This window comes from Monodelphis domestica, chromosome 5 (genome assembly GCF_027887165.1).
Source record: "Monodelphis domestica isolate mMonDom1 chromosome 5, mMonDom1.pri, whole genome shotgun sequence".
NCBI classification, from domain to species: domain Eukaryota; kingdom Metazoa; phylum Chordata; class Mammalia; order Didelphimorphia; family Didelphidae; genus Monodelphis; species Monodelphis domestica.
Window position 1 is genome coordinate 115,289,210 of NC_077231.1, and position 72,089 is coordinate 115,361,298.

Sequence of the window (72,089 nt, forward strand, 5' to 3'; positions counted from 1 at the left end):
CCATCTTGTGTGGAACTACTAGTGGCTCGCTCTCCTGACTTTTGAAACTTATCTCCAATCTCCTTTACCTAAAATAGAAAAAAAAAATACAAAAAAGTAAAGAAGAGCCTTATTTAAATGGATCACCTGACAGGGCCAGCATCAGTCAGGTAATGTGTGCATATTTTCAAAAACTGGGGTCACTGGACAGTCCTCTTAGACTGCAAAAATGAGCCCTTTCTCCCAACAAAATACAACCAAGCAAAACAAATTGGCAAATGGTCTTGGCTAATATAGGTATGTTTTCCTCCATCATCTCCCTTCATTAAGGAGAGAGCAATGCTTCATCAACCAATGGAAACAATATGATAACTGGTTGAGAAACTTTAAGCCATACTATGTTTGGAAGCTTTTGCCCATGATCATCATGGTTTTAGATCACTGTGATAGCAAACTTCTAATGCTTCAAACTTGTACATGCTTGTTGTCACAAAATAAAAATATATTTGTAACATAATTGGACAATTATTACTTGCAGGACAATCATGGAATTTTTAGTACAAAACTCTTAGACCATCTTTTCTAAATGGGAACTAATGGACTATATATGCTGCCTTTCCTTAGATATAATAATATCATTAGACATAATTTTAAAATTAGTTGTTATGATCTTTAATTTATAGCAGTTGCTTTTGAGATTGAAATCTTACTATATTTTACATTTTTCTACCACTACATTTTTGGTTTAGAAATTTTGAATGATGCTTTATGTTATTCTCCATTTAATTTTTTATTCTCCTTCAAAATATATTTTAATAACTCTAGAAATATTCATGAAATAAGTAAAAATACAATTATAAAGGTAAACAGTAGAATTAGGATTAATCACTGCAGATATCAAACTTCTGATATACAATATTTCAATATTATTTTCCTTTATGTTATTATGGCCATTGGCCATTCTTACACAGAGGTTCCCTTCAAAGTCCAACTAAAATCTTCTACAGGAAGCCTTTTCCAAAATTCTAGCATCTTCTCTCTGTTAAGTACTTCCTGCTTATCCAACTTGTTTGTTCATATTTGTTTGCTTGCTGTCTTCTCCAGTAGATCTTTGAAGTCTCTCAGGGCAGACTGCCTTTTACCTTTCTTTGTACCCCAATGGTTAGTTGAGTGCTTAGACACATAGTAGGCACTTAGTAAATACATATTGACTAATTAACCACTTCATTCTCCCCTTTGTCCTAAAAAGTAGAGCATATATGCTTCTAGCCCCTTTTTCTTCTTTTTTTTTTAATGGAGATGAACTTGAATTTTGAACATATCTGAATGTTATTTGATGCTGTCAGAAATGCAAATACAGCATCTGAGAGTGCTAATAAATATTTAACAACCAGCCGTCCAGAAAAACAAAAAGTTACACACACACACACACACACACACACACACACACACACACACACACACACACACACACACACAAGTCCTGGTTTGTACCAGTTTTGCTTATTTCTAAGGTATATAAACCCACAATGAAAATTTAACAATCAGCTCTTTCATGCCAGTATGAACTATATAGCACATCCCTACATGAAAACATATTCTGCAAATGACTACAAAATTCTACTTAATTTATCTTATTTATTTGAAACCAAATCTTCAGACCTTTGTTTCCATTTTGGCTAACCCTAGAGACTAACTGTGACATGGCAAACTGCCTATTTGCCATGATTGTTTGCTTCACTAAAGGCTCAGTTGCTGGGGGCTTGAGTAAGGTTTAATTTATTTCGAGCTGATTTCCTGACTTTTCTGGTCATAGGACTAATAGGACTAGACTATATGCCCAGCTGCCTTTAATTGGCAGTCAGTCCATTCTTGCCACACAGAAACAAACAGAACCCAATCCCTAAGCAGAAATCCAATTATCTAATTAGATCTACCTTGGACAGTGCCTCCTTGCTGGTGATCTCCAATATTTCCTCTCTGCCCCTCCTCTAGGCTGTCTAGTTCAGCGGGGTAGAAAAGATGTGGAAGAAGGTGCGACTTCATTTACCCCACAGAAACAACGAGAGTCCAGTCCACAGATAGATTCACACTATCAAATCCCAATGAACTTAACTTGCCTGGGTTGCTCTGGCCCACCAGTTTTGCTCCGTTTGTTTGTTCTGTACCCTAGATCTTTGCAGAAGGGCCAAAGGCTGGAGACTAAGGTTCTTGGATCCAGCAGGATTCCCCCCAGAGGCTCAAGAATTGGAAAAGCCACCCCGTTGGCTTTGCTAACACAGCTGGTCCTTGCACATTTGATGGTGCTTTGTGACTGCTCTTTTCCTTATTAGAAAACTATAAACTGTACTTGAAAGGTTCCCAAGTACAAGAAGCACCCATCTTGGGGCGTCCTAAACACCCTGACTTCCTATCAGCACAAGAGCAGTGCGTGGGAACCTTTTTTTTTTTTCACGTGAATCCAAGAAGAGGAAAGTGATGTTGACTCTAAAGCAATAAAACCGGGAGATTTGCGGTTTCCAGAGTCGCCCCTCCTCCCCACACGCACCCCCATCCCCCTCGCCATCCCCGTGCAGCTTGTCATTTATCCCATCTAGCGGTCAGCTCAGGATTGGGGAAGGCTGGTTACACTAAGTGACAGGCTAAGGCAGGGCATGAAAAGGGATCAGCTCGGGGGTCATTCCATATTCAGATGAGGAGTATCTCTTCAGAAGGGAGTCAGATTGAAAAGCCATGGTTAAATTGTCCGTTGGGGCAAATCTGTTCAAATGGCACCGAAGGTTTTGGAACTCACTGTAATAGGGAGCCATGCCAGATGCCAGATTCTGGCAAAACAGCTGCCAAAACAAATCTCTTTCCACCTTTGGGCATCGAACTGATGGAAGGACTGGGCACATTTGGGCTGGCAGCTCTGTTTCTCTTGGCTCATGGATCACATTATTATTATGTGGGTTCTGGACAAAGCAGATGGTTTGCCATATATCTGTGCATCTTTGCTGGTCTGAAAACCATCAGCCTACAGCATGTAATCAATTAGGACATTGAATGACAAGAGAAAATCTCTGCCAACAAATCCAAATCACTTAATTTAAAAAATTATATATATATATATATGTATGTATGTATGTATGTATGTATGTATATATACATATATATGTAGCTTAAAACATTGTATCCTAAATCAAATTACTTGACATTCAGTAGACTGGAAGGGGAAAAGCCATAATTTTCAGAAGAACCCAGACCATTGTCCCATTTTAAAATCTCTTGTTATTGTGAGAACAGAATATCAATACAATCAATGTACTAACATTTGATATTAATTCTGTCTATTTGGAAACTGAAAAACATGCATATCTGTATTCTGCTTGGTTTGGAAGAAGCCCAGCTTCATTCTTACTAGAATGAGACAGAACAAATGCTTAAGATATTATTTGGGTGCCCAATAATTATCCCTATTTGAATATCCCAAACATGTATTCATATGAAAGAGTAATAGGGGCAGCTGGGTAGCACAATGGATAGAACACTAGACCTGGAGTCGAAGACATGGGTTCAAATTTGACCCCAGACAATTCCTAGGTGTATGACCCTGGGAAAATCTTTTAACTCTGTGCCTCTGTTTCCTCAAATGAATATAGCAATAGCACTTCATAGGACTGTTGCTAGGATCAAATGAGATAAAGTGGTATATAAATGCTAAGTTTTATTATATGGCCTACAATAGTTTATTTATTCCTCCCCCCAGCAATCTTCACTGTTGGGGGGTGGGGGTTAAAGTGAATTTGCTGATTGTATAAAAGGTTGATATCTTTGGAATGAAATTCTTCATCTATAGGATAGCACAAACTTTGTCAAAAGCTATGGAATAATCCCTTTCCTTTATGTTTTATTCCCATTTACGGTGGTTTCAAATTTGTCTAGAAAAGCAATGAGAGACAATCATTATGCTCATCCCATTCTTGGTCTTTTGTCCAGTTGTGCAATACACATTTAATATTTTCACCATCATTTTAATAGCATATGTAATATTCTTATTTCAAATCCATTTTGCTTTTAAATCGGGGTGTTTTCTTTTCATTGCAAAGCAAGTTATTTTGGTTTTAGCAACAAGAACAGAATTTAGTCATCTAAATGAATGCTGTCCTTTAAAGTAGTAGCCTTGGAAGGCCAAACACTTAGTCCAATTTCCTTCAGAGACCATTTACAAGCTCTACAAGAAAATCAATTTGAACTTCTGCAAAGGGGGGAGGAGTAGCTGGAACCCCAGGAGAATATGGCTTAGAGATAGTTGAAAAAATTGGCCATAGGTTCAAAGGGAAGGTGACATGACATCAAAAGGCACCAGCAATAAAAAAAGAAGAAGAAAAAATAGGATTGGGCTACACAGCTGAGATGATAGCATAACCCATTGCTTCCTACATGAATTCCCAGGGAATATATTTTATAGTATTCTAGGAGTATAATAGAACATGGAATAAAAATCTTTCTTGGAAAGGGAACTCATAAATTAATGCCACTGAAATAGAAGAATGGAAGATTAGGTATTCAATGTTATATGATCTGAAAAAAGGGAAAGATAAAACAGAAGAGAGAATAGTAATTAATGTAAACTTAAAGATCTTTGAATTGGGTGGGGCAAGGGTAGTGAAAGGAGAGTTTAGGTGGAAACCAGCATCAGAGAAATGTAAGCAGAATAAAACTACATAGACGAAGAGCTGACTTAAAAGATGAGGATGTATGTGAAAACATGTATGTGTATATTATTATTTGCATAGACATGTATTTAATGGAATACTCAAACTTAATAATTAGGATTCTGAATATAAATGGATTAATTTCCCCAATAAAAAGAAAAATAATATTGGAATAGATTGAAAACTGACCTTTGCTATATGAAAATTATGAAAATGAAGAGAGAAAAAATATATCATCTTTCAGCTGACTTTAAAAATGCAGAAATTGGACTTATGATCTCAAATAAGGCAATGATGAAAATTGGAAATGCCAAGAAAAATATAAGGAAACTATGTTATATTAAAAGACACTACAGACAAAAAATACTGTATATCTACATCTTTATATGTGTAATACATATGCATCAAATGGCTCAGTAGCTAAGTTCTTAAACTAAAAGATATGCATCTTTCAAAAAGATATTTATAATAACAAATAATAGTAGGAAACTAATTTTTTTGAAAAATGTATTTAATTAAGTTAATTTAGAATGTTTTTCCATGGTTACAAGAATCACATTCTTTCTCTCCCTTCCCTCTACCCCCTTCCCATAGCCAACACGCAATTCCACTGGCTTTGCATGTGTCATTGATCAAGACCTATTTCCATATTATTGATATTTACACTAGGGTGATAGTTTAGAGCCTATATCTCCAGTCATATCCCCATCGATCCATGTCATCAAGCAGTTGTTTTTCTTCTGTGTTTCTACTCCCACAGTTCTTCCTCTGGATGTGGATAGTGTTCTTTCTCATAAATACCTCAGAATTGTTCTGGATTATTGCTGCTAGTAGAGAAGTCCATTACATTTGATTGTACCGCAGTGTATCAGTCTCTGTGTATAATGTTCTCCTGTGTTGACTGAGAAAAAACACAGAACTATTAAATAGTCAAAATCACTCTTTAATCAAGGGAAGGGGGTTCAATGCAACAATAGGCCTTGACAGAGAGCTGTGCACCACACACACACATGCACAGAGTCTGAGGATTGAACTCTGGACGCTCTGGACACTGACTCCTGGGAGTGCCACTATGCTAGATGATGACTCCAAGGAACAAAAGAATTTGGGGAACCTATATACCATTTGGGGGAAAACCAGGAGTAGGGAAAGATGGTTGACATTGCTATGGCTACAAAGGAAATGGGAGTGTTCAAACTACACTGACAGGATACAATCAAGCTTGGGAAAGAAATCATAACTAGAGGCTAAGGTGTAAGAGAAGGGGCTGCTTACAATGGGCTAAAGGATAGTTCCTGCCCAGGTGTGGATTTTCTTGGGAAAAGGTCTCTGATATAATGGGGAGACTACCTAAAAGAAAGAGGGTCCTTAGCATACATGTTTAGTCCCATCAAATTAGGATTATCATTCACCCACTCAGTCTGAAACTGCTAGCCTGGGGACTTCCAGGTAAACATGGTGGCAGTCTAGATGCAAGACTTGTTCTCTCCTTAGCACCCACTGATATAGACTACCTCAAAAGACCAAAAACAAACCAAAAAAAACAAAAAACAAAAAAAAATCATAAGAATGAAGGGACTCTACAGTAGGGCGCAGCATTGAAGGTATATGGGATTTGGGCATTTCCACACTATAAGGGGGTGAAAAATCTCCCACCAAAACGCAAGCTAATCTACCCTCCCCCACCCCACCTACAGAGCCAGAGTCAGAGCTAGCGCATGCCAGAATCAGCAAGTGAGTGAGAGGCACCTCTAGAGTGAGTAAGGGGAACCTCTAGGTCCTTGGTAGCTGACTAAGACCACCAAAGACCTACCCCTGAGAGCAGCTACACATGAAACCCCATCAGGCTGAAGAGCGCAGACTGTGGGCACTGGCGGGAAGATAGCACAGAGAAGGGCAGCAAATAGCAGAAGCTTCGGAGATTCAAGAGCTTGCCTCAGGCAAAATCCTTGCTCCTTAACTCCATACACAGAGAACCTGCCCATCTCACTCAGATTTCTGACTAAAAAGGAAAGGAAAAACCTTCACAGTGATGGCAAACTGTGCTCAGGAACAACAACCTCCCTCCACCAAGAAAAACAAGAAGGGGAGGGGGGGTTGACCCTGGAAAATTTTTACAGAGGTAAAACCCAGGCTACAGAGGAAATTCAAATAAATGTACCAAAACCTTCCAAAAAATGGAAATTGTACACAAGCTCTTGAAGAATTTAAATTGGAGCTTATCAAAAAGATGGAAGCCTTCTAGCAAGAAAAGTGGGAACTAGTTCAAAGAGAAAATAACAGTTTAAAGGACAAGAATTCCCAATTGGATAAACAGCTGGAAGCCACGAAAAGCAGAATAGACCAAACCAAAAAGGAAAATCAGTCTTTAAAGACCAGAATTAGGCAACTAGAAGACAATGATCTTGCAAAACAGCAAGAATTAATAAAGCAAAGTCAAAAGACTGACCAAATAAGAGGAAACGTAAAATATCTCACTGAGAAGATGACAGATCAGGAAAACAGAGCAAGGAGAGACAATTTGAAAATCAAAGCCAGAAATAAACAGAAATCTTGACATCATACTACAAGAAATCATCCAAGAAAATTGCCCTAATATTCTTGAACAAGGGGGCAAAATAGACATTGAAAGAGTTCATAGTACACCCTCTACACTAAATCCTCAAAAGACAGCTCCCAGGAATATAATTGCCAAATTCCAGAGCTTTCAAGCTAAGGAGAAAATTCTACAAGAAGCCAAAAAGAGACAATTCAGACACCAAGGCGCACCAATCAGGATCACACAAGATCTGGCAGCTTCCACACGAAAGGACCACAAGGCTTGGAACATGATATTCAGAAAGGCAAAAGAATTGGGTCTTCAACCAAGGATCACCTATCCATCAAAACTGACTCTATACTTCCAGGGGAAAGCATGGGCATTCAACAAAATAGAAGATTTCCAAGTATTTGTAAAGAAAAGACAAGAACTAAGTGGAAAGTTTGATATCCAAACACAAAGATCAAGAGAAACATGAAAAGGCAAATAAGAAAAAGAGGGAAAAGGTGTAAATCTTGAAATTTCTCAGACTTGTGAATGTTAAAAATTTCCACATTGAGGAATCCTCCATTGGAACAAATTCCCTACTGGGAAATATTCCCCATTTTGATGTGAGAACTCGCCAGGATCAGAAATGGGAGACCTCTACTCCACCCTTACTTAAGACTGCTTTAGGGGAGAAAACTCCTTGCTAAACAATGAAAGTACTTGGACCCATGCTTATAATAAGACAAGGAGTTCTTTGAGCCATGCCTGTTTTTTAGAATTGATATAATGGGATGCTAGGTATCTAAAAGGGTTGGGTAAGTTTTCTCTTAATGAGATTAGTCGACTCAGCTGTGTTTTCTCTGTTTCAGACTTACTGAGGGGATTAGTCGACACAGCAGCATTTTCTCTGGTTCAGATTTACTGAGGAGATTAGTCGACTTAGCAGGAATTCAGATGGACTGTCTTTTAGAAAACATCTACGGTGATTGGTAGATGGAAGAACGTGGGGGAAGTGACATAGGGAAAAAAACCCCTATATAAGAAAAGGAGTCTCGAGCAGAGGAGGCTTGGAGATCCTTGGATCCTTGGAGATAGATCCTTTTGGAGGAGGCCCTTTGAAGATCTCTTGAGAAGAAGTCCCTTGGGAGGCTGACTCTGGCTGGAACTCCCTCTGGGGAGACTCTGTTCCCCAGACATCCTTGCTTAAGACAAATCTTGTGGTGAGTGATAAAAAACTGACTGATTCTCTCTCTCTTAAGACTCAGGTCTAGGCCATGTTGGCTTAAGGCCCTTCATACTTATACCTTTTTTTCCCCTCTCTCTCTTTCTTTAATTCCTCATTGTATTATTAATTAAATTCTCTATAAAACCCAGTTGACTTGGGTAGATCCATAATTGGGAATATTTCCCTGGCGACCACCTTATATTTGATTTAAAAGCCAAGACACTGTAGTGAAACATATTTTCTGCGGTCAAATTTACTCACTCTCTCTTATATTTATCACAATTTATATCTTCCACCATTTTAACTCACTACAGTTTACTACAGTTTACAACATCAACCATTTTAATTATAACAAAGGGAAAAACATGTTTTTTATTCAAACTTTCTTCTTTAAGGGCTACAATTAGATCAAATTATATATATTAATATATGGGGAAAATGTTATTTGTAACTCTCAAAAATTATATTCACTATTATAGTAATTAGAAGAATCATTCACAGGAAAAGATTGGGGTAATAAGTGCTATAAGATGATATGCAAAAAAAGAAAAAGGGGGGGAATCGAAGATGGTACCAAGAGAATCTTGAAGAAATAAAAGAAATAGGATAATATTTATCACACAAAGATATGCATGGGAAGGGGAGGGAAAGAATACTCTTATAAGAAGGAGAGGAAGAGTGCTAATAGGTAATACTTAAACTTTACTCTCAGTGAAATCAATTCTGAGAGGGAAGGGCATCTAGATCCATTGGGCTCTTCAATTCTATTTTTCCTACAGGGAAAGTGAGAAGGGAAAACTAAGGGGGTAGGGTAAGGAAGTACAAATGGGGAGGGAAAGAGAGGGGGAGAACTTAACAGACCCTAAAAAACAAGAAGGGAACAAAAAGGGAGGGGCCAGAAAGGGAAGCATATTAAGGGAGGGGATTAGGGGGATTGTTTAAAAGTAAACCACTGGTTTAAAAGGATATGGCAAAAGAATAAAGGACAGAACTAGGATATAATATCAAAATGCTGGGGAATATACAAGTGATGATCATAACTTTGAATGTGAATGGGATGAACTCACCCATAAAATGAAACTGCTACCCTGGGATTCCCTTCAGGGTGGATTCCCATGGGAACAGGGAACAAGTACAAACTTTGGGGTCTCCAACCTACAAGCTAGTCCTAAAACCTGGGGTTCATCAGATCCCACTAGGTCACAAGTTTGGGGTTTCTAGATTCCATGTTGACACCTGGATCTGCTCCTTTCACTCTGCATCAATTCCTGGAGGTTGTTCCAGTTCACATGGAATTCCTCCAGTTCATTATTTCTTTGAGCACAATAGTATTCCATCACCAACAGATACCACAATTTGTTCAGCCATTCCCCAATAGGAGGGCATCCTCTCATCTTCCAATTTTTGGCCACCACAAAGAGCACAGCTATGAATATTTTTGTACAAGTCTTTTTCCTTATTATTTCTTTGGAGTACAAACCCAGCAGTGCTATGGCTGGATCAAAGGGCAGTCTTTTATGCCCTTTGGGCATAGTTCCAAATTGCCTTCCAAAATGGTTAGATCAATTCACAACTCCACCAGCTATGCATTAGTGTCCCAAATTTGTCATATCCCCTCCAACATTCATTACTTTCCTTTACTGTCATGTTAGTCAATCTGCTTGGTGTGAGGTGATACCTCAGAGTTGTTTTGATTTGCATTTCTCTGATTATAAGAGATTTAGAACACTTTTTCATGTGCTTATTAATAGTTTTGACTTTTTTAATCTGAAAATTGCCTATTCATGACCCTTGCCAATTTATCAATTGGAGAATGACTTGATTTTTAGTACAATTGATTTAGCTCCTTATAAATCTGAGTAATTTAGACCTTTGTCAGAGGTTTTTGTTATAAAGATTTTTTCCCCAATTTGTTGCTTCCCTTCTCATTTTGGCTGCATTGGTTTTATTTGTGCAAAAGATCAAGAATATCAAAGGAAATAATGAAAAAAATGTGAAGGAAAGTGGCCTAGCAGTACCAGATCTTAAACTGTACAAAGCAGTGGTCATCAAAACAGTCTGGTACTGGCTAAGAGACAGGAGGAAGGATCAGTGAAATAGACTTGGCGTAAGTGACCTCAGCAAGACAGTATGATAAACCCAAAGCTCCCAGCTTCTGGGTCAAAAACTGCTAGGAAAATTGGAAAACAGTATGGGAGAGATTAGGTTTAGATCAATGTCTCACACCCTACAACAAGATAAATTCAGAATGGGTGAAAGACTTGAACATAAAGAAGGAAACTATAAGTAAATTAGGTGAACACAGAATAGTATACTTATCAGATCTTTGGGAAAGGAAAGATTTTAAGACCAAGCAAAAGTTAGAAAAAATTACAAAATATAAAATAAATAATTTTGATTACATTAAATTTAATTTTCCTCTCTCAGAATTAGACATATTGAACATAAATATAAACAAGAAGGAAAATATAGATCTGAACATAATACAGAAAAAATTAGAGTTAACTGACATAGAATGATTTCTGAATGAGAATATCAAAGTATGTGTGCGTATGTGTATACATATTGTCAACTTTGAAAAAACAAAGAACCACTAAAGTAGTTAGAAAGAACACGTCTTTAATCAGGACTAGAGATAGTGCTCAAGATTTGGCTGCCAGATAGAGTCAAGCTCTGGGACTCTGAGAACAATGTATCTGGGAAAACACACCACCAAGGAGATTTTCCAAAGAGAAGACAAATAATTGAAGAGATATTCATTGCTTTAGATTAGGACTTCCCAATATAGTAGAATGATGATAGCTAAATTAACTTACACATTTAGCATTATGCCTTAGCAAGTAATTAGGCAAATTGAGGCACAAAAGTTACTTGCACAATTATTTTTTGGTAAAGTGAAAAGCTACCAATAAATAGATCTCAGCTTTCTCAGTAAGCTGAGAACCTGAATGGAGGGGATAATTTTCTTTTATAGGTTTGGGAGAGTGCAGGACAAAGAACAGAACCAAGTAGATGATAGTATGGCATGAATGAGGCATAGAAAACAATATGATGGGTTACAGAGCTAAGGCACAGAGAATAACATGATTCATTAGAAATTTGCTAATGGGAGGGTGCTAGCAACAACCCCCTCCTTCTTGCCCATCACTAAGAAGTGTTCATTGTTCAAGTCCATCTGCTGCAAAGTTACTGATAAAGATCCAGAATTTTAGACAACAAACCAGACATTCTTTTTTTTTTATGTAATACATTTTATTTTTATTTTTTTTATTTTTTAAAACATTATTTTATTTGGTCATTTTCATACATTATTCATTGGAAACAGATCATTTTCTTTTCCTCCCCCCTCCCCAACCCGACACCCCTTCCCTAGCCAACGTGTTGATTCATCCATCAGATTCCACTGATTATCCCTTATATGCCCAACCTCAGTGAATTACCTCCTTCCTGATTCACCCCATGCCCACTTCCTTATCCTGTAATCCCTGTTGTCAAAAGAGTATAAAGACCCTAAACCCTATCTCCTCTGGAGACAGTGTTCTACCTGTACACGGTCTCCCATCCTTTCAACACAGCTTCCAAATGAATACATTTCTCTTTTTATTTTAAATTGTAAGGAAGAAAAGGGGTTAATTTTAAAAGGGTTGGACTGGATTATTTAAGAGTGTGGTTGCCAGGAATTTAATTTATTCAAAAGAGATTTATTTACAATTTATTTACAAAATGTAGAAATAGTGAAATAAGAAAATCAGAGAGAGGATGAGGTAAGTATCTCCTAAGGTTAGTTTTTTCAAACAATCCAGCAGGTAAGAGATAGCTTTTCACTTACCACTTGTCAGTTCAAAGGAAGAGATTTTAGAACACCCTCACCAGGAAACAGGGTCTTAGGTCCAGTCAGCACATTCTTCACCAGCCTCCACTTCAAAGAATGAAGAACTGCCAGTAGAACTCCCTTCAGGAAGTTGTTGCTCCCTTTTAAAGACACTTTCTCTTGTGTCACTTCCTGTGCCTTCCTCTAATTCTATGTCTACCAATCACAGTTGAAGTTCTGCTTTAGAACTTCAATAGCCCAATATCACTAGGGGAGAATTCTTAAGCAAAAACATAAGAAACAATTTTGATAATGTAAAATTTTAAAGGTTTTGCACAAATGAAAACAAGAAAAAATAGAACAAGAAAAAATCTGTAGAGTGGGGATAACACATGAATCAACTTAACCAAAAACATAAGGAACAATTTTTGATTATGTAAAATTATTTTATTTTATTTTATTTATTTATTTATTTATTTAAAAACCCTTACCTTCCATCTTGGAGTCAATACTGTGTATTGGCTCCAAGGCAGAAGAGTGGTAAGGGCTAGGCAATGGGGGTCAAGTGACTTGCCCAGGGTCACACAGCTGAGAAGTGTCTGAGGCCAGATTTGAACCTAGGACCTCCCATCTCTAGGCTTGGCTCTCAATCCACTGAGCTACCCAGCTGCCCCCAATTATGTAAAATTTTAAAGATTTTGTACAAATGAAATCAATAAAAATAGAATAAAAAGAAAATCTGTAGAGTGGGGAGAACACATGAATCAAATATTTTCTCCTTCAGTGCCTCCTATGACAAACATTTGACATCTCCAAGGTTGACTACTTAACAGCCCAAATATCCTTTAAGTGTTAGAAGGTGATGTAGAAGATCTTTTAGATCCTGTCACTAAGGGGTAGTGTGGCAGGAACAATATCTTAAGAATGCAAACTAGAGGAGTTGAACAAGTGGCCTACAGGCCAAATGCAGCCCACAACACTCCAGAGTGTAGCCCAAATCACATTTAAATAGGGTGATGTCTTGATTCACATGTGAGTTGGGTTTAAAAAATTTTTTTAAATTAATTTAAAATTATTTTCTAGATTGTATATTAATATAATTTTTTTAAACCCTTATCTTCCATCTTAGGATCAGTACTGTGTATTGTTTCTAAGGCAAAAAATCAGTAAGGGCTAAGCAATGAGGGTTAAATGACTTGCCCAGGGTCACACAGTTAGGAAGTATCTGAGGCCAGATTTGACTCCAGGACCTCCCATGTTCAGGTTTTGTTCTCAATCCACTGAGCCACCTAATTGCCTCTGATACAATTTTTTAATAATCATGATCTGACATTTTGTGATCCATGTCCTCTTCCTCCCTTCTACCCCTCCACAAGACAGCAGATAATATGATAAAGATCATGCATATGTTTTTAACAATATATACTTCCATGTTCGTTATGTTGTGAAAGAAGACATTGTTAAATGCTAAATTATGTGTGTCAACTGGGTTTTTGGGAACCCTAAGTTTGCCCCTGTCCCCTGAGAACTCACCCCCAAAGTCTCAGACTCACCCATTTTCAGACTGAACAATAGACCTTAAAGTACTCAATGGTCCTAGTTCAGATGGGACTAGTAGATCCAACCACATGTTAAGTACCTTTTGTCCTAGTAGTTGCTCCTATTACATCAAAGTCCTCTCCCAGGTAGCCCAGACCTTGGCTATCCCTTTTTTATCCATTGTAAAGCATCCACCTGTTCCTGATAATCCTGTCTTGGACTTCTCATTTCCTTGTGGCCATGGTAATGCCAATCAATCATACTTCCTTATCCTTAGTCCCCCAAATGGTATATAAGTTCCACAAGTTCTATTATTCTTTAGAGAAATGTTTAGCACATTGATCCTCCCAGAGATACTGTCCCCAGAGCCTTAGGGTTTTGACTGCAGTATTTTAGCACTTGGCTCTGTGTAGTGGCAGATTATTATAAACCTATCTATTTCTTGATTAAAGACTTGGCTTTTCTGACTATTTTAGTAGTTCTGTGTTTTTACAAGTTGACAATATATATTGCTTACACTAAAGAAAAATTAATGGAGGAAATAAAATGAAGAATGCTATGCTTCAATCTGCATTCAGACTCCTTCAGTTAACCTTCTATGGTGGTAGAAAGTCTTTTTTGTCATGAGTCACTTGGAGTTGTCCTGGATCCTTGCATTTTTAAAATTTTAATTTTTATAATATTTTTCCCTGTTTCCATGATTTATTTTCTTTCCCTCCCCTCTTCCTTCCCCTCTCCCAATACTGACAAACAATTCCACTGGGTTATACAAATGTTATCACTTGATACCTATTTCCATATTATTCATTTTTGCAATAGAACAATCCTGCATTGCTGATAATAGTTCAAGTCCTGTTAAAGAATGTGTTTATGGATTTCTCTTAGTTTTCTCTTGCAGCAGCAATGAAGCTGTCTGATACAAAAGGAGGAATTTGCAGGAGGACAGAAGTCTGCAAGAGAGGAGGCTGAAGGCATCATCAGGACCCAACAGATGTGAAAGACTTAAGACTTTGGGGAAATGGGGTAGTGTTTTGTTAGATTTTACCAAGGGCAGACTGCCTGCCTTTCTGGCTCAATTGTCAATGCGCTGGTGGCATTGGGGAATGCCCCCCAGATGCCAATTCCCCAAATCTGTATCCCTGAGCTTTCCACCACTAGGGGATGGAGTCCAATCCAATATAGCATTGCTCATTTGTCCATATGTTTGGTCAGTGACGTTTGGTTTTGACCAAAAGGGGGGGGTGTCAACATGGAAATCTAGAGATCCCCAGTTTATTTAGTTTGAGTGTAGAAACCCCAGGTTTTGACCTTGTCACAGGAGAGGTTTCCCCTTGAGGGAAGGTCCCTCTTCACCAGACAATGGACTTCCTGGTAGTTTGGGTGGGAACAGCTAATCCCAACCAACATTAAGCATCTCTTTTGTCCCTATGGTTTCTCCCTCTAGGCTAAGGTCCATTGCCCAGCAGGCCCAGCCCTGGGCTGGGTCTTTCCCTTTTTGTGTCCATTGTAGGGCATCAGCCCCTCACTGTTATTCCTGTCTGGAACTCCTCATTTTCCTTTCTTACCATTGTAAAGTCAGTCAACTGTCCCTCTCACTGCAAGCCCCCAGGTCATCTAGAGTGGTATATAGTCTCCTCAAATTCTTTTGTTCCTCGGAGTCCATCCTGAGGAGTCCATCCTGAGTTGGTGGCACTCTCAGGGGTCAGTGACCAGGGCGTCCAGACTCTGTGCAGTCTTGGGGAGCAGCTCTGTTGTTGAAAGTACGCTAATCCCTTTTCCCCTTGATTAAAGAGTGATTTTGACTATTTAATAGTTCTGTGTTTTTTTCTAGTTGACAATATGCTTGGGGTAGACTTTCCTCATCACAAACAGGTTTGAGGATTATCCATTCCCCACAACCTGGTTTAGCCTCTCTGCTGAGATGGTTTTACTTTGGAACACGGCCACTGCACATGTTACAACTTCTCAGAGTTGCAGGTGAGGGTTGGGTAAAAGGTGGACACCCAAGGTAGATGAACAGCCCGGAAAAGGATCCAGTGAGCCCACTCACCAGAAGTGCTAGTCTTCCCTGAATACCCTGTACGCTATGTATGTACCCAAGAGGGACACTGGGCACATTTATGGAAGATTGGAGCCCAGGTTTACAGGAGAAGTGTTTTATAGTGTTAAAATTTATTGGTTGGACTGAATATTAAATTGGTGGTCACCAGGGATTTAATTTCTAAATGGGATTTAAATTCAAAATGAATTATTCAAGTAAATGGAATTATGGTAGTTTATTTTTCAATAGAGGGGGAGAGAGCACTGAGAAAGGAGTCTCAAGATGATGAGCATTTCTCAGAGGTTCACACCTCCAGAAAGGGCAAGGAACTGAGTCAGTTTTTACACTCACCACAGTGACTGTCTCCTTTTAGAGCAGTCTGAGGTCTACTGCACAAGCTCCTCTAGGGGTCCAGTTCCACAGCCAAGTCTCTTCACTCCAAGTCTGAGTGTCTGTATTCCAGTCTCTCCTCAGGTTTCTGTCTTCCCACCAGCTCCAGGTGACAGTCTTCCAGTCCAACTCTGAGTGACTATTCCTTAGTCCAAGTCCGAGTCACTGATGCATCTTCTGTGTCTCTGTTTCCACTATTTAAAGACCTTTTTTTCTTGTGTCACCTCCCCTAAATTTTATGTCTACCATTCACAGCATTCAATGTATGAAATGGGTGTTCACATCTTTTGTGGTTCACACCTTTTGTAGTTAAAATGGGGGTAGATTTACTTTAAGTACTGGGTTTACACTTTTGGGGATTAAAACATAAAAATAGACAGGTGATTACAATTTAATCTTCAGAATCAAGGAAGAGCTAAGTACCTTAATTGTTACAATCAGGGGAGAGCCAAATCCAATCTTCACAATAGCTATCATACCTATGATGTCATTTTAGGAAATCCCTTTTCTAAGATTGTGTCTACTGGCTAACTTAACAGGAACCGCACTAAGAGGTCACTTGAACCAATAAATGGGGAGGGCTATATTAATCAAGGAAATTCAACCAGCATTCATTCACCAAGGGCCTGATGCACATCCTGGGCACTCTCCTAGAGGCCTGACACAAGTAGAAGAGTTTCTGCCCCCTAAAGCCAGATGATACAAGTTAACTTAGGGGGAAGGGACTAGTAGTTGAGAACAGAAAAGGTCTCATGCAGAAAGTGAGAGTTTGAACTGAATCTTGAAGTAAACTAGAGATTCTAGGGGACAGATGGGTAACAAGGGCATCCATCCAGGTACCTGAAACACCTAGGGCAAGCAATATGTAGCACCGATGAGGAACAGTGGGAAGGTCAGTCTGGTGTGACCAAAGTGTGTGAGAAGGGGAGTAATATGTAATGAGTGGAGAGGTAGGGGCGAAGTTCCAAGAGATTTAAATGCCAACAGAGATTACATTGGATCTCATAGTTAATGGGGAGCCACTGGAAGTTTTTGGTTTTTTTTTTTTGGAGGAGGGGAGGGCGGGGGATAACACAGTCGGACCTTCGCTCTAGGAATAACACTTGGATGGAGGTTTGACTGGAATAGGGAAGAGATGAGATAGATAGGACGACTCACATGCAGGTTACTGCAACAGTCCAGGTTAGGGAACCTGACATTTGGATGGGGGCTGCATGAGTGCAAGCGAGAGATGTGAAGATAGAATGCGGACCTCGGAGAACAATGGCCCCTAGTGTGTGGGGGAATAAAAACAGAAACTGACAAGTCTATCTGGGAAATGCTGGCTGCTGAAACAACCCTGGAGTAGCGGAGCCGCAACAAGAAGCACCAGCGCCGCCACCCAGTTGAGACTGGAAGGAGCAAACTCCGCTGCGCCTCCTCCCCCGACCCCTCCCTGATGCCACTCCCCTAGCTCTTCTCCTATTGGCCAGCGCCGTGAGGAATCGGCCAATGGAAACGGAGCCGGCCGGTTGACCCGCGGCACCGGGTCTGCGCAGACGGAAGTCTGCGAGAGGCAACCGTGGCGGCGGATCGGTCTCCCGCTGGATCCTCGGATTGTGACCCTAGCTGCTCCTGGTGGCCTCCCTCCCCAACCCCTTCCTGCCCTCACCCCGCAACCACGCGGAGAATGGTTCAATTCGCTTTAACTGTTGTCCGACAGTGAGTAAGCGGTGCGGGAAGCGTCGCCCTCCCCTCTGGGTTGTTGGGACGTGGGATGGGAGGCGCAACTCTTCTTCCTTTAACCCGTTCCCCCTTCTACTTAACCACCGCACCCGAGAGGGTCTCCCTCCTCTTTGAGGAAGGGAGGGAAAAGCAGCAGCCTCCTATGTCTCCGACTCATGTACTGTCCTCGAGAGAGAGGATTAGGTTTCATTTTTGTCTTTGTCTCCGCCCCTCGCCCCAAGTCTTATGCTTGGTACACAGTTGGCGCCTAATAACTGTCTGATCCCCATAAGGAACCCGGGAACACATCTGATACCTCATTTTACAGTTGAGGAAAATGGGGCCCTGAGCTCAGCTTATATGGGACTTGCCCAAGGTCACATGGGTTAAGGTGTGGGAGTTGGGATTTAATTCCAGGTCTTCTTGACTCCTAAACTAGTACTCCGTATATCACATTTCCTTCTATATCTCATTTCACATCTTCTCGAGGAAGGGGAAACGCCCTGATAGAATCCTGCATCTTTGGAGTCAGAAAAGACTAGAGATGTGGTGTGCAGGGACTCAATCTGGAGTATGTATAATGTAAAAATGATTTTTTAGAAAATATTGAAGTATAATTGTTGAATATGAATAATTATATTGACAGTTACATTAAACAATCATTGATAAATAAAAGTAGCTTTTTACATTTATGAATGAATTACATATAAAGTATGTTTATAAATATATTCATAACTACATAGTTTCTAAATATATAATGCCGTTATTTAATGTAACTGCCCATCTAATCAAAGTAGTAATTTCTTTACTTTGTAATTCTATATATTCTTTTCATTTAAAGACATTCTAAGAAGGCTTTACTAGGCATTTAGAGGGGTCAATTAAAATAACAAGAAAGGTTAAGCAAGCACCCCTGTTGTAGCTCTCTCTCTCTCTCTCTCTCTCTCTCTCTCTCTCTCTCTCTCTCTCTCTCTCTCTCTCTCTCTCTCTCTCCTCTCTTCCTCTCTTCCTCTCTTCCTCTCTTCCTCTCTTCCTCTCTTCCTCTCTTCTTCTCTTCTTCTCTTCTTCTCTTCCTCTCTTCCTCTCTTTCTCTCTTTCTCTCTTTCTCTCTTTCTCTCTCTCTCTCTCTCTTTCTCTCTCTCTCTCTCTTTCTCCCCCCCCCCCCTTTCTTTATAGAGAAGAAAGATGAGACCTAGAGCAGGTGAAGTGACTTGCTTTTAGTCTTGTGGGTATTAAGTGGGATTCAGAATCATAATCTAAATCTTATTGCACTGTGATATTCCTGTAGGACCTCTGGTCTTCTCCATCTCCCTCAGTATGTGGCCTCAGAGGTAGTCTGATGATCTGAGAATTTCAGGCACCTCAGACCTCAGAACTTCTCCAATTCCAAACTAAACCTGAACAGGGATTCTCCTTATCCTAAACAGTTGTTTCTCCAACCTCTTTGTTCTTAGACCCTCAGTTATGATGAAAGGACACTGGATTTTTGAGTCAGAAGACCTGGGTTTAAAAGTAGCAGTAGCCTTTGGATGCTTGCTATAGGTTGACATCAGTCAAATCACCTATTCTAGGTCTTATTTTTCCTCATTTGTAACAAGAATGTATTTGGCTAGGTGATCTCTGACTTCTAAGGTGTGTTTCCAGTCTAATTGAACCAGCTATAGAGGTGGCAATTCTGTATCTCCTAGAGTAGGAGGTTCAGATCTTATCCCTACCCAGATATGCAATTAGACCAGAAGTATAAGGGATTGACTGGCCTCTTGATTTTTAAAATTCAGATTAAAATAATCGAGTTGAACTAGAGGATCTTTTCAGTCCTTTCCCATTACTATGCTGTAAATCTTTGAAAGTCAAGTGAATTTGTTGTTCAGAGGAAGGTAAGGGATTTCTTAGAGTTTGGAGTTGAACCCAGGTCTTTTGACTTTATGCTATTCTTTCAGCTTTTCTGTGTCATTGAGCTTTTATAAACTATCTTAAAGATCCGTAATTGATGAAAGGTAGTGGGAAGTTCATTGGTTTGGGAGGAAGAAAACCTTCATTTTCTCTGTGGCCTCCTCCCAATTAGCCACTTGCCTTTCTGATTCAGTTCAAACACTATCTTTTTTTGGAACCCCTTCTGGTTCTCTCAACTGCTTGTGTTGCCTCTCAAATTACATAGTATTTAATTATTTTACATTTATTCTGAATATACTTAATATGTCCATATTTTTTCCCTCATTAGAAAGTAAGTCCTTGACAGGACACATTGTTACATTCATTGTATTTGCCTATTTATCCTATATCTAGCTTGTACATATTTATTTGTTTTCTCCCTTCATAGATAATTGAGGGCAAGGACTGTGCCTTTTGTATGCCCTGGACTTAGTGCAGTGCCTGGCACTTAGTAGGAGCTCATTAAATATTTATTGACTGTTTGAATGCTTACTACTGGTGAAGTGTCTCAAACAAAGTTGGAGCTTGGGAAATACTTGTTTGAGCTGATTAACATGTTTAAGCATTAGTTTGTAAGACTGGGTTAATAAATACATCCCCTCGTCAAGTTTTCACAGTGCTCTGTAAACCTTAAAGTGCTATAGAAACATAAATAGTTTCTATTATTAGTTGAACATCCCTTTACAGATGGAAGAAGTTTAAGGGGAAGTTGATAAAGATATTTGCTGGAGGTTGCACATCTGGCAAAAACAGAAGTAGAAACCCTGGGCTCCAGGATCCTTTTCTGATCCTTTGATTGGTAAATTATTGAGCAAGTCATTTCTGAGGGACAGGCTTACCCAATGGTAGAAAACCAAGTTGTGTATGGTTGGTTGTTTATTCTGTCTATGAACTTGCATGTGTAGATAGCACAAGACAATGGAATATATAAGGGAATCCCATTTGGATTCCAAAAGAAACCAGTAATTAAATGGTTATCTTTATATTCACACTACCTAGCATAGCATAAGCATTTAAATGCTATTGATTGAATACCAATTTTCTTCCAATTTGCTATTAGGCTTAATTAGTAAAACGTGTTAGGTTTCATGACCTTGGAGGCCTTCATATGAATTGGCTCCTAGTAGTCTAGAATTTGGTTATCTAGTACAGTGCTATCAAACTCAAATAGAAAAAGACCAGTAATTTGTACATAAGGATCCCTGCAAGCATATTTCCTTAGTTTTCAAAATGTAGTGTTATTTATATTTTATTGTATTTTTAATCTGGCTCAGGCCTCACTGGAGAGTGTTGCACGCATGCGGCTCATGTGTTGGACACCTGATCTAGTCCAACCTCATTTTAGAAATGTGGAAACTAAACTGGTCTAGAGTTCAGAGTTGTGTGTGTGTGTGATTTTTAAAAAAATATATCTTTGACTAAGACAGAAGAGTGGCAAGGGCTGTGTAATTGGGGTTGAGGGACATGCCCAGGATCACACAAGTAGGAAGTATCTGAGGTCAGATTTGAAACTAGTTTTTCCCAATCTCCAGGCTTGACTCTATCCACTCTGCCACCTAGCTGCCCCAAGATGGCAGATTTTGAATTTAGAGACATCATTAATCCAGATCTCTTATTTCACAGATGAAGAAATTGAGACCCAAAGATATTCTTAGATGGTCTACTAAGTCTTTGGCACCCATTTTATATTGTGAAGTTGATATTTTTCAACCTATGCATGATACATTTATCACTATTAACTTTCTTTACTTTAAAAATAAAGATTTGAGCCTCTGAGAATTCTAGCCCATCAAGATATTTTGGAATCCTGTGTGTAGTTATTCATTGCTTTAACTTTTTCTTCTAAATTTTGTGTCTTCAATAAATTTGGCAAGCATATCATTCAGTTGATTGAATGATGAATAAAAGTGTTAACTAGAACAGAGCCCTTTTTGATACTTTCTTCCAAGTTGGTATAAAACCATTATGTACTACTCTGCTTTTGGCCCTTCTTCCATTTCTGAATCTACCAGTCATTAAGATGATGTGCTATTACTGAAAAATTTCCAAAAATCCAGCATCCGTAAGGCTAGAATTAACTAGGAATTGCACAGATGAAGGGATTTTTCCTGGTTCTGACATATTATGAACCAGATACTAGAACACTGCAGTTCACCTGCATTCACTTTGCATTTTTTAAAAAACCCTTACCTGCCATCTTAGAATCAATACTGTATATTGGTTCTAAGGCAGAAGAGTGGAAAGGGCTAGGCAATGGGGGTTAAGTGACTTGCCCAGGATCATACAACTAGGAAGTGTCTGAGGCCAAATTTGAACCCAGGACCTCCCATCTCTGGGCCTGGCTCTCAATCCACTGAGTCACCCAGCTGCCCCCTCACTTTGCATTTTCAACCTGGCTTCTTACTTAACTTTTACTTTTTCAAAAATTTTGTGAATTGTTACAAATTGATTTAATGAATACTCCAAATTTAAAGACAAATGGTTATTATAGGATTTGTGAGAAGGAACTGTTTCTTTTGTTACATTTATGTCCTTTTGCAAGTTTGGGGCAACTAGAAACTGTCACAATGCAAATCTGCTGCTGTTTGGTAATTTATAGTCTTAAAGAATGGCCTGGGACACTGAAGGATAAGTGACTCACATTGTTACACTGTCTGTGTGTCTGAGGTTGGGAGGATTTGGACTTTGACTACAAGGCTAGTCCCCTATTCATGATAACGGCTGTTTTCAAATTTTGGGGTCTCCGGACCCCTGTATAAAAAACTATTTCCCAAAAGCTTTTGTCTGTTTGTCCTATATTATCAGTAATTACCATATTGGAAATTAAAACATCTTAGTATTATTATGAGAACAGTTTTGACCTCATAACTCCCTTAATTAGATCTTGGAGGTCTCAAACCACACTTTTAAGGAGAACTGAACTATGCCATACTTTGAATTTATATACACTGCATTTGTTGAATGTTAACATTCTTGGTGCTGTTTAAACAATATTTAACTTATTGCTGCTCTGTGAGATGTTTAATAGAATTATAATAGCATTCTGTTTTCTGCTGGAAAAGCTGTCTGTTTTAAAATGATATATCTGAACCTTTGTTAAAGGGGCTTTTTTGTTCTGTAATTGGTAGTGCAATATGGCTAATTGGATCATTTTAAATATATGTTGGGGGTTAGAATCTGAAAAGCTTTATCTTTTTTTCTGAAAGCTGCAAGCAAATGTTTCTAAACTATGATTTCTTGAAATTGATGTCTTTTAAATTGTCTATTAGACTTCACATTGCCGAGCTATTTAGAAACCAATAATTAATTTAGCAGTTAAATTTCATGTGTGTATTCTATGTAAAATTTGATTTTTTTTTCAATGAAGCATTATGGGCTTACCATTCCTAACTGGCATTTATCAAAAGAAATGTTGTTCCTTAAAATCAGCATTATGAATGCTTAGCCATATTAGGTTCAAATATTACTCCATTTTACACCCCCCCCCCATGGCATTTTTTTTGAAGGTGGGAGGAACAAACATGGATATATATATATATATATATATATATATATCTCAAATTTTTACAAACCAGCACTAGGGAAAGTAAGTCCTATATTCGAAATGATAAATGGGTTTTGTGGTGATATGAGGACATTGTGGGATGTAAGCAACTAAATTGAGTTTTTAAAATTAACTCTTTTGGGGGCAGCTGAGTGACTCAGTGGATTAAGAGCCAGGCCCAGAGATGGGAGGTCCTAGGTTCAAATCTGGCCTCAGATATGTCCCAGCTGTGTGACCCTGGGAAAGTCACTTAACCCCCATTGTTTAGCCCTTACCACTCTTCTACTTTGGAACCAATACACAGTAATGATTCTAAGATGGAAGGTAAGGGTTTAAAAAAGTTAAATTATCTCTTTTTGTCAAAGGTTTGGAGAGAATGCAAATCTTATTCTTTCCCATAATAATAACTGACTAATTTCCATTCACATCATTACTTTGGATATCCCTTTGGGGAGGCTTTTTAATTAACTGAATTATGAAATTTTAAGTTGTTAACAGTTGTCTGAAAAATTAAAAATTTTAGACTTTAAAAAAGGTGATTTAGGTTTAAAGTACGGTGGAGAATGGCCTGCAAAAATGAGTGGAGACTATTTGCAGAACCTATAAATGGCTGGTCATGAGACTCTTGGCATAAACATTTGTATTCTGGCAGAGCTCTGGTATTTAAATAGATCATACTCTGCAGAATGTGAAATCAAATGTGTTACCATGAACTTCATAACACTCTGCCTTAGTCTGCTAGTTCTAGCTTCCTTTACTAAGTCACTGCCACAGAGATAGTTTTCACCATGAGGGGACACACAAATAAAAGAATTTGATTACTACCTTAATGCTTTTGTGTGTGTATGCATGTGCTAATGCATATTTATGTATTTCCTGTGAAGATATATACTCAGCTATATGTGTATATGTGCATATTGTAGGCACTTGTATAGACGGAGACATTTATATCCATTTGTGTATATACATTATAAGTATAATTAAATATGTAATAGAAATTCAGTTTGTTATGTAGGCCTTTCTTATTGTTTGCATAATGATTATATCAATGATCAAGTTTTCAATAAAACAAGAATATCTGATTATTTTTAAAATATTTTAAGGCTTTGGTTTGAAATGGTATAGCTTTGTATCTTCCTTTTTCATTTCCCAAAATAAACTAAACTTAAATTGGCACTCCAGAAACTCAAAGAATACCTTTCCAGTGGCTTGAAGTTGTAAAATTAAACATTACAATTTATTGAGAAAGGGTTCTTTTTCTTTACTGATGTTTGCAAAGTGCTTTGAAAGCAAAAAAGTAGAAGTTAAAAGTTAAGGGCTGTCATTAATGATTAACTAATATTTGTTGTTTTCACTTTAAAAAACCCAACTTAGCAGAACAGTTTACTATCTACTTCATTCTTCTGTTTCCTCTCACTTGAATATCCTTCCAGTACCTTAAACTTAGCATGTCTAAAACTCCGACCTAGTCATTTCAGCACTCTTCTCTTCTTCAGTGTCCAACTGTCTTTCCTGTCAACAAGACTGGAAAGCTGGGTTATTTTTGGCCCTTTTCCTTCATTCACTACTAAGGTCCATGAGGGCAAGGACTGTTTTATTTTTGTATCCTTAGTGCCTAGCTCAGTGCCTTACTAGGACTGGTTTTATTTTTTCTTTTGGTCCGGACCTGTGATTTCATTGCTGTAAAGCATTCTTGGTGAGAAAACTCCTTCTTCCAGGGCAGATTTCCACATAGGGAGAGGTTGTGTGGGCCCTGTAAGAAGTTTCCTGGGCCTCATTACATTTTACCAGTCCGGTTTAGTTATATTATCTTACTAATTGACCTCTCTGCCTCCATTCTCACTCATCTCTAATCCATCCTTAATATAAATATCAAATTAATATTAAAGTACAGATGTGACCATGTGTCATTCATCCTCTTGCTTAAAAACCTTCATTAGGTTAAGATAGATGCTCCAGTCTTCCCCCGCCTTCTATAATCTGGCTCCGTGATAACTTTCTGACCTTATTTCACATTGATCTCTTTGATTTATTCTATATTCTGATTGATTTAGCCTGCTTAGCTTTTCCCCAAACTTGACTAACCATCTTCCATCCTTCTCTAGGCCTGAAATATATATCTTCCTTCCCTTCTATCTTTATCTTCCTTCTAGTCTCAGTTTAAATTCTGCCTTCTCTCCCTCCTGAAAATCTTCTTTTTCTCCTGTACTTTCCCTGGATAATTTTGTCAGGAGCTTTCCTTTGCCCTCATAACTCCCAAACTAGTATACTTCTCTGTGTGTTTATTTATCTTTCTCCTACCTAACTCCTTCAAGGACAGGGACTGTATTATTTTTATTCCTAGCACCTAAGATAGTACCTTAAACAGAGTTACACTGAATGTGATTTGAACAGATCTCGTAAGAATTCTATTTGGAAGTAAAGTGCCTGGGGAAGGAGTAAAACAAACTGGCTCTTTCCTGAGGTTTTACTGATGCTTGTATTGATATTTGCACTAAGGTGATTGTTTGGAATCTATATCCCCAATCATATCCTCATCAAACCATGTGATCAAGCAAACGTTTTTCTTCTGTTTCTGCTCCCACAGTTCTTTCTCTGGATGTAGATAGCATCTTTCTCATAAATTCCTCTGGACTGTCCTGGGTCATTGCTTTGCTGCTAGTAGAAAAGTCCATTATGCTCAGTTGTGCCACAGTGTATCAGTCTGTGTACAACATTCTCCTGGTTCTGCTCCTTTCACTCTACATCAATTCCTGGAGTTCGTTCTAGTTCACGTGGAATTCTCCAGTTCATCATTCCTTTTATTCAGCACAATAGTATTCCATCACCAACATATACCACAATTTGTTCAGCCATTCCCCAATTGAAGGGCATCCCCTCATTTTCCAATTTTTTGCCACCACAAAGAGCACAGCTATGAATATTCTTGTACAGGTCTTTTTCCTTATTATCTCTTTGGGGTACAGACCCAGCAGTGCTATGGCTGGATCAAAGGGCAGACAGTCTTTTATCGCCCTTTGGGCATAGTTCCAAATTGCCCTCCAGAATGGTTGGATCAATTCACAACTCCACCAGCAGTGTATTAATGTCCCAACTTTGCCACATCCCCTCCAGCATTCATTACTTTCCTTTGCTTCCTGTAGCATCCCAGGTATATTCTCATGTTGAAAGTATTATTGATGTATTGATATTATAACCTAAGTACTCATACCAGACACATGGTCATGTTACTTATTGATCATTGTATTTCTAAATCTTCAGTCTAAAGGTCAAAAGAATTCCTGGGCAGGGCGTTAGCAGCCATAGGGTCCTAGCTACCTCATTGTTAGACAACACTCCTTACCATTTTTGATTAACCTCATCCTCTTTGATTATGTGCTTGTTAATTGAGCCAGTGTTAAAACCTATGCCATGTCACATGTTCATTAGCTACCTCCAACTCCACATTCCTAAATTCTCCAATAAAAGTTTGGGGACATATGCAGATCATGCTCTCTCAATACCATCAGAGGAACACACACCATGTTTTCAGTTTCCATTCTCCTTCTCAGGTGTCCACCCATAACTATATTAATTTGTGGCTGCAGGCAGTGACACTGCCATATTGGCCAACCTGCTAGGTGTGAGGCAGTACCTCAGAGTTGTTTTAGAAATCTAGAATTCACTTCATCAGATTACTTCTGTTTCTTATCTCTTAGATGAGGGTTCTTCCCTTTTTGGCTCGATTTCCAGTTGAATTTTGAATCTCTGAAGTTTTAGGCATGCCAGGGGACTGAACAATAACTAATAGAGCAGAGGGTCAAGTAACATTGCCACTGACTTCTTAAAAATACATTGCCCTAGCTTTCTATCCTTATCTACCTTCTTTGTCATTGTTATCTGGGCATTCCTAGGGTTAAGATTCATTAGATTTTTTCCCTGTTGGCTCCAGAAGACTTTAGATTTAGAAAGAAAAGAGGGTTATTGGTCTTTTAACTCGGTTAGATAAAAAATACACACACACATATATATATATACATATTTACATATGTATGTTGTAATTGGAGGAGGATGCCCTAAGATCATTGGCAAAGTCTCTGAAGAGAGCCTTTGAGACAAGATGGAGATACTAGTTTAGTTCATTGTGTGTAAAACCGGTTGAATAAAGGGATGATCAATGGATCACTGTCATCCTGGAAGGGTTCTTCAGTGCAGTGCTGTGAAGCTATATCCTTGACCTCTTCCATACAGTATTTGTATCAGTTACTTAAGTAAGACATCTGGCATATTTTGAATTTGTAGGTATTAAAAAGTGAAGGAATAATTAAAATGAGAGTAGCATTCTGTGTAATAGTGAATAGAATATTGGACTTAGAGTGAAGATCAGGGTTCTAATTCTGACTGACACTTTCTGAACCTCAGTTTTCTTGTCCTTGGCTATTGGTGATACAACCCTCACAGGGCGTTTTTGTTTTTTTTTTTAATATGAGGTAGAGTTTAATTTGTCCCAACAGTCAACTGAGATATAGCTCATTAATAAACCAATTTATTGGGAGATGGTGGGATGGAGAAGAATGAAACAAGGAATCCAATATGATAGAATTTTAGATATTCTCTAACTTAATTTTGCTTTACAGATGAAGAATCTCTAACCAGCAAGGTCAGGGGACTTGCCCAAGGTCACAGAGCTAGTCAGTAGCAGAAAGAGAACTATATTTGTTGTTTAAGGCAACATCATTTTTAACTTGTCAGTGGAATTATTTTGTGCCTTCAGAATATATATTTTTTAATTTTATAGTATTTTATTTGATCATTTCCATGCATTATTCATCAAAGACAAAGATCATTTTCTTTTCCTCTCCCCCACCCCCCGTAGCCGACGCGTGATGCCACTGGGTATCACATGTGTTCTTGATTCGAACCCATTGCCATGTTGTTAATATTTGCATTAGAGTGTTCATTTAGAGTCTCTCCTCTGTCATGTCCCCTCAACGCTGTAGTCAGGCAGTTTCTTTTCCTCGGTGTTTCCACTCCCATAGTTTATCCTTTGCTTATGAATAGTGTTTTTTTCTCCTAGATCCCTGCAGATTGTTCAGGGACATTACACCGCCACTAATGGAGAAGTCCATTACGTTCGATTATACCACAGTGTATTAGTCTCTGTGTACAATGTTCTCCTGGTTCTGCTCCTCTCGCTCTGCATTACTTCCTGGAGGTTGTTCCAGTCTCCATGGAATTCCTCCACTTTATTATTCCTTTTTGCATCACAGGGCGTTTTGAGGATCAAATGAGATAAGTTATAAGGTACTTTGCTAACTTTAAAACGAATATTAATTGTATTACTATCTTCTTATCTTGTACACGTCAGAGATTATATGATCAAAAGCATAAGGTCCTGTATGAGGTTGTTGTCTTCCCTTCTACTCTACCTACCTCTGCTCTTGTTAGAGTACATTTGGAGAGTGTGTTCATAAGCTTGGCATTTAGCAAGGCCATTGACAGACTGGGAGCTGGTCTAGAGGAGAGCAGTGAGAGGATGAAGGGACTCAAAACAAGAGAAGGAGCAGCTCGGTGGGTCAAATGGATTAAGAGCCAGGCCTGGAGCCAGCAGGTCCTGGGTTCAAATCCAGACATAGACACTTCTTAACTGTACCTTTGGGCAAGTCACTTAACCCCCATTGTCTAGCCCTTATTGTTCTTATAACCAGTACTTAATATTGATTCTAAGACAGAAGGTAAGGGCTTTAACACCCCCCCCCTCCCCCGCAAACAACACAAAGTTTTCTCTGGAGAAAGCAAGACAAGACTTAGCTGAAACAGAGGTAAATGATGGGTGGGTAGACAGACAGACTAACTCTCTTCAAGTATTTGAAGGGCCCTCCTGGAAGAGACCAAGAGTTCCTAATCTCTGGTCCATGAACTTAAAAATAATTATGATAACTATTTAATAGAATTGGTTTTCTTTGTAATCCTACATATTTTATTTTCTGCATTTAAAAATACTGTTCTGAAAAGGGGTCCATAGGCCTCACTAGACTGCCAAAGAAGTCCACGACACGCAAAAAGGTTCAAGAACTCTGTGTTAGATTGTTCTGCCCAATTGGAGAGTGTAGAACTAAGAGTAGTAGCTGTAACTTGACCAAGAAGCTTGTTTCAGCTTGATGGAAGACAAGACTAACAGAGTTGTCAAGAAGTGGGATGGCCTGCTCTATGAGGGAGTGAGATCTTTATGTGAACATAGATGACTCTTTGCCATTTGTAGAAGGGATCTCTGTTGTGTTAAACGGTCTCAGAAATACTTTCCAACTCTGAAATTCTCTAGTCAGAGAACACTGGATTCAAGGGGAATTCTTGAAATCTCTCTAACCTGCAGTTTGGGTAATTCTTACACTGACAGTTCTTGTGTGTGTGTGTGTGTGTGTGTGTGTGTGTGTGTGTGTGTGTGTGTAAGAAGAAAGTGCTTTGTAAACTGTAGAACACTACATGAAACATGAGTTAATAATAATGCTATGCTTCAAGGAAAATGGAGGTTATTAATCTCTAGATAGCTATTTAGGACCATAAAAGTCATAGGACCAGAGAGTTAACAGCAGGTTGCAGAGGTCATCCAGGCCAACTTCATATTTTGAATGAGGAAACTGAGGCCCAGAGAGGTTAGGAGGTTTCCCAAGGTCAGACAGATGAGTAGGAGAGATGGGAATCAAATAAAGATTCTGAATTTCAATCCAGTGTTCTTTCCCCACTATTGTCAAGTTGACTCCATTAAAAACATTTTGTACATTATTCCAAGGGTGTTAAATAACTTTTATTTCTGTAGGTTATGTTGTGATACATAGGTTGTACCTTCATTCCCTTCACTGTATCATTATCGTTGTAAGAAGTTTGTTACATGTATTTTTTCCTCGTCTCAAAATAGCATGATATGATAATCAGAGTGTGTTTCTCTCTATTTCAGTGGAGAAACAAGATATAACAGAGAGAAAATACTTCAAGGTTGGTCTGATCTACTGCAAATACAACTTGTTTTGGAAATCTCCTTTAATGTTAATATGAACTAGCTAATAGAGCAGGACTTAAAATGGGAACTTCTGGATTTTAAAAAGTATCAGAATAGCTGAAGCATGATCAAAGCAATTTGATTAATTTTAGAAGAGAACTAAATGTAAAAGACAGTTTTCCAAAGTGATTCCTCATGAGGGACTTCAAAGGAGAGCAAAATCAACTGATTAAAGAGTTCTATTACAGTTTGCTTTAAAAATAAACTGCCCAAATTAAAGATGATTACCTATTTGGTATAATAAATGTCACTGCCTAGTGCCGATGCTATTTCCTACTAGGGTTCCTCTTAATTTAGTTTCAAGTTCAGTAGCAAAGAGGAGGTCTAAAGAGAAGTCTCCTATTTCCACACATGATTCTATTATGAACAGACTTCTGATTAGTCCTCTTATCTTACAGTCTGATCTTTTGAGTTTAAGCTCCCTGATTCCTAACAGAACAGATTATTTTTGTACTTTTTGTCTTGAAAATGGTTAGCTTCATTTTGTGATAATAAGGCAGCTCATTCCTGGGGTTTACAGAAACGAATTTTCATTCCCGTTGTATTGAAATCTATGTTCCTGAAACAAATCTAATTTTTCACTCTATGATCTTCTTACCCCACTTAGTAAATCCTAAACAAAGCTTTTTTTTTTTTTGGTCCTCCAATTTGATATGTGCTCCACCCCATAGTCTGTAGATCTGATTTCTTTATAAAAATTTACCTGCTGAGTGAAAGAGATTGGCAGTATAAATGGATAAATTATTTACTGTGCAATAAAGGACCATAAAGGAAGCTAGGAGAGGGCTTGTAGAAAAGTGAAAGATTTTATTCATTTTAGGGTAATATGTGGAGGGAGTAGAAAAAAGATAGAAGGCCATTGATACTACACAAGTCCAGTAAATTTGCCTTGGGCTACTAAGCTAGTGAAACTGTGTAGCTAATGAGACCAAAGGAAATACCACAAAATCATTTTAAACATATTCTTTTCACCCTAAATAGTGAATACCCCAACTTGGAGGACAACTAGTGGGACTCTGCCTGGTTCACAGTAGATGCTTAATAAATATTCATTGAATGAATGAAAGGAATGAGGAAGTAGAGGAATAGGGCTCCCAAACTGGGGGTGATTGACTATTCTATCTAAAGCACATGTAAATAAAGTAATTTATTCAGCAGATGATTTCTGACTGGATAGTATGTGCACATCCCTGTGCTTAGGAAGGGGCAGGAATAAGTAAGACTAGCTTATTACTGTCATAAATCTTACCATTGATGATAGTTGTTCACTTGGATGAACATATGTCCCAAAAGCAACTGAAGAAGAGGCTGGAATAAAGGAAAATGAGAAAAATCAAGCAAATCACAAATAGGAAAAAGGCACTAACCTATGAAAAATGTTGTTTTGAGATACAATTGATTGGAACTACTGATTGCTTATAGATGCCTCAGTACTTTATGCTGAGCTTTATGGAAGACATACCTAGATCATCTTCTTATTAAACAAATGTAGACAATGAATAATGAAATGTTGGTTCTCTTAAACCTTCCTTCCTTCCTTCCTTCCTTCCTTCCTTCCTTCCTTCCTTCCTTCCTTCCTTGCTTCCTTCCTTCCTTCCTTCCTTCCTTCTTTTCTTTCTTACTCCTCTTTCTTCTTTTCCTTAGGACAAGGAGTAGATGAACCTCTTTCAGAGATTGGTTTTAAACAAGCAGCTGCTGCTGGTGAATTTCTTAGTAATGTGAAGTTTACTCATGTTTTCTCAAGTGATCTCATGCGCACAAAACAGGTAAGTACTTAGTTGGGATAAGTATACTACTATTAGTGTTGTTTTTTTATATTTAAGGACTATAAGATTTTTAAAAGCTACACATAATTGTAAGATCATATCCTAAGTGTACTGTTGTAGTAATAGCTACCAAGGACTAGAAAATAAATACATAGTTTTATTTATTAAATAAAAAGCAATCTTTTTAATGCTTCCATATACTAAATTCATTCTCTGCCTAAGTCAATTAGACAGGAAGAATACACAGTAAAAGGAAAGAATTATTATGCACTAGTAAGTAAATCCGTGTCTGGGGTCTGCAGTCTGTGGCCCAAGGACCTGATCTGGCCCATTGCCCATTGCATTATTTAAAGACATAAAAACCATTCTTGTTTCATGGGCTTTATAAAAATAGGGCATAGGCCTAATTTGGCTGATGGGCCAAAGTTTGCTGATACCATATTTGTATCAACATGGGAATGAGATGAGGAATATTAAGTTTAGTCACTGCAACATGTCTATTCTATTTTGACCTATAGGTGAAATAGTGTTTGTATTGAGATTCATTGTGATTCATTTTCAGAGCAACTTGAAGTAAATTATTCATGAAAAGAGAACTAATTTTCTGTATATTTACAGACAACTGCCAGAATTTTGGAGAAAAGCAGATTCTGTAAAGAAGCAACAGTAAAATATGACAGGAGACTTCGGGAAAGGGTAAGAGTTAAATCTTGCTGTGGTGTTGGAACAGCTAATTTATAGCATGTGCTTTTCAAAATAATCAAGAAGCCACTTTATTGTAAAAATGTAATATGACTTCATGCTAGCTAGCTAACATGGTGTTTTTGGCTGAAATTATATTTGCCAAAAGCTTTGGGTAGCTTTCCTATACTTTCCCCATATAGAGTCTCAGTCCTGTACATCCTTCTATTCTATAGCAGCAATTTCCAACCTTTTAAAATATAAATAACCTATTTTTTAGTTTTTTTAATTTTTAATTTTTTATTTAAATTGATTTAGTCAATTTAGAACATTATTCCTTGGGAACAAGAGTCATATTCTTTCTCTCCTTCCCTTCTCTCCCCCCACCCTTCCTGTAGCTGATGTGCAATTTCACTGAGTATTACATAAATAGCCTATTTTTAAAGTGTATTTGATAGCTCTGTTTTTCTTCACTCCATTTAATTTCTTGATAGACCATCCCCTCTTTTATTAAATTATCTTTTGTAAGAGAAAAGTTAAAATAGGCAAAAGTATTTATTATTTTTTATTATTATAATAAAATATTCTGCAACTATAGTCCTCCATCTCTCTAGATGAGACATGATGTTTAACATGTTTTCCAGGACCAAGAATGAGGACCACTTTTTTAATGTAAAAAAAATTCAGGGAGCCCCACAGGATAGTAACGGTGCCATTAATTAAGAAGACCTGGTGAAATTGAAAGAGCTTTGGATTTAGTGTCAAGAGGACCTGGATTTGTTTCCTGGCTCTGCAACTTTACTTCTTTTATGATGTTAGTCACTTCAGCCTGAGGGGTGTTAGTGTCTCTATCTGTGATGAGAGAGTAGTGGGCTAGATAATTTCTCAGACCCTCTTCATCTCGAAGTCGATTGTCTTTTTATAAAATCTGCATTGACAAAATTATTGGAATATAATAACACTTCTAAATGATTTTGCATTTTATCAATGACAACAGCAGCTATGCTCACTTGAAAAATAGTAGTGCATACATTTAGAAAGCAGTATGTCATAGTGTCCAGAAAGTTGACTTGGAATCAGGAAAACCTGAGTTCAAATCATGTCTCTGACATCCACTGGCTTTGTGACTGGGGAGCTTCTTAGTGTCCTGGATAATTGTTCTTATAAGCCTAACTTATGGAGCAGTTGTTAATCTATATCAATTGAGGGACGTTTTCTTACCTAGGAATTCTTTATATTAGTGAAATTCTAAATCTGAACCCTAAATAAAAAAAGATCTATTAGTTCAAAGCGTATCATTTGTTTTTCATTCTACAAAATGATCGGGCTTATGCATGTGAATAAATCTTTCTTCCCTTTCATGACCTCAGAGGCCAGGGGATAGAGCAGTGCCAGATTGGGGCTTGTTAAAACCTTGCACATGCCAGGATAGGGTTTTCCTATTATATCGAGGAGGGTCAACATAAATTTACATAGTCAACATAAATAGTGGACAACATGAAATTTTTTAATCCAATTTTAATATTAAGTAGAATTTAAGGCAATCTGCAGTGACATACATTTTATTAAATAGCAGTGTTTAATCTCAAATCCAGTTTCATTTAATAGCAAAATTTAAATTAAGCAAAATTGAATAACTTAAGCATAGGGATCAATGGGCTGAGATTCAGGAGAGCTTGGATCCAGTCCCTTCTCTCCCATTGTTAGCGGTGTGACTAGATAAATCACCTGGGTATCAATGAATTTTTCCAATTGAAGAGCTTAGAATGATCTCTGAGGTCCTTCTGAGCTCTCTATTTTCATTCTATGGATCCTCATGATATCTTCTTTCCCTTTCGGAATAGAGTGAGGGGAGGTTGGGGTAAAGGAGGAAAGGACTTTGATTGCTATTTCTAATGTAAATGGGTGTAGTGAGGAATGGAGAATTAAAGGAATTATGAAGTTCATTATGTATTCTTGGGAGCAAATACAGTATAGTTTACCCCCTAGAATAAAGACAGGGCCTAGACTTGTGGTTTCATTATTATTGGGCTCTTCTGGGAGAAAAAATTCTTCTGTATACACAGATCAGCACGTTTCTCCACATCTTTTAACCTTGGCAAGTTGTCTAGGACGCAGAACTGAGTGATGGCTTTCCCAGGGTTCTGTAGCCCGTGTGAGTCAGCAGCAGGAATTGAGCTCTCCATCACTACACTATGCTACTTCTCTAGTGAGATTGAAAAACTTTAGATGCCAATTTTAAAATCACAATTCAGGGCTAGAAATCAAAGTAATTATACCTGAGATGGCATGGTCTTTGTATGGTAAATATGCTGAGTTATTTTGAGAAAATTGAAGTTGCAATAACTTATAATGAAGGCAGGTAGTGTGATATTGAAAATTGAGATTGAGATCCTGCTTTATTTTGTATTATAAAGTCTTAGTTTGCTCTCACTTGATCTCACTTATTGACATTTGCTTGCTTTGCTGATAAATGGTTCATGCTCAGAACTCTGTTCCTCTACCGCAGATTTTTATCACAACACTAGTATGGACTTTTCAATTACTCTAATTAGCTCCATAGTTACCCTAGAGGACATATTGATGGGTCACTTAATGTAGTTACTTCTAGTTCTTTGTATTAGGTATGACCCATGCTTCTTAGGCACCTTATTGAACCTCCCCTGGATGCATGATGATGGGAATTCTTACTTTCATTTTTTAATATAGAAAAGAAAACCAGAGAAACATCACAGTAGTGAGGCAGTTGAGTTTGCTATTTGTAAGCTTGTTTTCTCTATTTGGCTTGTAAGCCTTTTGTTAAAAATAGTCTCATTGTTGCAAATGCCTTAAATTACTCTAATTTTCCCTTTTGTTCTGTTGCAGAAATATGGGATTGCAGAAGGCAAACCTCTGGGTGAGTTAAGGGCATTGGCCAAAGCAGCTGGGGAACAGTGCCCCAATTTCACACCTTCTGGAGGAGAAACATTAGATCAGGTATGCTAACACTTATACATAGAACCTGGTTGTACAGAATAAGATCAATTAGCAGCAGGCTAATATAAACTTAGTAATGTCATGAAATAAAACATCTCCATGATAATAAAAAGTAGGAACTTATTCTTTTTTTTATCTCCCATACTCATTCTCAAGTCCAATAGGATTTGATGAATGATGTAGGCAAGCTGGGAATAAAATGGCTTCCTAGTATATTTGATGGAAATCCTGTGATCATCTTAATATTATATTATGGTCTGTAAGGGATATTTTTGCCCTCTTACATTTGTTATTGATTCCTTTATGCCCTATGTGAAAGTATATTTTTAGTTCAACTAGAAATTGTAAGAACTCTTTTGTGTGGCAGCTACATGGCTCAATGGATTGAGAACCAAGCCTAGAGATGGGAGGTCCTGGGTTCAAACCTGGCCTCAGACACTTCCCAGCTGTGTGACCCTGGGCAAGTCACTTAATCCCCATTGCCTAGCCCTTACCACTCTACTGCCTTGGAACCAATACCCAGTATTGATTCTAAGATGGAAGGTGAGGGTGTCCAAAAAAAGAAAGAAAGGAAGAAATATTTTTCTAGTTTAAAAATCCTTTCCAGACTTGTCCCCTTTGAAAGGTTGAGTTAGGATGGAGAAATGGTTTAAGAGTGTCAAACACAACTTAATATGTCTCATCTGGTTTCAAATACTGCCTTTCCTGAAATGGGCAAACGACTCTTAGGGGATTCTTCTTTTAACTCCAACCTATGATGCACCTCTTTCCACTGAGAAAAGACTAGGCTTCTGGGAACAGGGGAGGGTTCCCTTGAATTACTACAGAAAGAACATTTAAGGAATTGAGTTGTCGACTTTTTCGGCAATGTCAAGTCCAACTGTAGTTTGACACATTATGATTTATTCCTCCTTCAAGATACTTACAAAAGTTATCTCTAGTCATCTTGGAGTAAGAGGGGAAAAATGCCTGAGTGCTGGGAGAACTCTGACAGTTTGGACATTTCTCTTTGTGAGCTAAAAGCGGCTTAAATTGAAAGCACTGTTAAATGAAAAACAAATTGTTTCTGGCAAACAGTCTTCATATATTTTTCTTTGATATTTAACAAATGATTATTTTTTATAAAGTACTATGAAATGCTGAGAAATGGGCATTATTTAATTCCTAAATCAACAAAGGTAAATCTAATTTATTCAACTACATACTCAACTCTGTATTTTCATTATCTTTCTTTTGGATTATCTCGCTCTGAGGAAGGAATATTAAAGCTTATCAATACAGTGGTACTATCAATACCTTTTTATGTACCTAGTGCTTTTACTCACTGTGCCATTTGATGCATGCACATTTACTCTTTTTTTCCATTTGTTTTAAATGTGATTCTCTTATATGTCCATCTTTATGATTTTTTTTTGGAGGTGATTTTTTGATTGCTTCAGCCTGAGGTTCTGGGATTTTCTCCACCATGTGTTCTTTTGTTATACTATACTTTAATAGGTCCATTGCAACTTTTTTGTGTTTTATTTTCTTTGACCAAAATGTAAATTGTTTAGATATACTACATATGGTTCAATTGTTGGTTAATTAGTATTGTAAATTTTAAATTTGTAGAAGCAATAAATTAAAGTGTTTTATTATAAAAGAAAGCAACAGGACATGAAGAGTGGGAAGACAGCATTTGAAGGGTTTATTACAAAATATATACCTATATACCATGGTGTATCAAAGAAGCTTCAAGGAGTTTAGAATTTTCTGGTTTTAATTAAACATGTATTTATAGAGAATGTTCTTTGTCATCTCAGGGCAGCTACTTATGTTGTTTAATCCAGGCTCCACCGAGGAATATGCAAAAGAGATAAGTCTAGGCAGTATAGAAGAAAAAAATAATTCTATAGTCTGCATTTTGGGCACAAGTCTTCTAGCAATGTATTATTTTTAACATAAATCTGATACCAAGCTAATTCTGCTTAGAGAGATGTCCACACTGGCATATTCTTCCTTTTGCTCTCTAATATAACATTATGCCTATAGGAATTTTAGGTAACATTCACAAGAATCTTGGACAAGGAAAAGATCATAATATGTTAAAATATAGTTTGGTGTTAACATTCCAGAAATACAGCCACTACTCAGTTCTTTAGTTAACCATTCTTTTGGAGAATGAAACTATTGGAGAAAACAGAGGGCATTCCTCCCTGTGATCATTATCTTAAAATTTCCTCCATGAAAAAAGGGTGGGTCATAGCATTGGTAGAGCTATGAAACCACACGGAAACAGTTCTTTTTCTTTTAGGAATGTAACAGAAAATATAGTGGTAATGGAAACATAGGCAAGTGTAGAGAAGGTAGGGTGTTCAGAAACCAGAGACATCTGTGACCATGAAGACCTTCAAAATTCTGCTTCAGATAGAAATCTTCTTAAAAACTGAAGTAGAAGGGGCAGCTGGGTGGCTCAGTGGGTTGAGAGCCAGGCCCAGAGATGGGAGGTTCAAATCTGACCACAGATACTTTATAGCTGTGTGACCTGGGGTGAGTCACTTAACCCTCATTGCCTACCCCTTACTGAGCTTCTGCCTTGGAATCAATAAGGATTTAAAAAAAAAACTGAAGTAGAGACAAATAAAAAAAGCTTCCAGAAAGGCATCAAATTGAGGAAACACTAAGGAGCTTAAATTGGAAGATGTAGATAAAGTGTAGTCCCTGATGTCAGCAGATCTTGGCAAATCCTTTGACTGTTTAACTTGTTATTTAAACAAATGTGATTAATCTCATAGCTTTGTTTTTGATGAGCACAGAGCCTGGCATATAGTTGCTCAATAAACACCTTGAATACTTGTGGAATTGATAAAAATTTGTCAAACATTTCTAGCTTACCCTGGTATGTACCATGGTTCTTGGAATATGATAAATGCTTAATAAATGCTTGTGGGTTGATTAACTGCCTATTATGTGTGCAGCTGGACCAAAACCGTTAGCATTTCAGTGAGAATCAGCTTTTGATTAGTGCAAATTGAAACCCTTTCAGACAGTTAATAAGAGATGCTATGAATGAAAAATATATCACCCAGTGATCAACTTCTCTGTGTTTTAGCAAGGCCAGTCCTTGAATGATAGTGCTTATCAGACTTTAATTCCAAACTTTACCAGCTTAATGTTGGACCTGATAGAACTTGTGCTTCATTGTCATGCTAAGTTTAGCACTCTGTCACTTTTGTTATGATGCATCAGAGAAGGAATTATTTCTGACCAGATAACCAAATATCGGATACCATTGGTATAGAGAAGTAAGAAAGGAAGAAGGGAGGGAGGGAGAGAAGCAGGAAGAAAGGAAGGAAGGGAGGAAGGAAAAGGAAGGAAAGAAGGAAAGAAGGGAAACTCCTCATAGGGATTTGTGTGTCACTTGCTCTGCAACCTAGAATGTAGAGAGAGTTGCCGGAGACCCTGAGACATTAAGAGACTGGCCTCGAGACTCCCACCTTTAGTATGTCAGAAGATTTTAATCCAAGCCAATTCTCTCTTCACTACTCTGGATGTAACACAAATTTTATATTGTAAATTTTAATTTTATTTGTTTATTATTCATGTATATTATAAATTTAAATTATAATTTTATATTATGAAATCAAATAATGCAGAGATTATATAATGTTTTAAACAAATGAACTAGACTAGGGAAGCAGTATTGCCTTGTACTCTGTGCTAATCATACCACATCTTGAGTACTGTGTGTAATCTTTGATAAACTGAGGCTTTTCTAGAGGATATATATCCTCCTTAAATATTTAAAGAATTGAGAAAGAGGAATTAGACATAAACTCCTGAGCTCTGGAGGGGCTAGAGAACAGAAATGAATGGGTAGAAGTTAGAGAAAGATAAATCTTGTTTTAATATAAAAAAGAACTTCTTGACTTAGTTTTCATTAATTTTTCATAACCTAAAATGCAGTAGATTCTCTTATGAGATGGTAGATTCCTTGTCTCTGGAATTAGAGGGCTGCATGACCACTTACCTCTAAGGATCATGGAAAAAGGAATCATGGTGAAGACAGAAAGTTGATTTAGATAATTTTGAGAGAAAACATTTGATTTATCACTTGTTTGTATGGGTATGTGATTTGGGGTTGGGTTGTAAAAGATTAGTCTTATAAAAATGAATAATATGGAAATAGGGTTCTGAGTGATAATATATGTATAACTCAGTAAAAACTGTGGGAGGGGAAAGGAAAAGGGGAGGGAGACAACAAGAATCCTGTAACCATGGAAAAAAATGAAAAAATAAAATTTAAAATGAAAAAAAGTCTAAAGGGACAGCCTTGATATAAGTTTGAGAAAAAAATAATCTCTGATATCTCTCTTAATTTATAAATCTATAATTTGAATAATAAATCTTTAATTTTAATAAAATGTTAAAATGAGTCAAGCCACCTTGCTTATTGGAAATTACTCTTTTATTTGTTTGTTTGTAGGTGAAGTTACGTGCACAGAGCTTTTTTGAATTTCTTTGTCAACTTGTCTTGGATGAAGCTGGTCAAAAAGAACTGCCCACATCAGGAATAAAAGACAGTGGCCTGGAGGCCTTTCAAACATCTCCTTTAGGAAGCAACTATGGTCTTGATCGTAATTCAGATAGTGTTGCCCAAACGTTAGATGCTAATATATTGGTGGTGAGCCATGGAGCTTACATGAGAAACATGTTTACTTATTTTGTGGTTGATCTAGAGTGTACTTTACCAGCAGGTTTAAGCAGATCTGAACTCAATTCAGTCAGCCCCAATACAGGGATCAGTCACTTTATAATAAATGTAGAAGAAGGAGCTAAAGGGATTAACTCAACCATAAAGTGCATTTGTATTAATCTGCATGATCACCTAGCCAAAGTGACAGGAAGTACCTAAGCCCAAATAAATCATCACTAGGACATGAATATTTTTGTGTCACTGAAGGAGCGCCTTGCTTCCAATAGTTATGATTCCAAATGCTTGAAAAAGCTTTCAGAAATAGGTTATAATGGATATGGAAAGCAGTAACCGAAAAACACTAAGTAAAACCCAGGGGGTGAGTTTTTAGTTCAGCTACTGGAATTTTCCAAAAGAAATGCTACTGTTTTCTTGCCAGGTTTTGACTTTGAATAGAAATGGAAATGTCCTTGTTGAAGAAATCCAGTGTTGTCAAATGAAGTGTTACAACTTTGAAATATAATTTATTATCACGGTATTTCATGTATTCCTTTCTTGTGCTAAACATTAGCACTGACAATGGTTATTTTTTAATAACACCACCACAATTTATCAAAGAATTGCTTATGCAGAAGGACATTTTTTCCTTTTTAACCAATTATGTCTAGATTTTGTGTGTCTAGATTTTGCAGCTAATTTATCAAATCATGTTTTTTGTTTTGTTCTACTTTTTTATGTTATTTGTTTTTTATGGTCACAAAATAAATATAGCCTATGTGATTGGTTTTTGGTGAGCATCACACTGTATATTTCACTACTAATTTTTAATGTTTGGGGAAAAGGAACTATTTATTATGGAATGTTGTCTCTTAGTTTAGAATGCCTCTATGTTGAAGAAATCTACTTTCTGAATAAAACATTTATCAACATGATGAGTTCATAAAAAATAAAATAACATTACTATTTCTTGTGGAGAAAATAATTGTTTGGACCTTTTAGAAATAAGAAAAGCCCAAATTATTAAAACAAAACGGGCCACTAAATCTCAGAAGCTTGAAGCAATACTTGATTTAAACCAAAGGATAGGAGGAAAAAAATATTTTATATATACACATACACACACACACACACATATATATATATATATATATATATATATTTTTTTTTTTAGGAGATTTTTAAAAGTTGTCCCTATTCAAGAAACGTTTTGATCCAAATTCTAGCTCTACTACTATTAGTTGTGTGGCCTTTGGCAGGACCTTGACCTTTCTGAGCCTCAGTCCTCTTATCCATAAATTAAGGGGATTAGATTAGAAGGTCTCAGATGTCATTTCCACTTCTGACATTCTGAGATTCTAAGTAGGAAAGGATAAAATTCAACTTGGTTCCTAAATGATCCTGTCAGTCAAAAGATAAATTAGTCGAGGAAAGAATGAGGCCAGTGAAGCAGCCTTGGAGAAGCAAGTTTAGCTGCCCAGAATGAAGAAAGAAGGGTTGGTATTGAGGCAGAGAATCTAGCATTCCAGCTCTTATTAATATCCATTTGAGCAACTTATTTCAATTTATATCTTTGGGCTTAGGTATTTTCATTTCAAGTAAAATGTTGGATTAGATAACCTTTTATCCTAAATCTTAGAATCCTCTGTAGAAAATGGGTTATACAAAAACTAAAAGAATCTCTTGGATGTCAGGAAGAACCCAAGGCTTGTCCAGTTCAGAAAGGAGCAAAGCTTATCTGATGTTTACTCTCCTTACCCCTTCCTCCATAATGGTATGCTTTCGTTCTCAATTATAAGAAATACCAAGTTCACTTTGCTCTTCTGTTTACATTTTTATGTTCCTTTTTTTCCTTCCTTTTTCTTCTCTTAAAAATTCTCAAAATAGAACCAATCCAGGATTTGTGCTTTTCTTATTTAATTCTCTCCATACCCTTTGAAGATAATAAAGTTCTGAAGAGATACTTATTTCTTTTCCTTCTATTAGAATATTAGTATTACATCATCATATAACTTTTTCTGGTCGCCCAAATAAATTTACCTTATCTAGGTTTCTCTGGACCCTTGTGCCTTTGTTTAAACAGCTTTTTATTGTTATTTATATTTATTAAGCATTATTTTACTCTCAACCTCTTCCCTTTGTCCTTGCTGAAAACTCCACCACCATCTTAATATAATATACATGCATGATCAAGCAAAACAAATCCCCATATTGGCCATGTCAGAAAATATCTGTCTCATTCTGCATATTAGTCCATCAACCCTTTGGCAGTAAGTGGGTAGCATTCCTTTGAAATTATTGCATTAATCAGAGTTCTTAAATCTTTCAAAATTCTTTTCTTTTAATAATATTAAATTGTTCTGGATGTTCACTCTACCTCAGTTTGTACAAGTCTTCCCAGGTTTCTCTGAAACTATTCTCTTCATTGTTTTTTAGAACAGCAGTATTTTATTATATTCATATGTTATAATATAGTCAACCTTTCACCAGATGATGGGTATCTCTTTAGTTTCTAGTGCTTTACCACAACAAAAAGAGATGCTATAAGTATTTGTATAAAGGAGACTGTACATAGATGTCTTCTTTGTCTGATCTCCTTTATGGGTCTAGACCTGGTAGTTGTATTATTAGGTCTTAAGAATTTTCACATTTTAATGGCTTTTTGAGCATAGTTCCAAATTGCTTTCCAGAATGGCTAAACCAAATCACAGTTTCACTTGTTTTTCTAAAGCACCTTCCACCAGTTTTCATTTCTCTTTGTCAATTTTGCCAAATTGGGCATGAGGTTGAATTTCAATTGGCTTAATAGACATCTCACTAATTATTAGTTATTTGGAGCATATTTTGTCCATCTATAGATAGCTTGGATGTTTTCCTTTAAAAACTGTTCATATTCTTTAACTATTTATCAATTGGGAAATGACTTATAAATTTGAATCAGTTCCATATATGTCTTAGAAATAAGACCAATTTTATTGGAAAAACTTGCTATAAAGATTTTTTTCTCCAGTTAACTGTTTTCCTTATGATCATATTTATGTTGGATTTGTTTTTGCAGAGCATTTTTAATTTTATGTATTCAAGATTTTCCATTTCATCTTTTGCAATCCTCTCTAATCTTTGGTCATGAATTCTTTCCCAATATAGTATTAATTTTTGTTTTCATTATTACCACTTTGTAATATAGTTTAAATCTTTACTACTAAGCCTTCTTTCCTACTTTTCACTATTTTCCTTGAGATTCTTGATTATTTTCTGCAGGTAAATTTTTTTTTCCTGGGTCTATGAAATAATCCTTTGGTAATTGTTGTGGCATTGAATAAAGAAAATAAATAATCATAAAAATCAAGAATAAAAATTAAGTATTATTTTATGTTTGCATTTCAGAGTTCTAACTCAGCTCTAGTCTTTTCATCAGAAATGCTTAAAAACCCTCTATTCCCTTAAAGGTCTATCCCTCTTCTGCCTCCCTTTCCTCACCCTAGGCTTATAGTCAGCTTTGCAAGCTAAATTATTATTATTTTTTAAACCTTTACTCACTGTCTTAGAATTGTTACTAGGTATTGGTTCCAAGGTAGAAGAACTGGAAGGGCTAGTCAATGGGGGTTAAGTGACTTACCCAGGGTCACACAGCTAGGAAATGAGGCCAAATTAGAACCGGTGATCTCCCTTTTCCAGGCCTAGTTTCTCTATTCACTGAGCCACCTAGCTAAGCTGCCCATCTAAATTATTCATGATCGAAAGTCTGTGTCTTTTTTGCTTTTTGGAACATATATCAAGTTCTCCTTTTCTTATTTTTAATAGTAACTGCCAGGTCTTATGTCATCCTTACCTAGCCCCTGGGTACCAGAACTTCTTTTTGGATGCTTATGCTTCCTCTCTTCCCTTTCTCATATTGGTGGGAAGAACCCTTTTTAAATAAATTTGCTTTAGTATTTTTTTTCTTTAATAGAGGAGCTCTAGATTTTGGCCTTGACATCTCATATCTTCTGGGATTTCTTTTTCCTTTTTTTTTTCCCACTAAAACCAACCAACCTTCCTTACGTTCTGTCTTAATATTGATTCTAAGACAGAAGAATGGCAAAGGCTAGGCAATTAGGTTTAAACAACTTGCCCAGGGTCACCCAATAGGAAGTGTCTAAGGCCAGACTTGAACTCAGGTCCTCTCAACTCCAGGTCTGGTGCTGTCTCCACTGTGTTGTCTAGCTGTTCTTAGAGTTTCTTTTAGGAAGTGATTGGCTCATTCTTTCCTCACCTTGCCCTCTGATTCTAATAGATCTAAGACATTTTCTTTATACTTTCTCAAAACAGTGTCTAGGTTTTTGGTTTGTTTGTTTTTTAAATCATGGTCTTTTGTGGAGTCTAATGATTTTTTTTTTCCTTTTGGAATCTAGTGATTTTCAAATTCATTCTTTTTTTTTTGGAAACAATGTGCTGAAATTTTATGTTTGGGGTTTTTTGGTCAATTTCAAACATTATTCCTTGGTTACAAAAATCATATTCTATTCCTCCTTCCCCTCCCTCCGCCCTTCCTGTAGCCAATGCACAATTCTATTGCATGTGTCCTTGATCAGAACCTATTTCCATGCTGTTGATGTTTGCACTTAAATTCATTCTTATTATTTTTCTAGGTCACTTATTTTTGATAATCAGGTCCCTTATATTTTCCGTTTTTTCCATCTTTTAATTTTGTTTTAATATTTCTGGCTATTTCATGAAGTCCTTGATTTCTGTTTGGTCTGTTTTCAAGGAGTCCATATCTTGGCTAAGTTTTCAGTTTTCTAAACTATTTATTCTCCTTTCAATTTTTTCCCCAAGAGCTTTTATTTCATTTAAAAATTTTCTTTATTCATCACTATTCAGGTAGTGCTTGTGGAGAATCAGTTTTTTCCTTTGTCATTCATTATAATTGTTGAGTTACTTTCTTTTGGGGAATCTTTAGATTTCAAGTATTTTTTAATATTGGTCTGTGCTTTATTGGATTTACTCCTATGTCCAACTTTAGATCCTAACTTGGAGCTTTGTGCCAAGTTCAGGTGCTATCCCCCTATGTACTTTTAGGTGGGAATGGGAGCCTTGTGAGATTAATTGCCCAGATACCTTGGGTTCTTTGTGGTAGGGACCTTAGAGCCCCTGGGCATGAAGTGCTCTGACCTATGTATATGGTGGCCATTGTCCGTTTCTGGAGCTTTCTCAGGGATCTTTCTGCCTCCACTTAGAAAGCCTCTTCGGTTCTCTTTTTCCCTGGTTATGAAAAGCAACTAGGTGGGAAAAGTGGATTAAGAACTGGCCTTGTGGTCTGTAGGACCTCAGGTTCTGGCCAAATCACTTAAACTCTTCTCACCTCATTTTTCTGCAAGATGAGAATAACAAAGTCATCTTACAGGGCTGTTATGAGGAACAAGTGAATAACATGAACCATTCTTTGCAAACCTTAAAGTGTTCAATTATTTTATCTATTTTTATTATCTCAGATGCTGGGAGGTTCTGCTAGGCTGCTCATTTTTGCTGTTGGATGTCCATTTTCCTATTCCCTTTGGGCATCTGGAAGATCCCTGTTCAAGTCTGGGGTGAAAGAAATCACTTAGAGTAGTTTCTTAATGGATTTATTGAACATTTATTTAGTCTGGTTTGCCTCAGAGTTTTGATCACATAGAACTGTGTGGGAGCCTGGCCATCTGCCTCCACTTCAGGTAACCATTTTGTCAAGAAGCTTTAGTGTTCCTACATTCAGATTTAAAAGAAGCGTATGGGGACAGCTGGGTAACTCAGTAGAAGTAGATCCAGGCCTAAAGATGGGAAGTTCTGGGTTCAAATGTGACCTCAGACACTTCCTAGCTGTATGACCCTGGGCAAGTCACTTAACTCCCATTGACTAGCCCTTACCACTCTTCTGCCTTAGAACCAATACAAAAGATTGATTCCAAGACAGGAAGTAAGGGTTTTTAAAAAAGTGTATATTTAATTAACATGTTAGCAATAAAATTGTTCAATTTATTTTTGTCCCAGTTTCACCTTGCATCAGTTAATATAGATTCCCCCCCAAGTTTCTATAGATTCTTCATATTCATCTTTACATATGGCACAATAATATTCTATGACATTCATATAAGTTTGTTAATTTAGCCATTCTCTAATTGATGTTCACTCTGTTTTTACCTCGAGAAGGGACTACAATAATGTATAATAGAGTAGTCTTTCTGTCTTTTACCTTTTGGGGGGTATATGAAGATCCTATACATGATTTGGGGTCATGATTATAAATTGTTTTCCAGAATGGAGCATGTTTCAGCACCTGCCCTTGACAGCTCCAAACAGGAGATAGAAAGTATTTTAAATATAAAATGGATAATTTTGATTACATTAAATTAAAATGTTTTGCATAAACAAAAGAAATGCAACCAAGATTAGAAGGAAAGCAGAAAAAAGTTACAGCATCTCCAATAAAGAAACAATCTTTCAAATATAGGGAATTAAGTCAAATATATAAAAATAAAAGTCAAGATTTCCTCATTGATAAATGGTCAAAGGATATGTAAATACAATTTTCAGATGAAATCAAAGCCATCCAGTCATATGAAAAAATGCTCTAGATCACTCTTTTAAAACATTTTTATTTAATTCAGAATATTTTTCTATGGTTACATGATTCATGTTTTTTCTCTCCCCTCCTCTCACTCCTCTCCTGTAGCCCACACGCAATTCCATTGGGTTTTAGACCTATTTCCATATTAATATTTGCATTAGGGTGATCATTTAGAGTCTACATCTCTGATCATATCCCCATCAACCCATTTATTGAAATTACTCTTGATTACAGAAATGCAAATCAAAATAACTCTGAGATATTACCTCCCACCAAATAGACAGGCTAATATAATAGAAAAGGAAAATTATAAATATTGAAGAGGATTTCAGAAAATTGGGACACTAATATACTGTTGGTGGAGTTGCAATCTGATCCAACCATTCTGGAGAGCAATTTGGAACTATACTAAAACTGCATTTCCTTTGACCTTTCAGTACTATTACTAGGTCCATATCCCAAGAGATCAAAAAAAAGGGAAAAGAACCTATTGTACCAAAATATTTATTGCAGCTCTTTTTGTGATAGCAAAGGACTGGAAAAGAGGGCTTGTCCAACTGGAGAATGGCTGAACAAGTTATGGCAGTTACCTTTCTGATAGTTATGGAATGCTATTGTGCTATAAAAAATGACAAGCAGGATGATTTCAGAAAAATCTGGAAAGACTTACATGAATTGATGCAAAATGAAATGAGCAAACAAGCAAAACATTGTACACCAGAACATCAATATTTCTTGATGAACAACTGTGAGTGACCCAGTTATTCTCAGCTATTTAGTGATCCAAGACAATCCCAGAGACTCATGCAAAATGTCATCTGTTCTCCAAGGAAGAACTGATGGGGTCAGAATGCACATTGAAACATACTATATTCCATTATTTGCATTTGAGATCTCTTCTACAAAATGACTAATATGGAAAGATGTTTTACACGATTACACACTTAAAATCTATGTCGGATTGCTTACTGGCTTGGGAAGGAGGGAGAGAGGAAGGATCAGAAGAGAATTTGGAACTCAAAACTTAAAGAATAATGTTAAATTGTTTTTACATGTAACGGGTGAATTTTTAAAATAAATTTCAATAAATAAAGAGAACATTAAAAACTTTAGTACCCATTTCACAGATTTTATTGCAAAGCTCAAGTGAAGTGATATATGCAAAGAACTTCATAAATGCTAAAGTGTAATACAGCTGTTATCCAGTAGAACATTAACTCCAGAGGCCAGGGACTATTTCATCTTTTACCTTTGTATCCCTAATTCCCTCACCCCCAATAGGCATTTAATAAGTATCTATTGGATTTGGAGCCCAGCATTGATCTAGTATAATCCCTTCATTTTACCCAGAGGGATTAAGTGGTACAGAAGAGCCAACATTCAGCCCCAGGTTTTTTGACTCTCCATCAGTGGGTATTTCCATTGCACCTTGTTGCCATTTCAACCTACTATCAGGTGATCCCTGAAAATTTATGATACCCTTTGTCATATCATCTTGCATACTCAAGCTGATCATCATAATTAGCAACAAGTGCATATGATGACATTTATGGCAGAGGGAAAAGAAAAGATTCATTATTGTTCAACATGACAAGATCCTCCACACTCACATATACTTTGATATTTGCTGACTTTGGTATAAAATTTATGAGAGGCAGTGAGAAATATATTGAGAAATATTATATTACAAAATGCAAGAGGCCAAAAGTTTGTGTATTTGATAGTCTGTGCAGGCATACAAATATTTTTAAAAAGCTGTAGGTTAAAATATGAAACCTCCTTAACCTTGGTTTTGGGGGTGGGGTGGGTAAATGAGCCTAGTAAAATAAAGGCTTGTTTTTTATTTTTATTTTTTGATATATGGACTCTTGAAAACAGATGAAGAATAATTTTTTAAATTGTCTTCAGTTTAAAAATTCTGCTCCAAAATGTCAGCATCAAGGTAGGTAACTAACTTCTGAAAGCTATACAGCAAATTCTACCCTTTTGTGTAAGACTTCAAGAATGGTCCTGGCAACAGACTGGATCTGCTTAAAGACCATCTTAGTTCAGTTTAGAGACTCATCACCAGTTGACTTGTCACTTGGTGATGAATTCTTTGGCCATGGAAACTCATAGAACAAATTAAAATATACAATGTCCCTAAGTCCTTTGAGGCATCTTTCTTATTCTTTAGTAGCAGCAGTAGAATGGTAGACAGAGGATGCTAAGAATTGTACAATCTTTGAACTCTGGCTTATGATGAACTGATGGGGGGGGGGTGGTCATGAACAAGAATTGCATAGGATGGGTTGGCTTGGATGCACTGTGGTCATCATAGCAGGATCCATGGACCTGTTTGCATATATCAGTGGAGTATAGGCTGGAAAAACAGACTGGGGATTGTCATCTTTGAGTTATGCCTTCCAAGGACTGGCCTGGCTCAATCAAGAAGATTTTTTACTAGCTGATGTATTTTTTGCCCATGGCAACCCCTCAATTAAGGGGTGGAAGAAATGAAAGCAGCTTTACTGTCTACATATTTATTAGGTTGGTCTATTATAAGACCCTATGAGGTATCATTAAGTCTACATCATATTATACTGTCTGGTTCCTGTAAAGGCTTTTAATGTAACGATTTGACTTTCACAATTGTATCTTTTTTTAAGGGAACCACATCAAAGTTATACTTACTCAATATTGAAATTCTGCAACATTCTCTTGTATTTGATACTTCTGCCTAGAGTGTTGTTTAAAAGATCACTAGTAACTTTTTTTTTTTTAACATTCACTTTAAAAGTTTTTGAGTTCTAAAATCAATCTCCTCCAGAATTCCCCTAACCATTGAAAAGACTTGCAGTATGATACCCATTACTGGGCATATTGAACAAAAAAGGCAAGGAAAATAGAGGAAGTGAGCTCAGATGTCCTCTAATTCACTTAATTTCCATTTCCCTGTCCCCATCCTCACCCATCTAATTTTTCAGAGTAGGTTATTATTCTTGGTTGTAACTTTGATTCTTTTGCCTTCCTGAATACCATATTCTAAGCTCTCCACTCCTTATTCCTAGTATCTGCTAGATCTTCTGTGAACATGACATTTTTTACCCCAAAGCATTTGAATCTTAGTTCCTCCATCCCCTAAAGTGTTTACAAAATGTATTTCAGATATTTAAAAATAAATTTTAAAGCATTTTTATTTTCTCTCTACTTCCTCCCAATTGGGGGAAAAACAACCTTTATAACAAATATGCATAGTTAAGCGAAACAAATGCCCACATATGTCCCAAAGCATGTTTAATTCTTCATTTTGAATGTCACTTCTTTCCAAGGAGGCATGAGTAGCATGTTTCATCACTGTTCCTCTAGAATCATGGTTGATCTTTGTACTGATCAGAGTTCTTGTCTTTCAGAATTGTTTGTTATTTACAATATTGTCATTGCATAAACTGTTCTCTTGGCTCTGTTCACATCACTTCCTCATTTCATGTAAGTCTTCTCGAGTTTGGTAAGTATTGTTAAATTTGTATAGGGCAGCGAGGTGGCCCAGTGAAATAATCTCTGGTCCTAGAGTCAGGAAAACTAATTTTCCTGAGTTGAAATCTGACCTCAGACATTTACTAACTGTGTGACCCTGGGCAAGTCTCTTAACCCTGTTTGCCTCAGTTCCTTAATTGTAAAAATGAACTAGAGAAGGAAATGGCAAACAATTCTGGTATCTTTGTCAAGAAAACCCCAAAATGGGGTCAGAAAGAGTCAGACAATTACAAATGAATAAACAACCCATTTATACAGCATAATTTATTCAGCCATTCCCTAATTGATGGATGTCTCTTTAAGTTTCTAGCTCTTTGCCACCATAAAAAGAGCTGCTATGAATGTTTTTTGTACTTATGGATTCTTTCACTCTTTTTTTTTTCCTTTCAGGGGTATAGGCTTAGTAGCAGCATCACTGGATATGATTTGGGGCAAATGACTTTTCAGACCCATTCCAAATTGTATTCCAGAATGACAATTAATTCCTAATGCTTTATTTTTTCCTATTTCCAAAATGTCATTTAATTTTTTTTTTTGCCAAATTCATCAGTCTGATTGGTGTGAAGAGGGGCCTTGGAAGTATATTTAGGGAATTGACTTAGCAAAAGGGATTTGTTTCAGATCTCTATGGAACAAGAAATCACTTGTGTACCCCAGAGGTAAGAGTTTGGACACTGCGATAGAAGCAGCCCAAATCAGCTCACATGCTGCACAGTGATCTGGCAACCAGATATGATATCCCAAGTGCTCACTTGGTGGCTTCTCTTTGAATGACCATCCCGAGGCTCCCTAGATCCTCTCTGGCCGGAAGTCTCAGAAAAAGCCACCCCATTGCCTGTAGTATCCCCATGCGTCACTAGAGAGCGCTCGGGTTGCAAGTGTCTGTACTTCTCTGGCTCCCTCGGTCAGGTTTGGAGTAAGATGATAGAATATTACTCAAAGAGCATTAAAAAACCGCAACTTTTATGGCTCCAGAACCCCCAATCCGTACTTGGGCTTGCCTCCCTAGTCACAACTCCCCCCAAACTGCTTTTCCAACCTACCCCTTCAAAAAAACATGGGGGAAAAAGATCGGTGAGAAGCTTTCCACTCCGGCACACGTCATCCTAGCTAGGGATGGAAATTAATCTCATTGGTCTCCGAAGGACAGATTTGGTGGTCTTGGCTAATCTTTGAATAACTGAGCTGTGCCATCAGCTGAAGGAATGGCTCCAGCCACACTGGCACCTTATGGAATGCTTAGAGTTTCATTCTACCACCTACTCCGAATCCCAGTAGCTGTGGTTTACAGTCCTCCCCATCACTCTCCTTTACTTCGGAAGTTCATTATTTGGTTCACCATTTGCCCCATTTTCTCCTCCCCAACTCCTGCCCTCATATTAGATAGCTTTAACACATTAGCTCTCTCCCAAATACCCAAATCACTCAGTCCCTCAATCCACTCACTTCTTAGGACCTGCTCCTACATCCTGCCTCAGTTACACATGAATGGTCATTAATCCTTGGTCTTGTCATCAACCCCCAATACATTACCTTCATGTTGAAGAATTTCAAAGTCCTATCAATCTGACCTTGGCTTTCTACCTTTGCCTGGCTTCCCTTATCAAACGTTACTCTTGGTCCACCTTGTGACCTCCATTCCCTTGACCTCTCGGGTCTCTCCAAGGCTATCTCCCCTGCACTAGCCACTGTCTCCTTTTACAGAAAACATTGAGCCCACTCACTATGATCTCTGTCTTCTTCCCTCTTTATCTTCTTTCTCTCAGCTGTCTTCTGCCACTATCTCCTTCACACCTGTTGTACCAGATGAAGGGTACCTACTCCTTACCGCAGACCTTTTACTTGTTTTAGCAATCTTATTTCATCCCATCTCTTCCAACAGACTGTCCCCTCTGTCATCCTCACTCTATCACTTTCAATCTCTCCTTGTCTTTTGGGTGCTTTACCACCTACAAGCATGACCATGTCTCCTTCATCCTCAAATAACCCTCACTTGGTGTCCATTGATTGGGGAATGGCTGAACAAATTGTGGTATATGTTGGTGATGGAATACTATTGTGCTCAAAGGAATAACGAACTGGAGGAATTCCATGTGAACTGAAAGGACCTTCAGGAATTGATGCAGAGAGAAAGGAGCAGAACCAGGAGAACATTACACACAGAGACTGATACACTGTGGCACAACTGAATGTAATGGACTTCTCTACTAGCAGCAATGCAATGATCCAGGACAATTCTGAGGAACTTATGAGAAAGATGCTATCCACATTCAGAGGAAGAACTGTGGGAGCAGAAACACATTAGAAAAATATATGATCGATCATATGGTTCAATGCGGATGTGGTTGGGGTTTTGGCATTAAAAGATCACTCTACTGCAAATATGAATAACATGGAAATGGGTTTTGAACAAGTGACACATGTAAAACCCAGTGGAACTGCTTGTCAGCTTTGGGCAGGGGCAGATAAGGAGGGGGAATCATGAATCATGTAACCATGGAAAAATATTTTTAAAAAAAAGACCCCTCACTTGGCCCTTCCATCCCTGGTTGCCATCATCCTAGGGTGAATACACTCCTGATAAGGCTGCCCACAATAGTTGCTTTCACTTTCTCTCTTCTCACTTTCACCTAAACCTCTTTCAGTTTAGTTTCCAGGTGAAATATCTCTCTCTGCTGATTCCAATAATCATTTTAATTGCCAAACTCTAGCTTTGTCTCACCTCCAGGTTCAACAATAAAACTCTCCATTTGGTGATCAAAGCCTTTTATAACCCAGCTCCCTCTAATGACCTTTCTGGACCTCTGACATCATACTGCCTACCACAAACTCTCAGATCCAGTGACACTAACCTCCTTGCTGTTCCATGAAAAAGACACTTTATCTCTTGGCTTCAGGCATTTCTTTTCTCTGTTTCCATTGCTTGTAATACTCTCCCTCCTCGTTTCTGCCTCTTGGTTTCCCTGACTTCAAGTCCCAACTAAAATCCCATCTTCTACAAGAAGTCTTTGCAACATCTCTTAATTCCAGTGCCTTCCCTCTGTTGATTATCTCCAAATTATACTGTATGTAGCTTGTTTGTACCTATTTGCTTGTCATCTCCCCTATTCGATTAGAAGTTCCTTGAAGGCAGGGACTATCTTTTGCCTTTTTTTGTATCTCCAGCACTTGGCATAATGCTTGGTACATAGTAGGCCCTTAATAAATATTTATTGAATGATTGACACAATCCAAATTCAGTGCTTTTCAGCCAGGTTGTCATGAGTAATATGATTTGCTCTGGCAGCCACCCATTATTGCAATCCCCCCAAATGGCAGGCAGGAAGTTGGAAACAGTGTGGCAGCAGCAAAAGAAATTATGAGATTATCAGTGCTGATGTAGCGAGCAGATCTTATTGCTTCCTCAGGCTTTGGTACATATTCCTTCCAAAGGACTGTCTTAGAGCCATGGAGTTTCCCTATTTCTTTTTTTTTTTTAACAATATTTTATTTGATCATTTCCAAGCATTATTCATTAGAGACAAAGATCATTTTCTTTTCCTCCCCCCCCCCCCACCTCTCCCATAGCCGACCCGAGATTCTACTGGGTATCACGTGTTCTTAATTCGAACCCATTGCCATGTTGTTAGTATTTGCATTAGAGTGTTCATTTAGAGTCTCTCCTCAGACATGTCCCCTCAACCACTGTAGTCAGGCAGTTGCTTTTCCTCGGTGTTTTTACTCCCACAGTTTGTCCTCTGCTTGTGGATAGTGTTTTTCTCCTAGATCCCTGCAGAATGTTCAGGGACATTAAATTGCCACTAATGGAGAAGTCCATTACATTAGATTGTACCACAGTGTATCAGTCTCTGTGTATAATGTTCTCCTGGTTCTGCTCCTCTTGCTTTGCATCACTTCCTGGAGGTTGTTCCAGTCTCCATGGAATTCCTCCACTTTATTATTCCTTTTAGCACAATAGTATTCCATCACCAACCACAATTTGCTCAGCCATTCCCCAATTGAAGGGCATCCCCTCATTTTCTAATTTTTGGCCACCACAAAGAGCGCAGCTATGAATATTCTTGTACAAGTCTTTTTCCTTATTATCTCTTTGGGGTATAGACCCAGCAGTGCTATGGCTGGATCAAAGGGCAGACAGTCTTTTAGCACCCTTTGGGCATAGTTCCAAATTGCCCTCCAGAATGGCCCTATTTTTTTCTAAGAGAACTTCAGGGAAGAAATAATATAACATTTGAAAACCTAGTATCAAATTCCATCTTAGGCAGCCTGGTATAGTAGAAGGAGCAAAGAATTTGGAGACAATGGACTTGGGGAACAATTGCTAGGTGACTTTGAGCAAACCGTCTTGGGCACTTTTATAACCTTGGGTATCTTGTTGGGTCTCAATATCACTATCTTTAAAATTAAGAATTTTTATGGTGTTCCCTTGTATTAGATTATTTCCAACGTTGCTTCCAGTGCTAAAGTCTGTTATATTTATCTATGCCAGGCTTCAAAACTCTCTCTTAATTATTTCTTTTATTCTTGCCCTTGCCATACATAGTCTTTATGAAACAAAACAGAGAGACTTTACTAAAGCTGAGAAAAAGTTTATTTTTCCTCTTGAAAAAGTAAAAGCAAAGAAACAAGTGGAGCTACATCATTATAAATATCCATAAATATCAAGTGATAGACAAAACCTTCTAATAAATAAATAAATACTTTTACTTCCAAAGTAATACTTCTGGAATTACAGTGGATTGCCTCACTTCTCCTCCAAAGAGAGACCTCCCTAATGGCTGTTGGTTAGTACTCACACTGGTCAACTATAGAATTGCTTTCTAGTTTCCCATCCATTTCTCCATGTCAGAACCTCAAAAGGAAACATGGAGAACATATTTTTCAAAAATCTTCTGCACATTGCTTTTTAGTGTTAGGCATAGTTTTTTTGGGGGGTGCTTCCAAATAGAGACTTTAAATTTTAATTTAAAATAAAAAAGGCAAAGGACTGTTGTCCCTCTGAAAAGTGCAAAGAGTGATTCAGGCTCCAGCAATGAGAACATGATAGAAATGAAGGAAGGTAAACAGAGGAGTAAGGTCTTGTCTGAATCTATTGTACTGCTTGATATTAGTTGTCTACCTTGACCACCTTAGGGAAGAACTTAGAAGAGGAGAAAGGGCTTCAAAATTAGAGATGGTAGACTGGAGTCACATGATCTAATAAATGATGGTTTAAGTCCCAGAGGCTCAGACTTCTAGAATTTCCATATTTGGTGTCCTATGCTGAGTTTTCTTTGGCATCATGTCCAGAAATTGGGGCAGCCTTGGGGAAGTGAGGATTAGTGATCAGCTTAGACAAATCTTTTATTTATTGTTCCTAGATAATGTAGGCCCCAAGACTGTTTCCAAAATGATTTCTGAGGATCACCTTTGGGTTTGGAAATCCATAGGATTCTAGCCTTAAAGGTCTCATCCTGATTTGCAAAGGAGGAGGGGAGTGATGAAATTGTATAGAAACCATAGAAAAGCAAACATTGCCTGGTGAGAGTTTGTCTGTCTACCATGGAACTGAGTCTTAGTTGTTTTGCAGTCAGTGTACCCCTTCCCTCTATCTGTCATTCTTTCTCTCAGGTGAGTCACAGAAGTGATGTGTTTAGCATGCAATGAAACTCAACAAACTTAGAGTTATGGAAGGTGGTGGGTGGTGTCTTAAGAAATTCACTTTTAGGGGAATGCTTAGGAGAGAAAGCAAGCACACATTCCTAGCCAGTTATAAAGAAAAAAGATGTGACTCTCACTGCCTTGTATTCCTTTTTCTCTGATTCTTTCTTCAAATTTCCCATTAGTAATAACAATTAAAGTTCTTTGAAGGGAGGAGGTTTCCTTTTTGCTTTTGCATTCTTGATGCTTAGCACAGTGCTTTACAAATAGGAATCATTAATCAGAGAGACATGATCTGGTCTGATCTCAGAGGATAACTTCAATACTGGAATTGGCCATTGAAAAAGACCCTCAGAAATCTGCTGACAAACAGAAAAACTTGAACAGCTTCCTTCTGCATTTTGATGACCATCCAGAACAGGGTCACTAACCCTAGATGAGGAAATTTTGTAAAGGCTTCTCTGAAGAATTTGAATTTATTCCTACTGCAAAGGGAAGCTGCAGACTGTACTGGATGGCCTCAAACTAAGGTCACCTTAAAAAAGGTAAAAACCAGAGGTCTAGAGTTCCTCCAAAAAGTGCAGAGTGTTTTAGTTTTCAAGATTGGAAATGCCTTTGCCTTCTGTCTTTGACTGACTTTGGCTAAGGTTGGGAATGACTCCGTGGCCTGGCCTATAATGGATTAAGGGAATGAAGGGCAATATGTATCTCCCTGACAGGGAACTGTGGCTCTTTCTGGCATATTTCCTGGTCCCTTCTTGGTAAAAAGGTGCTCAAGGGCAAGAACAATGAATTTACCGTTTGTGTATTTTGAATAGTTACTGGTCATAAGCAAATAGAGAAAGAGCTATTTATAAGGCAATGTCATGGGATTATCTATGGGGTTGGGGAATTCTTGCCTTATAGATCTCATCCTGATTTAAAAGGAGGAAGAGCATGAAGAAAGGGTATGAGTCACCCTGAAGAGCGAAAGTTGGGCTAAAGTTTGGCTGGTCACTATAGATCCAAGTCTTTCTGGTTTCTAAGTTGATGTATTTTCCCACCACCCAACATCCTCCACCCATCATCTTAAACTCAAGGAAGTCACAGGATTTATGCTATTAATGTGCCAAAGTCTGTTGATATGGAAGAGGAGAAAGACCCTGCTCCCACACTTTAGAAAAGGTATAGACTCTTAATAGTTGATTCAAGATGAAGGAGGACCATCCATATGAGGGCCTTGATTGGAATGTCAGTTGCAAGGCTGGAAAGAGAGCACAACTCTATCATTCAGGCTAGGGATGAAGTCCTAGGTCTTAGTACAGTATTCCAGGTTTAATTCCCAGGGGGTCCTAAGGTAGGAAGGGAGAGGAAAAGATTAATCTCTCCCTTGTTCTTTAAGGTTTAAAGAACCTCTCTAGGCCCCTCAAAGATGGGCTAGTTGCTAATAAGATGGATCAGGGATAGTTAAATGGGATTTTATTGTTGTCCAGTTAATCAGTCTTGGGAACATGGTGGCACCTTTCTAAACCCAGCCTACCAGGGAAGGGCTTCAGTCGATTGCTATTTCTAAGTACTTCCAAAGGGTCATCATCCACTACACTGTTCTCTTCAGCACTGTAGAGTTCCTGAGAGCAGGGAGTCATCCTTGGTCGGGGTTTCAGCACATTCATTGGGTCCAAGTCAGGACTGTTTTCAGCACTCCTGGTGTGCCGGTGGGGTTCAGGTGTGTTGAAGTGGATTATGGGGATCTCATTCTTCCGAGACAGGAATTGAGAGTACGGAGGTGGATTCATGCCTGGCAGAAAGGCCCTCTTTGCCTTGCCAAGGCTGATCAGGAAGTTGTTCTGGGGAGAATGATAGATGTCATACCCATTTTCTAGTGTCCGGTGCTTGAACTTGCAGTTGTCCGGGTTGAAGAAATGCTGAAAGGACAGAGAAGGAACCAGGTGAAAGCTGTTTTTGTGATTCACTTTCCAGCTTCAGTGTCAACAAAGAAATTGTATCACATTTATGAATCACCTTAAAGTCTACTGAGCACTTTCCCTTTAGTCCTGTGAAGTAGTTTTCATAAAAGCACCAAAAGCCATTTTATGGATAAGGAAATGGACTTTCAGAGATATTACTTGATGATGGTCAAAAAACTGTTAGGATCAGAGCTGCGATTCCAATGTAAGCTGCCTAATTCCCATGACCAATACTCCTTGAAATGCACCACCTCTGCAAGATAGGCTTGAGACTTTGTGATATATACCCAACTGTAACATCAGGCCATTTGGGTTTGTAAATAAGAAAGGACTACTCAAATTCAAGTTGTAAGAAGGAGTACTTTAAGGTAGTCATGAAGACAAGGGCAAGAGAGATTTCTATAGTTATTAAGTAGTGTTGATGGCAGTAAAACTAGCTCTATGATTGGATAAAACCCTTCTCTTCCTGTCCTGGGACCTGGTTAGCCTCATCCTCTTTTAGGATCTGCCTGCTGTAGGGTTAATCATATTGCAGGTATGTGTTCAGAATAGGTTATTCAGCAATATCAAGGGAGTAATTACCTTGGACCCACAAGACAATTCTTTCTAAGGAATTTGGAGATCTGGGTACATGTGCTCTCCTCCCCTCAATAGACTAGTGTCTATTTACTTGTAAAAGTTAACTCTAGGTGTCCCTCAGACTTCTCTTGTTCACTTTGCTATGGAACCAGCTCACTGAGGTAGGTGATGGATGAGGCAACCCAGAAGAGAAAGCTTGTAAAGTAGTATTAGACAGCTCAGCTTGAGTAAAAGAATTCTACTCTCATGATCCTCCCCACCCAAGGAAAGGTTAGAGATTAGGGAGAGAGGGCTAGGAGGGGATATGATTCTAGTTTAAAAAATTGATGTAATATGCAAGAATAACCCACCAAGCCACAAGAGGATCTTCCCAGTGGATCTTTGGAAGGGAAAGAATAGTCTTCTGTAATGAAAGGTTGTATTTGATAACTTTCCTACTTTCTTTGTACCTTTCTACCTCCTGGCATCAGATATGGAAATGAAAGAATGCAACTTCACTTGCAACTCCTGCATAGTTTAGAGAATCATTTAAAGTTTTCAATCCATTTGCTTTGCAGGATGCCAAATACTGAGGTTGAAGCTTACTATACAAATGTGCTCCTCATCTGGATTCACTCACAATTTAGCATCCTAAAAGTGTGCTTAAATTATGTGGAATAGAATACCAGAGTTGCAAAATATCATCAAAGGGCTCTAATGTATCCTTTCACTTACAGATAAGAAAATGAAGGCTCAGGATTAATGATTTGCCTTTTTGTAAGAGGAATAGTAGCAATGGATCAAATTATTTTTTAAAAAGATGGATTAGGATCCAGGATCCTTTGTTCTGTTGAACTTCAACAGATAGAAGCCCAGCAAGCCAAAGATGCTAGTGGTTCCCCATCTCCATCAGGCTTAGTCTTTACCAACAAAGGAAAATGGTCCTTGAAAAAATTCAGGTAGAGTCACCACATTTTAATGGCATTAGCATTTTGTCCTGGGAAAAGGTATCAAGGGAGAAATCAGGCCACCAGAATATAAGCCAGATGATATTATTCAATTCTAGAATTCAATGATTCTTTTATAATAGCCAGACAATGACCTGCAAGTCAAAACCTGTCCAATGACTCACCGAACCAAAGATGTTGCCCCTGATGTCCATACAGAGATATCTCCTGCTCATCACACCAGTTATTATGACTAGCCCAGCATCCTCTGATCTGATCATCAAGGCACCTGTTAAGAAAACCATTTGAAATTTAAAAAAAAAAAAACTTCTCACATTACCTTATTTCTGCCTCCGTGCAATACCTCAAATGGAGCTTTCCTGGGTTGATTAGAAAAAAGAAAAGCCATTCCAACACTATCTTTTACAAATGTACATCTCCAGCTCCTTTTCTCTACAATTTGCCATCCTACAAGTGGACTTAATTATATGGAAAGAGATCTTAGAATGGCAATATAGCTTAGAGGTGGATTAACCCTTTTATTATATTCAGATAAGGAAACTGAGACTTCAGCAGACTAAGTAATTTGCCTTTTTATAAGAGAAAGAGTAATAATAGTTCATATTCCCCTTTAAATTGCCTTCAAGTAATTCATATTCCATTGAGGAGAAAATATATACATATGTGAGTATGTTTTTTCTTTTTCAAATTTTATTGTCATGAAAAACACATTTCCATATTGGTCACTGTTGTAAGAGCATGCTCATCCATAACCCAAAACCCCAAATATAACCACAAATACACAGATGTGGAAGATAACTCCACCAGTTTTTTCTCTGGAGGGGAATAGCATTCTCCATCATCAAATCAGGATTGTCCCAGATTATTGCATTGCTGAGAGTAGTCAAGTTTTATACACTTAAGATATATGCAAAATAGATAGAAGGTGTTTGGAGAGGGGCAACAGTAGCTTTGCCAAGTTTATACAAGAAAACATGAACTTCTATGATTTCATTTTGTTTGGTTTTAAATATTTGAATGAGAGAATTAAATCATCCTCTTTCTATGTCCCCTTCTGCATTTTTCTCTGTGCTATTTCTCCATATTTTGTTGCCCCTTTTCTCATTAATTATGAATATTTATGTTCTTTTTTTTACTTTACATCACTTCCTATATTTATTTGTATTTTTTACTTCTTGTAATACTCTGTTACATTTGCAGCAGGGAATTGTTCCGTTAATTTGTGTCCCACAATACACCTGCCCCTATTCGACTAAAGCTCCTTGCAGTCAAGAACATTCTCTCTTTTATAGCTCTGGTTTATGCCAATATCTGGCATTCATTGAATAATGCTTTTCAGTTTGCGAAGTATTTTATTACTTCATTATATCTCAGATGAAGAGGATGAAGGCTCCACAAGCCTCGGTCCGTACTAATGTTGCCTTAGGCAAGACACCCAATTTTCTTTCTCTGGAGTCATTAGGCAAAAACTTAGACCGAGATTTGCCTCACTTCAGTGAGTTGGAGAAAAGATTCTCGTTTGTGGATGGGTTAGGTTCAATGCCCAGTGAAGTCCTTTCCGGCCCGGAAGCCCTGCCACTCCTGCCAGACAAGGGAAGAACCACTCCCCTTTTTGGTAGGATAGACTGTCCAAAGAGCAAAATTTGCTTTGGCGACCTGTTGGGTACCGTCCAAGTACCTAAAAGCAATATCTGCTGCCACCTACTGGGAGTAGTAGGATGTGCACGAGAACCTTACCAGGATCCTACTAGCTATGACTTATACCCAGTAGCGTACCTACAGAGGGCAACAGCGGTGTGGTATTGCCAGAGAAACCCCAAGGAGAGCAACACCTACTGCCACCTTCCTCGAGCCCCACAGAACTGCGGGAAGGGCCGCCTGACAACAGTAACTGGGAGGGGCGGCGCAAGAAAAAAGGAAATCATTGGTGACTAAAGTCCTCGGGACAGGCTTGCAGAGGATAGTGCCATTCTTTTCCTAGAATTCTGTGGTGAATTACCTCTGGTTTCCTTTCACCTCTCGGCAAGACTTCCTTTAATTCTGTCAGCTGCGTTCTTGCCAGTGGGGAGATGCTCTTGGGAGATGCTAGACTGAGAGTTTGGAAGATTTGAGTTCCACTCTAGCCTCACACTTACCCTCCCAGTCTGCCTCAAGTTTCCTCATCTGTAAAGTGGGGATCTGGCCAACCTCGGGGGGGGGGGGGGGGTTGTGAAGTAAGAATGAGATACTTTGGTAAAGCATTCTCTAAATGCTAACTGTTGCTGCTGCTACTACTACTACTGCAACTGCAACTACTACTACTGCTGCTACTACTACTACTGTAACTACTACTGCTACAACAACTACTACTTCACTTACTACTACTACTACTACTACTTACCAGATAGAGATTTTCTCAGGTTTTTACATTAAAGGCTATCAAAGAATAGTAAAAAAAAAACATAAAAAGTATGGCTGGGTCCCTCAAGGAGTGGAGGCAACCTCTGAGGCAGAATTTGAATCCAGGCACCATGGAAACAACTCATTATGCCCTTCTCCCTTTGTACTAAAGCATAAGTAGAATGCCTTTAGAATGACAGTTCACATGGCAGATAGATGATTCAATGGATAATGTCCCAGGACTTGAATTGGGAGGACCTGATTTCATATCTGTCCTCAGACCCTTACTATGTGACCCTGAGCAACTCACTTAACCCCTTTTGCCTAACTATTGCCTATCTGTCTTAGAGCTGCTACTAGGACAGTAAGTAATGGTTTAAAAAAAGGATACTTGGTCCCTCTTGACCTCACAGAGAGTCTGGAGGATCAATGAATGGTTCATGTGAAAAGAAAAAAACTTGATGAAAGATCAAGAAGACTAGGGAAATTCAGCTTCGAGAAAAGAAAACTGGGGTAGATGGAGGGAAATGAGAGGGAGAGAAAAGAAATAGGAAAGAGGAAGGACATTGATAAAGAAAGGTCTTTGAATCCACAAAGGAACACCATCCAGGGCCAAATGATTATCTCTTTCCATAAAGAATGGGAGAATGGGGAATGAGAGAAAGGGATGTTTAGTTTCAGCTTGAGGAGGGAATAACTTCATTGGTTTTGAGACCTATGCTAACAGAGAAGGCTAATAGGATTTCTGATGGAAGTTTTAAGGAAAAGTAGAGCAGGTCCAGTAAATTATTGTTAATTCTTACCCTAGCTCTGAAGAATTTTCAGTAGTCCAGATTATAAATTTGTATGTGTCTGTTTCACGGTGCCATGCCTCACAATGGCTCTGCCTCTAGCCAGCCCTGCTTAGCTAGAAAAACTTTAAGCATATCCCATTGAGAGGCTATGCCTCTGTCATTGCAGGTATAGGCTCCCTTAGGTAATTTTTTAGCCAGAGCAATTTATGAAGACCATGTCACACCAATAAGATTATTGGTACTAGAAATACAGAAATAAACCAAACAAATTAACCATGAGATTAAGATCTCATGGGGAATATTTTAAGAGGAGATTACAAAGGACAGCAAAGGTGGCTCAGTGGATTGAGAGTCAGGCCCAGAGATGGGAAGTCCTGGGTTCAAATCTGGCCTCAGACACTTCCTAGCTATGTGCCTGTGTGACATTTAATCCCCACTGTATTATAGTTCAGTGATGGCAAACCTATAGTACAGGTGCCAGAGATGCTTTCTGTGGGGCAGGTGCCCTACCCCCATCCAGTTCATTACTAGAAATGCAGAGAGAATCGGTTAGAGCTGCTCCCACAGAGGGGGTAAGGTGGGGGTGGGAGCAGGGCCTGGCACACCTTCTCTAAAAGGTTCACCATCACTGCTCTTGCCCTTACTACTCTTCTGCTATGGAATCAAAGACATAGTATTGATTTTAAGATATAAGGGAAGGGTTTAAAAAGACAGGTTTCAAAAAAAGCTTTCAAACTACTAGTTGGTCACTATTATGACAATTACAAGTTCCCATTCATTTGAGCAATTCTGTTTCAGAGGTCTGCTTTGCTACTTGGGATACTAGTTTGTCTTGTTTGGGGATTTTTTGTTTTTGTTGTTTTTGTTTTGGTGCAGCTCTGTGACATAATCTATGCAGGGAACTCCAAAGGAGGAAATTCCTTTTGCCACTGCAGATTGGTCACTGCTTCATAATTTATAGTCTGACAGAATTGCCTGGTGCCACTGAACAGTTAGGAAAATTGTCCAGTGCCACAAAGTCAGTGGATATTGAATGTGGGATTTGAACCAAGATCTTCCTCATTTGGAGGCTTGGCTTTTTCTCCATAATAAAAATGTCTTGCTTAAAAATAACACTCACTCACATCCCTCATTTCAACATATTTAAGTTGGCCTCTCCATGTTCCCCAGGTCTTCAGAACTTATGATGTTTTCCATTCAAGAATATTAGATTTTTGTCTTGCCCCAAGAAAAGGATAAAAGAGGAGGCAGCTGGGTGGCTCAGTGGATTGAGAGCAAGGCCTAAAGATGGGAGGTCCTGGGTTCAAATTTGACCTCAGACACTTCTCAGCTGTGTGACTTGGGCAAGTCACTTAACCCCCATTGCCTAGCCCTTACCACTTTTCTGCCTTGGAATCAATACACAATATTGATTCCAAGATGGAAGGTAAGGATTTTATTAAAGAAATAAAAGGATAAAAGAAACCTCCAGCTTAAAATGTGCAACTGATTTAAATCGACAGTACTATTATCTCCCAGCAACTTCCTCCACTAAAATATATTTACTTTTTATATATTGCACATGTGCTTATAAATGCCCATGTTGTCTCTCTTGATAGAATGTAAGTTTGTTGAAGGAAGGAGCTATTTGTTTTTGTTTTCTGGTGTGCCTAGCATATAGTGGATATTTATTTATTTAAAATACTTATTGATTTATTAAATATGATTGTGTATATATATGCATATATTATATATAAATATATTTCAAGCCCTTACTTTCTGTCTTAGAATTGTTACTAAATATTGATAACCAGAGCAGTAAGAGCTAGGCAGTCTGGGTTTGTCTGAGGCAGATTTGAACCCAGCATTTCCTAATCTCCAGGCTTGGCACTCTATCCACTGAGCAACCTACTTGCCTCTACTGTTATACTGAATTTAATTCAGTTCAATACTGATTTATTCTAATCTGGCCTCATACTTCCTAGCGGTGTGACTCTGGGCAAGTCACTTAACCCAGGTTGCCTTGCCTTTACTGCTCTTCTGGCTTAAAATTGATACTAAGACAGAAGATAAGGGTTTTTTTTTTAAGTGATGATTTATTAAGCCTTTCAATATACAAAGGAGAAAACTAAACAGCCCCTGCCCTCAAGGAGCTTACACTGACAAAAGGAAAAGACATATCATAGAACTATGTTGGGAAGGGAATTTAGGAGGGACTAACTGCAGTAGTTTTGAGACCCATACTGCCAGAGAAGGCTTATAGGATTTCCTATGGAAGTTTTAAAGAACAGTAATGCAGATCTGGTAAATCAACATCAGTTCTAACCCTAGCTCTCAAGAATTTTCAATAGTCCAGATTATAAATTTGTGAGTGTGTGTGTGTGTGTGCGCGTGCGCATGTGCGTGTGTATTTCATTATGCCATATCTCCAGAGTCCTGGGTTTCAGATCCCTAGACTAAATGACTGCCTGATGAAATTATAAGTTTAAATTGCTGATTGATATAGAGCTCTTAGCCTGTTCTTTATGATAATCCAAGATGAAGTATTTTTAACATTTAATCAGCCAGTGATAGGCAATGAGAATAAAGTGACATCATACTTTAAGGTTTCCAGAGCACTTTTTTCATAGCAACCCCATTTCCCCTATTTTATAGTAGAGGAAACTGTCTCAGTGAGGGGAAGTTATTTGTTGAGATCACACAGCTTTAGGAAATGGCAGAGTTGGCATTTTACCCAGCTCTCTCAGGTCTATAAGTCAAGCATGCTTCCTACCACATACTACACAGTCTCTTAGGTACAGTTCTTACATGCAGCATTCCTGCCTCCAGCTTTTCTTTTTCTTTTTTTCCCAAGTATAACATATTTAGGAATATTTTTTCTTCTAAAATACACCTCCCTAGTTTTATAGAGGTGGTAGAAAATGGCGATGGAACAGCATCTATACTGAAAGATGCAGCTGATTTTGGGGCTAATTTTTCTGAGCTACTTTTTTTCTCTCTCCTTTAAAAAACTAATGAATAGCTTCTGGTGGGTATGTATGTATGTATATATATATATATATATATATACACACACACACATATATAAACATAAATATAATTACAAATGTAATTTAAAAAAAAATTTACCTTAGAATATGAAGAATTTGTCTCCCAGGACTGTGGTGTGGAGTTCAAATAAGAGCAAGAACCATTAATCCATACATAAAGATCCCTATTGGCAGCATTAGTGACTTTGTTAATGTTACGTAGCTTTTCTTGTATTTTTCATCATATGATGAAATACTTAATAATATTTAAAAATGAATCTTTATCGTCTGTCTGTCTTCTCCAATTACATTTTAATTTGGTGCAGCAGACTTGGGAGTATCATGGGCTACATGCCAGGGTGTGGATTGCATACCTTTGTACTAGAATATAACAAAGAGCTTGGGGTGGGGGGAATGACCTAAACCCATTTGACTGTTCAGATTTCTTCTACATTGGTTATTTGCCATTAGATCAGTCCTTAATTTAAAAAAATAACTATTTTAAAATTTTTATTATATTCCTTGGTTCCTGTAACTTTCTTGGTATCTAGAAATACATTTTCTTACTCCTCTGATGGTACTTAGCTATAAAACTTATTAATCAGCTATCCCATACTGCATAGCTTTATTAGCTAGCTTTGTATGTATATTTTCTTTCTCCAACTAAACTATAATTTTTTTAAACCCTTACCTTCTGTCTTGGAATCAATAGTGGTAAGGGCCAGGCGATGGGGGTTAAGGACTTGCCCAGGGTCACACAGCTGGGAAGTGTCTGAGGCCAGATTTGAACCTAGGACCTCCTGTCTCTAGGCTTGGTTCTCAATCCACTAAGCCACTCAGCTACCCCCTAAACTACAATCTCCTTGAAGTCAGGAACTACATATTCTATACTACTCTTCTGCCTTGGAACCAAAACATGGTATTGATTCCAAGGCAGAAGGTAAGGGTTTAAAAAATAGAATAAAATAAAATGACTATCCCAAGAGGACATAGATAGTGGTAAAGCTAAGAATATATTTAGAGATTTTCAAAGAGGACAATCCCACACCCTCCCTTGGTGAGGTTCCTGAAGTTCATAGTCTAAAAATGTCAATTTACCTCATTTAAGTTTCCCTCGCTCCCCCCAGGCTCTCCTGTCACACAGTACTTGACTTCTAGGGCTAGGATGAGAGAAAACCAATCAGTTATAGCAGGAGGAATTTATGATATATGGTAACTATAGGGGTGTGCAGACAGTAATTAGGGAGGTCCTGAAACCACCTGCTCACTACCCCGTGGCACCCCACACCTCCCCCTGGCTCTGCCACTTACTATTTGTTGTGCCTCCTACTGGGGTCTTTGTCAAGCGTGACAATGCCAGAGTCAGCTTCTGCCAACTGGGGAACTAATTGTTAAATTTTCACGTAACACCTTGGAAAGTGCTACAAATTGGGGTTTTATTTATTGTATTGTTGATTGTCTAGACTTACAAAGGTGATGGGGAAATGCTAATAATGCAAGTTATACCTCAAACTGTGCCACATACATTTCCCAACTCCCCAGAGCTAGGTTGTTAAATATTTTCCAGCATACATTCCTTCTGTTTCTTCATTTGCAAAATGAAAGGTATGGACTAAACTACTAATAATCAGGGTCAACATTTGGATCACACTTTAAGGTTTACAAAGGCTTTTTTTCCTGTTGCCATCATCTCATTTGGTCCTCATTTCAGCTGAGTAAGGAATTTTCATTTTTATCATCATTTTTATCATCCTTTCCCATTTTTACATCCTCTACTTGGATTCTCTAACATTCTTTTTCATTGGTCCAGTACTTCTCTGACTACACTAAACTGCCTCCCTTGCCTGCAGACTAGGGAGTAAAAAGACCTAAGTTTGAGCCCTACATGGCTGTGACACATATTAGTGTTAAGGTCAGGGACAAAGATTGGTCCCTCTGTGCCTCTGCTTCCTCAATCTGCCAAATAGTAATAATAAGGCAGCATGGTAGTGTGGACAGTATTCCTGGCCCTGAAGCCAAGGTTCACATTCCTGCTATTGACATATACTGACTGTGTGATGCTAGCTAAGTCACCCAACTGCAGAATGTTTTAGTTCTTCCAGAGCAGCTTGTGACCAATTTTTCATGGGGGGGGGGGTTGGGGTGGTGGTCCTGTTTTCAGAGTGTTTTAGACAATTTTCTAAGACTACCATTTGTAGAGAAAGTGGCAATCTGCTTTTGTGTTAAGACTTCCCTCATGTTGGAGTTGGATACCAATGAAATCATAGATTCAGTGCCTGTTCCTAATTCTTGCATTACCTGTAGCAAGGTGAGTTATTCTTAGTCAGGTAAGGTAGTGCAATGGGCTGAGCTAGACTTGTAGTCAGGAAGCCCTAAGTTCAAATCCAGCCTCAGATGATAACTAGCTGTGTAACCCTGGGCAAGTCACTTAACCTGTTTGCCTCAATTTTCTCATCAGTAGAATGAAGATAATAACATTACCTACCTCCCAGGGTTATTGTGAAGATTAAATGAGATAATATTTATAAAGCACTTTGTAATACTTAAAGGGCTATAACTGCAAGAGAGCTTATAGATCATTTAGTTCAGGAATCATTTCATCAATTAAAAAAAACTCTTACCTTCCATCTTATAATCAATACAAAGTATTGATTTAAGGCAGAAGAGTGGTAAAGGGATAGACAATTGGAATTAAATGATTTGCCCAAGGGCACACAGCTAAGAAGTGTCTAAGGCCAAACTTGAACCCAGGACCTCACATGTCCAGGCCTAGCTTGCTATCCACTGAACCACCTAGCTTGCTCCTTAGTCCAGGAATGCTTAACTTGAGATCTAAAAACTTGTATTTTAAAAATGTTTTTATAAATGTATTCAATATAATTGGTTTTCTTTGTAATCTTTTGTATTTTAATTTGTGCATTTTAATATTTCTGTGATGGGGTACATAAAATTTTATCAGATTGCCTAAGGGATCCATGAGACAGAAACATTAAGATCTCTACTCCAACCCACTGACTTTTAGAGAATCAACAGAAAATAGTGGAGAGGCTGCTGAATTCCTCATCAGGAGATACCTGGGTTAGAATCTAACCTCTCACATTTCTTAGTCTACAACTTTGTCCTGTTATTTAATTTCTCAGTATCTAAATTTCCTCATCTATGAAATGAGACTTCCTCTCAGGGTTGTTGTAAGGTTCCCATGAGATCATTTAGAAAAAATGCTTTTCTGGAGCAGCTAAGTGGCACAGTGGGTAGAGCACCAGACCTGGGTTCAAATGTAGCCTCAAATACTTCCTAGTGGTATGAGCCTGGACAAGTCATTAACCTTGTTTGCCTAGCCTTTGATCTTCTGTCTTAGCATTGTTACTAGGACAGAAAGTAAGGGTTTAGAGGTGGGGGGGATGCTTTGCTAACTTTAGAGTATTATAGAGGGTGTCCTAAAAGACTTGGACTTTTATAAATGCCAGCTGTTATTTTATAGATGAGAAAAATGAAGCCCAGAGGTATCAAATAATTTGACAAAGATGACAGTGGTATCAATGAGTGAAAGAAATTTAGATACTGAGAAATTAAATAATAGGGCAGGGTTGTAGGCTAAGAACTGTCAAAGGTTTGATTCGAACCCAGTGAAAATGGGTTCAAACTCAGCTTCTCTGACTCAAAAGTTGGTACTCTTAGGTAGGCACCACCTACCGTACCTACTTAAATGAATGAATGAATACAGGGAGGGAAGGAAGGAGGTGAAGAGAACAGAGAGGGAGAGGGTCAAGAAGGAACTTTCAAGGGTCTATAATCCAATTTATGTCTATAAATTGACACTAGGAATCAATTTCTCAGTCCTTTTAGGCTCCTCTGCCATCATTGTCTAAAGAAAAATGACAGTAATGGCAGATGGATTAGATACTACCAATACCTGGTGGCCAAAGGATGTGCTAGACCTCCCTTCCCATCAACAGAACTAGGATATTTCCTTTTGCCAGTGGTCAAACCCATTTCTTTCCTGAGTTTTAGCCCTCTACTTACTATAGATGGTTTGATGAGGAGTCCCATCCACGTGGCCATCTTTGTGGATCTGCAGGTGGTAGCTGTTCCTGGCTGTGGCTGTGTAGAGGTGAGTCAGACCCCCCCAGTTGAGGCTGAGCAGGGGGGAAGCATTGGGGAAGGCTTGGATGACCCGTAAGCTGCACAGGGCACAGAACAGGAGTTGGAGGCAGCCCCCTGGCATCTTGGTGGTGTTTTCTGAATGGCAGTGATGGAAGGATTGAAAGCAGACACTCTTTCTCCCTCTTCTGCCTGCTTAGAGCTTTCCTTCTTCTCAGTGGATACTTAGAATGGGAGTTCTGTTGAGTCTCCCTCCTTTTCTTACTGGGACTTTTAAAGGGCAGCAGTGTGACATCAAACAGGAAAAGCTCTGCTCTCCACATCCTCTGTCCTGTAATCGGTCCATTTGAAGAGAGTGGAAAGACCTCAAAGGCACACACGGAAGGCATGTTGGTTTCCCTAGAGAAACACAGTTGTACACACACACACACACACACACACACACACACACACACACACACACACACACACACACCTCAATTTCAAGCCAGCTTTCCAAAAAGTGGATGTGTGGGCAAAAATTATCTGCAATTCTGGGATGTCTGTTGACCTGCTCCACCCACCTCCACCAGGAAAAGAGAAGGCAGCACCTCCCAAGTGACCCAGCTTCAGACAGGCGCCTGAAATCCTATTGTAATCCTATTCAGCAATAAATAATTAAATTTAAAAAACTGGAATTGTTGTGGGTTCGAAAGCAAGATGCCCTGAAATAAAATCAAAATTTTAAAAACGTCTTCGCTTTAAAAAAATTATTTTTTTATTAAGACTAAAATGACTTGCTTTGGAGTCAGGCAGGGTCAGGACTAAAGTTTAGCAGAGGAGAGGGTAAGGAAACTGAGACCCAGCAGGATTCAGTGGCTTGCCTAAGAATGTATGAATAATACATTCATAAAGAGTAATAGGGCAATGAGGTTATACAGTAGATAAAGCACAAGACCTGAGTTTCAAATTCTGCCTCAGATTTTAACTAGCTATGTGATCCTGGGCAAGTTGTTTAACTTGACCTCAGTTTCCTCATTTATAAAGTGGGGAAAATAATAGACCTACCTACTAGGGTTGTTGTGAGGATGAAGAGATCTGATTTGTAAAAGCTCTTTGCAAGCCATAAGACATTTTATAAAGTATAACTATTATTAATAAGGAGAAAAGCCAGGATTTTAATTTAGTCCTTTTGACTCCAAAGCCAATAAACTTCCCACTACCTCTTGCTACCAAATCAGGGAACTTCTTTGTTTATGGAAGTGAGACATTAAAGCCTGAGTCTAGACCCTATGAGAGCAAGAGGCTTATTTTTTAACTAGTAGCAAATTAGGGACTTGGCTTTGGGGTTTTTTCCCTTTGTTTTCTATTAAATGTCCAAAAAGTATCATTCTGAAGAATCTCTGTTCCTCGTTTTCCTTCATTGATACTCATATTCTAGACTTGTTTGGTTTTTCAGGATTGAGAATCAAGAGACTTGGTTAATGTATACTTTCCCACTAACTATGTGTGTATCCTTGGTCAAATCACTTAATCTATATGGGCCTCAGTTTTCTCAGCTATAAAATGAGATTTGGACAAGATGATCCCTAAGAGATCCCTGTCAGCTCTAACGTTCTGTGATTCTCTGCCTGAATCAATTGAGCAAGAACATATTGAGTGGCTTCTTATATAATAGTCAAAGCCATGGGAGCCTCCACCGGGTGCAGAATCCCATCCTGCAGCACTTTGGGGAGGTACAGAGCCCAATGTTACCTCCATCTGTTGATATCCTAACTAAAATTCAAGATCCTGCTTAAATTCCACCTATTTAAGGTTGACAAAACATTTATTTAGTATTATTGTCTCCATTTAACAGATGAGGAAACTGAGACTCAAGGGAAATGAAGGGGCTTAGTCATGGTCACACTGATATTAAGCAACTGAGTTTTAATACAAAGTCACCTCATTCTGAGTCCAGCAGACATCACGTGTTTGCTGCTCTCATTGGCTGTCATTGTACTTTAGTCTACTTTTATAGATTTATTCTAATTTGTCTGATATTTATTTGTGTCTACTCTATAGGTGCCTTTGATCCCATCCCGTCTCATATTC

At 38.0% G+C, this 72,089-nt stretch overlaps 2 protein-coding genes across 2 annotated transcripts; one reads left to right on the top strand and one right to left on the bottom strand.

The window, feature by feature from the left end:
• Positions 1-17,720: 17,720 nt before the first annotated feature.
• TIGAR (TP53 induced glycolysis regulatory phosphatase) lies at positions 17,721-41,502 on the top strand. Its single transcript, XM_007503759.2, has 6 exons — positions 17,721-17,910; positions 30,324-30,361; positions 32,070-32,191; positions 32,810-32,887; positions 35,738-35,848; positions 40,314-41,502. Exons 1-6 carry the CDS (start codon positions 17,879-17,881, stop codon positions 40,740-40,742), a joined length of 810 nt encoding a protein of 269 aa, XP_007503821.1. The 5' UTR covers positions 17,721-17,878; the 3' UTR covers positions 40,743-41,502.
• A 13,723-nt stretch (positions 41,503-55,225) lies between these two features.
• On the bottom strand, positions 55,226-70,275 carry FGF23 (fibroblast growth factor 23). The gene is made up of 3 exons (XM_056799133.1): positions 69,939-70,275; positions 59,899-60,002; positions 55,226-58,166 (listed from the first exon to the last, which is right to left on the bottom strand). Exons 1-3 carry the CDS (start codon positions 70,138-70,140, stop codon positions 57,735-57,737), a joined length of 738 nt encoding a protein of 245 aa, XP_056655111.1. The 5' UTR covers positions 70,141-70,275; the 3' UTR covers positions 55,226-57,734.
• Positions 70,276-72,089: the final 1,814 nt, after the last annotated feature.

Bases quoted from the DNA above. Each gene is read 5' to 3' on its own strand.
- TIGAR (XM_007503759.2), top strand. From the start codon at position 17,879: ATGGTTCAATTCGCTTTAACTGTTGTCCGACA. The intron at 30,362-32,069 runs GTTGGTCTGATC...TCTTTTCCTTAG, and splicing joins CAGAGAGAAAATACTTCAAG to GACAAGGAGTAGATGAACCT. The intron at 32,888-35,737 runs GTAAGAGTTAAA...GTTCTGTTGCAG, and splicing joins ACAGGAGACTTCGGGAAAGG to AAATATGGGATTGCAGAAGG.
- FGF23 (XM_056799133.1), bottom strand. From the start codon at position 70,140: ATGCCAGGGGGCTGCCTCCAACTCCTGTTCTGTGCCCTGTGCAGCTTA. The intron at 60,003-69,938 runs GTAAGTAGAGGG...TTTTCTTAACAG, and splicing joins TCCTCATCAAACCATCTATA to GTGCCTTGATGATCAGATCA. The intron at 58,167-59,898 runs GTGAGTCATTGG...CTGTCCTTTCAG, and splicing joins GGGGCAACATCTTTGGTTCG to CATTTCTTCAACCCGGACAA.